Genomic DNA, 71,002 nt, shown 5'->3' on the forward strand with positions numbered 1-71,002 from the left:
GCACGTAGACAAACAAAAGACAGCAGAAACCAATAATATTGTTACGTCTTATTTAGCAGACGCTTTTATCCAAAGCGACAATTAGGTGAGCATTTAACACACTGAATCCGGCGCGACGTGACGAGGTCCATACGGGTTCAATAGGTTAAATCATAACATGAAAACTTTATCGCGCGATTCGTGTCATCGCGACACACTGTAACATACTTACAGTGTGTGTTTGAAAAAGGATGTAATCGTCCTTTGCTTTTTTCTGGGGTGCATTTTATCCCAGACGGCCTAATAGAAAAGTGAACAAACGAACGAACGAAAATTGAGAAGAGCAACAAGAGATTTGAAGCTCATAGCATACGCGCCCAGGAGATGATTCGCTCTGTGATTGGCTGAATGTTACTTCACTCAAATCTAAGTAACAAATCAGAGAACACTACAGGAAATATTCACGCTGGATCCTAAAAAAAAAAAAAAAAATTAGCAGGGGTCTGAATCACCTGTTTCTAAAAGTGCGGGGGACGTGTCCCCCCCGTCCCCCCCGGTTGCTACGCCCCTGGTTTCAGCTCACATTCATTCAAATGAGCCTCACTCCTACTCAAGTAAACATCCCACAATCCTCTTTGCTGACAACAAACTGTGTACGGCAGCCCTTGTTATATATCACTTAAGTTCATTACTTGTCAAGCAAACAAGACGAAAACTTAACAATCAAGATATTTTTTATGCTTGCTTATATTCTTTAGGGTTTTAAGGAGGAATATAGCTTAGTGTGATACAAACTGTTTTCATATTAATATACTGTAAATAAAAATCTTAAAAAAAATGGTTAAATTATAAAATTGTGTGTGTGTGGGGGGGGGGGATTAAAGACAAGTTGTTCCATTTTGTCATCCACATCAAATTAAAATGATTTTATTAAAAAATATATATAAATGCAAATAAAGTGTCTGCTTTAATGTTTCAAAGACATTTTTGCTTTAATGTGTCATAGAGTTTTGTAAAAAATAATAATAATAATAATAATAATAATAATAATGAATACAAAATATTTTAAAATACATAAATTAATTTTCAATAAATTGATATACAATTAGTATAGACAATTAACTAATCTAAATAATTGCATGATGTGTCAATTAATTAATATAATTAATCCCAAATTACATTTGGCTGTGAAAATACCCCAAAAGAAAGTATTAAATAGACATTACAAATAGTAGCTTTAGATAAAAATATTTGATTTGATTCAACATAAGATGTGTTACACATAAACACTTTTATTATCAACAGTCTTTAAAACTGTATTGATCCACAAAAGAAAGTCAGTCATTCAGGTATGAGTAAATAACTAAATAAAAAAAAAAAACAGCACAATCAGTCACGCACTCGCAGTCACAAGCCCATAAATCAACACCTGCTTTAATGCTTTGATCGTGTTTTAATCATAACCATCCAGCGAGTCGCTGTGGATGAAAGCCGTGTTGGTGTTGTAAAATATGCGCGTCCATGCATCCAAACGAGGCCGGTCACGAGGCGTTCACCTAACGGGGAAAACGGCTGCAACTGAACACACATGTTGGCGGATTTGCTTTAATAAAGTGGATCTGGGGAGACTGAAGAAGCTATTCACTTAAAATACAGCTCGACTCGACTGAGACCACAACCTCTGAGCTCAGTCTGTGAGCCCGTCTCACATTTACCACTTAGCCCTGTTTTTGTTTGTCTCTCTTGATATATTTTAGGATGAATTCTGGTCCACTATTACACAGTCATGTTATTTTTAACACACAAAAAAAAAACATCATGTATAAACACCGATTCATTTAATTTGTTAACTTTTATATTATTGTTTAAAATAAATTTTAAGCATGTATTTTTCATTCATTTATACATTTTATATAAATTTATGAAAATATTGTCAACTAAAATAATTTTTAATGTATATATATATATATATATATATATATATATATATATATATATATATATATATATATATATATATACACATACATATATATATATATATATATATATATATATATATATACATTAAAAATTATTTTAGATCACAATATTTTCATAAATTTATATAAAATGTATAAATGAATGAAAAATACATGCAAATAGCCATTTAATAAAACAATAAATGTTTTTAAAATTATAAATGTAATATAAAACTTTTTAAATATCTAAATATAAATAATATGTACATGTATGTCCAGTATTTTGCACAATATAAATGATTTATATTCATACAGGAATGACTATCCTCAAGCAGCTGGGGGTGAGAGAGAGAGAGAGAGAGAGAGAGAGAGAGAGAGAGAGAGAGAGAGAGAGAGAAATCACAAAGCATTCAGTGCAAACTCAAGCAGCCTCATTTCTCCTCATAACTAATCCTAAGATCCGTCATGCAGCCATAAACTCTTCTTGGCTCTGCACCTCTGAGAGCATTGAACAGAGTCTGCAGCTCTGTTATTATTTCTTTATGGGTTGCTCTCCATTTCCTCCTGCGGGGCGGCTGAGCGTAACTCTCCGTACCCGGGTCAGACTCTGTGTTTTAGGGTGCTAAATCAGCCGCTCCGGGGGTCTGGTGCCCCTCTCTGCAATACTTCAACCACAACAAAGTCTAGCTGTAGATGTCAGCTGTGCTCTCAGCTCTCAGCAAAACTCTTATTAATTTGGCACACACACACACAAACACACACACAGACACACACACACACACACACACACACACACATATATATATATATTTTTTTTTTCACTTAAAATATATAAATTAAAATAATACATTTCTATAAAAATATTTCAAATGTATTAAATTATTGATATTACATTAATTAATCTTTTTAAAATATTGCATATTATTTTTTTATTATGTTCAGCTTTAAAAATATATAAATAGAATGTAAAAACATTTAAACTGATATACTTTAATATTAAAATATTAAACATTTTCTATTAGTTTATTTATATCCTACATTAAAAAATGTATTAATTTATTATCCTTTTTATAAGATGACTTTTTATTAAAGTGGAAAATACCGTCATCAAATGTACATTTTCATCACTAAACCGAGTAGGTTGATTTAACAAAGCTCCTTCCATAAACTCAATAAAAACTCTGCTCCTTCCAAACACAAACCTTTGTGTCCAAAAATAAAACAGAAAGTCTTCTGTGTGCGGTTCACCGTTTCAGAGGAGTCACAGACGCGTGTCATACGGGAAGTGTTTGTCCTCCATAATGAAATAAGATGTGCAATTAACATTAAGCAAACGACTGAAGGGCAGATTTTCAACGGCCAGATGTAATAAACTTCCTCAAATCAGATACTGATAGAATCCTATCACACTGATCCTGTGTGTTTCACTAATAAAGCCAATCTTGATGTGAAAACACACGCTCTGGTGTCATCTCCTGGTGAGAATGTGCTACAGCCCTTTCAGAAACTGCTGTAAAGATCATATGCAGAAGTAAATGTGCCTCCTGGCAGTAACTTTGAATATTTTACATCATATATTACCATCAGGAACACAAGAAGAAAAAAAGATGAACAACAGCTCTGATGTGCACTGCTATTAAATCAATTCAAGTATATTGTAATCTGGGTTTATATGTTGTGTGCCATGTTGTTACTGTTAACTGAACTAAAACGATTTAATGTTTCTCATTCTGTAAAAAAAAAAAAAAAAAACCTGCAATAAAATAATTTAAAAAATCGGAAAAAAACATAAAACGCCAGAAAAGTACATATGTTGCTTCAACAACTAACTGCAAAAATGTATTAATTAATTTCCAAATATCCAGAATGACTAAAAATAAAATAGAAACTAATAGATAACTCAAAGTTAGTAATTTACAAAAATTAAAGGAAAAAAACGTAAAAAAAAAAAACGAAAAATAAAATAAAATAAATAGAAAAAAATAGAAGTTAATTCAAAATATCAATAAAAACTAATGATACTGTACAAATAATACTAAAATAACACATTTTAACCATAGTGAACCATTTTTATTTATTATATTTAATTCATCAGTTTGGAAAAATCTGATTTATATATATATATCATCTGTTATTTATTTGCCAATACAACATTTTTCATGATGTACTTCAACTACTAAAACTGAAATAAAAACATTAAAAACTAGATAAATAAATAAACAAAATCAACAAAACTTTAAAATAAAGTTCTAAAATTCAAAATAATCATGAAAACTATAATAGTATTTCAAAGACACACAAAAAATACTATAATAAATTGTCTCTATTCTAAATATTCACAACACTCATAAAACAGGTCACTTTTGAAATCAGAAACGACTCCATTTGTAAGTCAATAAGCCTACTTACAGCTGTTTTGCATTTCTACCCACACACAATTACAGCTGCAATTTATTTTTTGCATTTAGCACTGATTTTTCCGCCTGTCTACAAGCCATCAGAACAGACGTGTGACCAATTGGTAAAAGAGTAAATAGAAGAGCTGGTGCTGTAGTGATTTGACCTTGCAGGATGAAGCCAGCAGAGATGCGTCCTCCTTCCAGGCCAAACCCTGCATCTGATCCTCACGCTGCTCCAGTACTGCACACACACACACACACACACACCACATCCAGAAGATCAACATTTAACACAAGTTCACAAACTCTCCGATGTTATATCAGTGAGGACTCACACACAGAAGCATGAGAGTGCTGGGAATCTGAGCATAACACACGTGTGCATGTCAGGAGAGTCTGCTAAAGCAAACCAATGCACTGGGAAAAGCTGCTTTGAAAATAAGTTAACGTACTAAAATTACTGAGTTAGAACTGAATTAAACAACAACAACAACAACAAAATGAATAGAAAGATTTTTTTAAAGCACATAAAATTACTATTTAAAAAAAGTACGAGGTAAATCAATTGCCAATGCAACATTTCTCAGTTTCTCAGAGATCCAGTTATGTAATATATAAATAATATATAAATTAAAAAAATAATAATTATATGGATAAAAATAATTAAATATATAAAAAATTATTTATTTATTTTAATATTTTTATTATATTGGCTTTGTATTGTATACGGTATTTTACTATTTTGTGTTTGGGATGACTTCCTCAACATAGACGTCATCTTCACGAGCCCGTCCACTCTTCTTCAGCTCACACGCTTCGGGATAGGACGAGTAACCCCAGAGTGCTGGGCTACTTGGATAGGACAGGCTAAGCTAACCAAGAATCTCACTCAGTACAGGAGCGCATGCGTGCGCCGCTCGCACATGCGCAGTCGCTCTCGTGTCGGTGTCAGGCGAACGACTGAGTAGCGAAGATGGCGTGTACCGTGGCTCGCAGCTCCGCGCGCTGGATCGCGACGGTTCTGTCCTCCTCCGGTCACAGACGGGCATGCCCTTCTCTCCTGTCCAGCACTGTCCAGAGCCTCTCGAAGCTGTCGGGCCGCCGGGTGTGGACCGCGGTGACACTGAGAGGCACAACGGGTGAGAGACAGAGGGCCGAGCATCATAACACACACACACACACACTGCTAACTCCGAGTTCAACACATGCGGTTATAAATCAGATCTGACATACATTCAGCTTCATTTGACAGATGACATGATGATGCAGCCATGTGACGTTCACGTTAGGTCAGAAAGCAAACACAGTTATTGCACTCAGCTGTCAATCAACAACACAAGCGCACGTGATCAGTTTGACCAAGAGCTGTCTAATCAATAGTGTGTGTGTGTGTGTGTGTGTGTGTGTGTGTGGGAGGGAGAAAGCTCTCGCCTGCTTGGTCTCAGTTTCCAGAAACTTCTCTGACCTTGAAGTTCAGCAGTGACTACCAGCTAGACACAGAAACACACTTTAATAGTCCTGTTGTGAAGAAAAAAATATCAGTCATCATGTTCATTATTCATGGAAACTGATTCTCTAATCTAAAAGTTATAATAATGTCACGTTTTTTTAACATTCACCAAATTAAGGTACCGTGGTATTACCATCTAACGGCATTATTGTCCCGTGGTGCCACCGTGGTATTTTTCAGTAGACCTAACAGTGGGATTTTGGTCGTAACCCTGCGGTTGATATTTGTGATGATGGTGTGTGTGTCGCAGCGGTGAGCCCTTGTACTCGTGTGGTGTGTAAGATGTCGTTTCACACCAGCTGTCCTGCCAGAAAACAGGACTTCTACCAGATCCTAGGAGTCCCACGCTCAGCCACGCAGAAGGAGATTAAGAAAGCTTATTACCAGGTAAGACACCTGTCGTCTTATTGTGAATACAGACCGGGGCTAGTTGTCACAAACATGCTGTGCTTTACTATCTATGATTTGAGTTAGAAGTATAACTACACAAATACTAGCAGCGGAGCATGTTTAATGTTTTGTAATTTTATACTGTATTGTTTTGCTGTTATAATCCTTTTTCTTTTTTTCTTTATTTATAAATAAAAGAGTAAACTGATAAAAATGGCCCTTAAATATTAATCAAGAATAGTCTTACAATGACTGTTGTGCTCGAGATGATAGTTTATATATAAGAAAAGAATATTCTGCACAAATCATTGTTAATAAACGAAGCAAACGAAGGATGAAATAAATCTCATCTTAAATTTATGTACGTTTTCCAGCTCATAAAAACCCCAAATTGTTTTGCAAATATAGTTTTCTCCTCAATGTTTGGTGTTTATTTTATTAAATAATAAAGATTAATAATAATAGACTGTATAAAAGATGTAGAATATTATTTGCCGGTAATATAAAACATAAATACTATTCTATGTATACAATATTATGCTTATAATTTAGATATTTATTAGTACCACTAAATCTATTTGTAATAATCTAATTCTATATATATTAAAAAATTATATTATTTTGCTGATATTATAAATTTTTATTTTATTTATTTTATTTTGTTCACTGCATTCAAACTAAAGCTTCACACATAATAAACAGCAGGTTTCTATTCTCAGATGAATTTTAAGTAAAGAGTGTGATGATGGCTATTTGCAGTCTCATTTTTTCGTCAGTTGACAGCTTGCATATCTGTTCTCTTCCTTCATTCAGATGGCGAAGAAGTATCATCCCGACACTAACAAAGACGACCCTCAGGCGAAGGAGAAGTTTGCACAGCTAGCTGAGGCCTATGAGGTTTGAAGCGCTCGCTCTGTGAAAGCGTGTTCTGGCATCGGTGAGGACTAATGAACGAATCAATGTGTTGTCCTCAGGTGCTCAGTGACGAGGCGAAGAGGAAACAGTACGACACGTACGGCTCCGCTGGGTTTGACGCGGGACAGGCCGGCGCGGGACACCGGCAGTACTGGAGCGGAGGGAGCAGCATCGACCCCGAGGAGCTTTTCCGCAAGATCTTTGGCGAGTTCTCCGGAGCTCGAGGCTTTGGGGATTTCAACGCCGTCTTCGATCAGCCACAAGAGGTCAGACGTGCTCTCCTCTGTCAGATTGGAGCATGCTGCTGATATTTTCATGTTCGGTATACACTGGACAATTAGGGCTCTATTAAATCAGTTTTTGTCTCCCCCAAATTAAGTAAAAAATTTTCCCCAATTTTGCTTCATTTTTTCCCAAACTTAGTTTTTTATACAAACTTTAGTTGTATATTTTCTAAAAAAAAAAAAAATTGATATATATATATTAATGTCAGTTTCATTATAACCCCCAATATATTTTCTAATAAAATTTTAGTCATTCAATTTGTCTTTAATAAAAACATCACAAATTAATCAACCCTTTAAGAGGCGGTTAAATTAAAATAGTTATTAATTAACAATAAAACATTGCATTATTTATTTATTTTTGGAGGTTTCAACTGAAGTTCTACGCAACAGAACTTTACTGTATAAATTAAAACTTGGCTTTTAAAATCTCTTAATATTCCACGAAATAATAATACACTACTAATATTAATTATAATTACAGTTAATATTTTTATCAATATTTCTTTGAGGAAAATCCAATGTTATTATACAATAGAAATACATTTCGTAATATATTATTAATGAATGCACACTATATTAATAGCATTTCATAATAAAAGTCCAGTTAACTATAAATTATTTTTGCTGATTGTCTGTGTTTGACATGATGCCAGTGTGATTTATTCAACTGCAGTGACCAAATGCTCTTTAAAAACATGCAGAACATGTTTAAATAACAGTCCTTTTTAATCATTTATATATTATTTCCAGAATTGAATCATCAGTGATGCTCTTTTATATCACGGTTTGCCTTGCTTCGTTTATTTCCATGATATCCTGCGCTATACAGAAAATTCAGTAGAGCCCTAGAGGCTCCGTGACCCCTCTGCTCTGTCTGCTCACAGTATGTGATGGAGCTCACGTTCGCTCAGGCTGCCAAAGGAGTGCACAAGGAGATGATGGTGCACCTCGAGGACACGTGTCAGCGCTGCGGTGGCAGAGGCCATGAGCCCGGGTCACAGGTCCAGCACTGCGGCAGCTGCAGCGGGACGGGGATGGTGAGTGACCCCCTGGAGCGCACACGCTCATCAAGACGTGTCTGATGACTGGGCACCTGTGGTTCGTCCCTGCAGGAGACGGTGAACACGGGGCCCTTCGTGATGCGCTCCACCTGTCGGCGCTGTGGCGGGAGGGGCTCGGTCATCACCTCGCCCTGCACGGCGTGTCGGGGCACGGGACAGACCAAACAGAGGAGGACCGTCACGGTGCCTGTGCCTGCTGGTGAGTTAGCCGCTCCTCGTCTGGCTTCGGGGAATGGACGGAGCTGTGAGGGTTTGTTTACTGTGATGTGCAGGAATCGAGGACGGGCAGACGGTGCGAATGCCTGTGGGGAAAAAAGAGATCTTCATCACGTTCAGAGTGAGTACATCAACACAACACATTTAAATCAGCCAATCAGAATCAATGATTCTACAGCCCTGTAGTATATAAGAGTGTGTATAGTTACAGTTGTGTTCAAAAGACAAAGTCTATGTTGAAAATGTTTGTGTGTATACATACTTAGTTTATTTACAAAAAACAATTAATGCCACTTAAAAAAAAAAAAAAAAGCGAGATCTGAGCCCTAAAAATTGCGTTAACAAGCGCAAGGTTGTGGGTTCAAATCCCAGGGAACACATGTTAGGAGAAAAATTGTTAGCCTGAATGCAATGTAAGTCGCTTTGGATAAAAGCATTTGCTAAATGCATAAATGTAAAACAGTTTTGTCAGAAAAGCCGGTATTGTCCACTTTTCAAGCCGACAAGCGTCTTGTTTGTGAACAAAAGCCCATAAGTCCCTCGTAGCGAATCAGCACGCAGTATTCAGGTCAGGTGACGGGTGAAAAGAAGTGCTAGCTGAGAGGGGTTTCATCAGAGCTGACTAAAGTGATGGAGGACGGAGAACTTTGACCAACTTGATGAACCTGGGATATCTTCCTAAAGGCGTTAAAGGAAAATAAAATCTAAAATAAAAATACAGTTTAATATGACGTGGTTTTTGTTATAATATTATTGTATTATAATACATTTCTTTAACATATAATACATGCATCTATTTTTATTTTATAGATGTTTACATATTTTCATGAACACATTTTTAAATATTTATGTATTTTTAAATTATATGTATGAATACTCCTCAGTAGTGTTTATAAATTTTGATAATATTTTTTTTTCCCGTCTTTGCTGATAACTGGTGTTAAAAATATACAGTTTTGACAGATTTATTTCATTATAATTATTCATAATAATCAGACGAAAGCTCCAATGTACTATTTTATTTGCCACCAGTAAAGTTTTTCTTAACATTTATAATTTGCAGCAGAAAAGTGTTTAATACCTTTAAAATACTTGGGACAACTGATGCTGTTAATGAAGCTAATATTGGTGAAGAGTTCAGATATCATGTCTATACCCATCTGAATGATGTGTGGTGTGTCTTGGCAGAGCTCTCTGTCCCTGTTTAAAGACTCTTGGTACTGGATTAGAGATGTTGGCTTGTGTATTGGACACTCACTGTCTGTTTTGATGCTCTCAGGTTCAGAAGAGTCCGATCTTCAGGAGAGACGGCGCTGACATCCACTCTGATGTCACGATCTCTGTGGCTCAGGCCATACTGGGCGGCACGGTCCGAGCACAAGGACTCTACGAGAACATCAATCTCTCGGTGGGACATTAAACATAACCAAATTAATTCATGAAGATGTACTCATCCAAGATGTAGATGAGTTAGTTTCTTGGTCAGAACAGATTTGAGGAATGTAGCATTACATCAATTGCTCGTCAGTGGATCCTTTGCAGTGAATGGGTGCCGTCAGAATGAGAGTCCAAACATCTGATAAAAACATCATGATAATCCACACCACTCCAGTCCATCAGTTAACATCTAGTGAAGTGAAAAGCAAAATTTAGGTTTGTTTCTACATTCAAACTGTTGCGTATAGAGTCCTCTATTCAAAATATTGCTTTCTCCGTCGAAAAAGTCATCTGGTCTGAATCAGGAGAGAAAAATGCACAGATCGAGCTCTATTTAAGTGTAAACCATTCAAAACCGGTTATGAATATGTTGGTGAATTTTGATATGGGAGGACAACAATGGAAAGGCTTCTTCACTGGAAGAAACGTTATTATGGATTATAGCCTTAAATTTTGGCAAAGCAAATGGTTTTAAGTTCAAACGTCTCGATGGATTTATTTATTAAAAGCACGCATGCAGTTTTTGCTTCACAAGACATTCACTGATGGACCCAAATGGTGTTAATGTGATGTGTTTATCAGCTGTTTGGACTCCCATTCTGACGGCACCCATTCACTGCAGAGCATCCACATATTTCTCCAAATCTGTTCTGATGAATAAACGAACTCATCTACATCTTGGATTTTTTGAGTGAACTTCTCCTCAGTTCTAGATATTGTTCTGCATATTAAAACCGTTATTGAGTCTGGGAATGCTCTTGTAGATCCCATCTGGGATCCAGGACGACCAGAGGATCCGTCTCTCTGGGAAAGGTATTCCCCGGGTCAGCGGCTACGGTTATGGTGACCACTACGTCCACGTCAAGATCAAAATCCCAAAGTAGGGTTATACAGATGGGTTTGTGTTGCTGCTTTTTAGGGTTAAGACGGCTGATCCATCCCTGTGTCTTGTGTCCAGGATGTTGACAGACCGGCAGCGAGCCCTTATGATGAGTTTCGCGGAGGACGAGAGCGACGTGGAGGGAACGGTCAATGGTGTGAGCAGCTCCTCCGCAGGTACAGTCATCACTGGAGCAGTGCGGTACATCCCTCACATCTACTGAAGGATCAGAGACGCTGATGTTAAAACCACAACCTGTCTCTGTCCAGGAGCGGCCAGTGATCACACCGGCACGGGGCACAAACAGAAAGACCAAGGCTTTTTCTCCAAATTAAAGAAAATGTTTAGCTCCACCTGACAGCCACAAACCAGGTAGGATGATTAGTTTTAAGATACAACTCCCTGAAATCATTTGAATGATTGTAAGGATTGGGAAGACCTGAATAAAGCACTATTTTAGAGGTTCAGTACCTGGTTTGTGGCTGTTTTTGAATTCAGTTCTTTAAGAGTGCTGGAAATAATTACAAATTTTATATATATATATATATATATATATATATGAGATATAGATACACATGTTTAGACATGTATATATACACACACACACACACACACGTATATATATATAATGTATATGTTTATATATATATGTGTGTGTATATATGTGTGAGTATATGTGTATATACATGTGTATGTATATATGTGTATATATGTGAGATATAGATACACATTTAGACATGTATATACACACACACACACACACACACACACACATATATATATATATATATATATATATATATATATATATATAATGTATATGTTTATATATATATGTGTGTGTATATATGTGTGAGTATATGTGTGTGTATATGTGTGTGTGTGTGTGTGTGTATATACATGTCTAAACAGAAATTAAAGTAAATAAACATTAGATTAAAACCAATCACGAATAAGCAAATAAAACAAGTAAACAAAATATATTAAACGTACTACTAACGTAAATATACTAACCTAACCCTAACTGTACTATAAAAGTTGTCAAATATTAATATTATAAACTAAATATTTTTACATTTTAATAATTTTTGCAAAGTATAAATTCGGTAAAATAAACTCTAGGATTGGGATGTCTTACTCCGTGGCATTCAATAGATTGTGAAACCCTACTGGATCTGACCGATTCATTCTTGTATTTGTTTGTTTCTCCAGGTAAAAGATCGACTGGAAACTGAGACTCTAGTGGAGATCAGACTCACAGTGAACCTGATGGACACAGAAGAGGAAACGAGTCTTCTGCCTTAGACTTCAACGCTCCTCAGAAACTACAGATAATGAAGAGCTGTGGATGCGTTTTTGACTTCTAAGAGAAGATCCCTCCAGATCCCAGAGGAATATGATCTGCGCACACATACCGTCTTTACCTGAAACATTGTGATATCCGCCTTAGAGCCTACATGAACTTTGTCTTTGCTCTGTAATTTTACGTTATGGTTTCACATGGTCAGGTCTTTCCTTTTCTGATGTTTTGAAGCGATTCAGTAACAGAGGGGAAATCTTTACTTCAGTAACAATATCATTTCAGATTAATGAAGGCCAATGTGCTGACACCTCACTGAACGTTACATTCTTCTGCTTGATTAGCAGTGTACATAGACAGCTGTTGATATTAAGATCATTTTAATGTGTTGTTGTAGAGATAAATATGCTAATATCATATGAATTAAATATCTCTGTGGCAACTGTAAATGACTGTTGTTGAATATATGGTGTGTGCATTTTAACTATTCACGGAAAATAATTTTTTTCTGCTTTAGAACCATACTAACGTTACATTTGTCAAATATGGAAAAACGGGTAAATGTTGCTAGTAAGTTACTTCTTGAATGTTATACTTAAAACTGCAGTAGGTAACTTTTGTAAAATATATTTTTTACATACAAACCTGTCATTATGTCCTGACAGTAGAATATGAGACCGATAATCTGTGAAAAAATCAAGCTCCTCTGGCTCCTCCCAGTGTCCTATTGCCATTTGCAGAAATACATCCGCTCCCGGTAAGAAACAACCAATCAGAGCTGCGGTCCGTAACTTTGCTTGTGTTCAAAATGTAGAAAAATAAGCGAGTACACCATGAATCCATTTTCCAAACCGTGTTTTGGCTTGTCCTGAATCACTAGGGTGCACCTATAATAAGTGTTTATATTCGGACTATTTTAGATTGCTTTGTGGGTACAGCGGCGGAGTAACCCAGTACCTTTGTGATTCTTCATAGACATAAACAGAGAGAAGTAGATCCGGCTACAATGTTCTTCCGCAAGACGCAAGCAGTTCTGTTTATTAACCGCTAGAGCGTCAAAAGTTCCCTACCGCAGCTTTAAGATTAACCAAATAACAGGTTAAACACTACTCTCCATAATCAGTCTAAATCGCTTTTTCGCACAAGTTATGTGTTTGCTATAGAAGAAAATTGGCAGTATTTACAGTAGGACTGCTACCTTAACGTTATATAGAAAGTAAAATAATAATAAAAGGTAATCATAGCAAGTTTAGTTTTAATGTTAACCGCATCCAGAATCAAAAAAAAAAAAAAGCTTTTAAAGTGTGCATTTCCTAACTTGTAGGCTATTTACTTTGTCATAGAAAACCATTGTAACTCCTCTTTTAGTTTGTAAGAAATAACACACAATCGTCTTTATACTAACACACTATGGGAGACTAAGTGAGGACTCATAAACAGTAAACATATAAAAGTAATAAAAAAAAATTGTAATAAAAATTGAGCATTTAATATGAGATTTGTTCGATAAAAATTATGTCCAAAACTGTAATTCCTTTCATGACCACTAACTTATAGCTGATACGAGTAACAAACTCTTTACTCGTTAAAACCGTTCAACGAGAGGTATCCAACAGCTTTTTAACTACAATTTACTTAAGGTTAATTTCTTTTTTTATTATGATTATGTTATACAGTGCTTTTTTTATATATATATATATATATACACAACATTTTAATGCATGTTTTAGTCACAATAGCTACAAGCTACAGGTTTTAACTAATACATTTTAAGAAATGTCAAGATGACACATACACGGTGCATAGAGCTTAAAGGGCTTTGTACACGGAGTCCAAAATGATTTTCTGAAATTTCTGCAGGTTAAAAAATAAATATGACCAAACCAGTGAATGCAGCACACTTGTGAATTTATTACTTATTACAGTAAACACAGAGCTGGAGGAAAAAATAAACCAACATCTGATAAAAGAATAAAAATAAAAACCTCTTCTAAACCTTCAAATTAATATAACACTAAGGAAATTTAGTCTAAAACACTGTACTGTATATCAACACTATTCCTCTCAATGTGCTTAAAAAAAAACTAAACTAAAAGCTGTCAGTAACTCAAAACACAAAATATGCATACAACCCAAACACAACCATGTATGCCAATTCTTCCATACAGTGGGGGTCTATTTTATAATCTTTTTAGTAAAGTAACAATTCCTTTGGTTCAGAAAGTCCAAGTCCTGCACAAAGCCGTCCAGGTTCGGTCCCTCAGGATTTGGTATTACATTTAACACTCTTCAAGAACAGTTTTCATCAGTAAAATGATGTGATTGTGTTAGTTGTTATATAAACTAAATCATACATGCCTTTCTGAGAAAAATACCATTAGTTGAACACATGCATCAGTAAATAAGGACGGATACACAAACCCCCACAATCCTTTTCAAATGCATCGTGTCACAGTGCCTTTGTCAACATTGCACATGTTAGTGTGTTAATACATAACATCAAAGGAAACAAAACCATTAATGTCTCCTTTTCATGAAATTATTGCATCCAGAAATGTTAATATTATAGTTATCGCCAAGTCAGATGAATGAATCACCTAAAGAAAAAATAAACATTTATTCTAGCTAGTACAAATAGAGTATACTAATTCAGCATTGTTCCCTTGTTTAAATTGCTTTCAAATAATCAAATAATATTGGCTTATTGGTAATATAAGTCCTCTAGATATCATTGGCCATTTAAAAACTAATTTCTGGGCAACCACTATTAAAAAAAATACAGAAACCGGTTTCCACCACTGAAAAAAATACAAATAAAAACCTCGCAAATCTTTTTATTATTATTAATATTTTAGAAATGCGTGATAGAAACTCGCAATTGCAACGATTCCTTTTTACACTATTCTTGAGAAAAGAAGTCAGAATTGAGAGATATAAACTCACTTTTGCGAGACAAAACGTAGAACCGCAAAAAAAAAAACAGAATTGCGAGACAAAAAAACTGTATATCCCCCAATTCTTTATAACTTGCAATTGCAGCTTTATTTTTTATTCAGTGGTAGAAACAGGCTTCCATGTAAAACAGTTCACCTTGATTCAGTGAATCTAAAATCCAGAAATCTTGTGCTTCAACCGTCTGTGTAGAATAACCCTGAATGCCAAGTCTGTAACAGATCATGTGTGATGAGACAAACATGACCTTAATGTGCAATTCTCCCATCCTTTACCTTCTAAACCTCTTCAGAAAGGCTTTTCTTCATGAACCGTTTTCCAGTCATTTCTTAACGCAGCGTCTCAGTAGTCTGGCCTGCAGAAGCACTGCTCTTCTGTGTAAATGCTGCATGGATGCATAGCATATCTTGTTTGAAGGCATTCTTGACAAATGTGCCAATGGAATCATGTACTTTTCTGTATAAACATACTCTGAACATGTAAGTGCGCCTGTTGCACTATCGAACCTTAAGGGGGCGATAGAGTTTCCTCAACATGAGAAACTGACTGTAGTAGTCATCAATTTCCACAAATGCCATCTATAGCACCCCTTATGGTGATGCATGAGAATGCAACAATTACGAAGACGTATGAAATCAAGCTTGCGTAGCCAGAAGCGTATACATTCATCTACTTGTGTAGAGTATGTTTCGGCCCATAAGTTAACTTGGTGCTGCGATAAAACTATAAAAATACTCTCTGCATATTTCCGCAGTTCTTCTTCAGCCTTGAAGGGGTTCACCCGAACATTTTAATTTACTCACCCTCAAGCTATCCAAGATGTAGATGAGTTGGTTTCATTTAAACACATTTGCAGAAATTTATCATTACTTCACTTGTTCAGCAGTGGATGCTCTGGAGTCAATGGGTGCCGTCAGAATGAGAGTCTAAACAGTTGTTCAGCAGTGGATGCTCTGGAGTCAATGGGTGCCGTCAGAATGAGAGTCTAAACAGTTGTTCAGCAGTGGGTGCTCTGGTGTCAATGGGTGCCGTCAGAATGAGTCTAAACAGTTGTTCAGCAGTGGATGCTCTGGAGTGAATGGGTGCCGTCAGAATGAGAGTCTAAACAGTTGTTCAGCAGCGGATGCTCTGGAGCGAATGGGTGCCGTCAGAATGAGAGTCTAAACAGTTGTTCAGCAGCGGATGCTCTGGAGTGAATGGGTGCCGTCAGAATGAGAGTCTAAACAGTTGTTCAGCAGTGGATGCTCTGGAGTGAATGGGTGCCGTCAGAATGAGAGTCTAAACAGTTGTTCAGCAGCGGATGCTCTGGTGCGAATGGGTGCCGTCAGAACGAGAGTCTAAACAGTTGTTCAGCAGCGGATGCTCTGGAGTGAATGGGTGCCGTCAGAATGAGAGTGTAAACAGTTGTTCAGTAGCGGATGCTCTGGAGCGAATGGGTGCCATCAGAATGAGAGTCTAAACAGTTGTTCAGCAGCGGATGCTCTGGTGCGAATGGGTGCCATCAGAAAGAGAGTCTAAACAGTTGTTCAGCAGCGGATGCTCTGGAGTGAATGGGTGCCGTCAGAATGAGAGTCTAAACAGTTGTTCAGCAGTGGATGCTCTGGAGTGAATGGGTGCCGTCAGAATGAGAGTCTAAACCAGGGGTGCTTAACCCTGCTCCTGGCGATCGACTCTCCTGCAAATTTTGGCTCCAACCCTAATCAAACACACCTGCCTTTAATTTTTAAGTGAGCCTGAAGACCTTAATTAGTTGCTTCAGGTGTGTTTGATTAGGATTGGAGCTAAACTTTGCAGGACAGTCGATCGCCAGGAGCAGGGTTGGGCACCCCTGGTCTAAACAGTTGTTCAGCAGTGGATGCTCTGGAGTGAGTGGGTGCCGTCAGAATGAGAGTCTAAACAGTTGTTCAGCAGTGGATGCTCTGGAGTGAATGGGTGCCGTCAGAATGAGAGTCTAAACAGTTGTTCAGCAGTGGATGCTCTGAAGTGAATGGGTGCCGTCAGAATGAGAGTCTAAACAGCTGATAAAAACATCACAATAAATCAACACCACTCCGGTCCATCAGTTAATATCTTGCGAAGTGAAAACCTGTGTGTTTGTTAGAAACACATCAATCATTTAACTTTAAAATATGAGTCTATAATCCAGATCATCGCTTTCTCCAGGAAAAAGCCATCTCGTCTGAATCAGGAGAGAAATATGCAAAGATCAAGCACTGTTTACCAGCGAAAACAAATAAACTGGTTGATTTTGATGTGAGAGGACAGTAGAGGATAAATTTTTATCAGCTGTTTGGACTCTCATTCTGACGGCACCCATTAACTACAGAGGATCCATTGGTGAACAAGTGATGTAAAGCTGAATTTCTGCAAATCTGTTCACGTGAAGAAACAAACCAACCTCTTGGATTGCCTCAAGATGAGGACATGTTCATCAAAGTTTCATTTTTGGGAGATCTGTTCCTTTAACTTCATCAACATTGACAGGTGCAATGGTAACACCTGTCACAATATAACACTATGCTCAAACTATGCTATTCTGTGTTTAAACAGTCTATGTTCATACATTAAGATTAAGTCACATTTACCCAATAATGAGGGGGCAAATGGGATGCACTAAGAGGGAAATGCAATGGAATGCCTCACAACTTTAAAGCAGAACAAAGCATGTTCTCATCTATTATCTGAGCCCTTTCTCCTCTCATTGGATCACATGAGGTACCACGCAGCCAATCCGGCGAGAGCAGCGATCCAGGCAGCCAATAGGACTTGACCGGAGGGATGTTTGAGCACAGTCATGGCCAGATGACAGATGTATGACGATCCACCGCTGGCAGCTGAAATAGAAAAAATATAAAGTGTCATTTCTTAAGTTTAATGCAGGGTTTCCCAAACTGAGGAACTGTAGGGGGTTTGTGAATTGATGAAAAACTAAAAATGAATACATTTTAAATTAAAATAGATAAATAGGACTCCATGAGTAATCAAACTAAAAGTTTAACGGTGATATAACTTAGTGCAATTATAAAATCAAAGCCTGCAATTTAAATAAGTATATAATAATTACTTAAGTATATAGATATTTTCCACCAAAATAAAAGCCTTAAATTACTACGATCATCAAATTAGTATTTTTTGCATTACAATTGTAATATACAAGATTAATAAATTTCTGTCTTAATTATATAATATGAGTTAAAAACTAATAATAGTAATGTTAATAATAATTTAATTTAAACATCTTTAAAATAAAACCAATAAAAAATAAAACACTTGCTAAAAATAAAAATCAAATATTTTATTGGTTTACTTGTATGTCATGTGATCGTTAAACATTGCCAGAGAACCATGAATATGCTAATGTTCAATTAAATTATTAAAATATTAATTTACAATTTTTATTATATATATATATATATATATATATAAAAACAATAAAATAATTGTTTAAAAATTGTCAATAAAAATGAAAATATGGAAAATAAATAATAAAGAAATAATGAAATACATAATTTAATATGTGTATATTTATATATCTATTCAATTTCAATATATTCGAAATAAATAAATACTGACAAAATAAAGGTTTAAGGCGTAATTAAGGTATGGATTAAATGATCTGGTTATGTTTACCCATTTTGGCCGCATAATACGGACACTGGCTGATGTCTCCTTGCATCTCTCCATGAGCCCCATGAACAGGAGCCGCATCCAAAACATCGTCCTGAAGGGTTTTTCCAACCTCCTCTAGTTCTCCGAAAATCTGCAGGCAACACAAAAGAAGGTTTACAGTAACAGATGACGGGAAACATTGAGCAGGCAATGAGGAAATGACACGCATTTCATGAAAAGCTTGTTGTCGTGTGCGTTACATAAACAGATTCAATTACATCTCACTGCAAACAGTCAGACACTCTGATAAAGGATGCTGGCAAAATCTGAGACACTGTTTTGACCCAGTTTTGTCCATTTAATTTCAGCGCTCATCTGTAATCTGCTGCGAGGACAAAGCCTCCATCTGCTGACGGATGAAACTCCAGCCACACAGAGCAGAGACACTCATCTTTAATTACACGCTCACTGGAGAGAGAATGATATTAACACAGTGACAGCGGGCACAGCCGAACCGATCAGTCTAACAGAGAGACTCCAGGTAATGACAGAGAGAGAGCAATTATCAATGCTTTCATTCAATCAATATTTTAACACTAAATTAAATACAATGTAAGTTTTAAATGTATTTTAAAAAGTAATTATATAATAATAGACTAAACGGAAATGTGAAAAATAAATAAATGTAGGTAAATAACAAATAGGTAAATGAATTACCAATACATTGTAAATGTTTGAAAAAAAAAAATTAGATACAAATAATAAAATTAAAAAATACATTTATATTAACTGTCTTTTAAATTTCAAATCTGAAAATGTAAATGTTTAAATAAATGTAAATTATATATTATATTTAAAAATTATATATAATAATAACATAATTTTATACATTTATATTTATATATGTACACATGTCCATTCAATTAAAAATAAAACGAAGTTAAATTTTAAACAAAATTGCTCGTAAAAAAAAAAAAAAAAAAAGATTTAATGTCTATTTAATTGCATGTCTACATAATTAATTAATTAACATATGTATATTTATTTCAAAAAACAAAAGCATTTTGACATTACCAAAACATTCTAAACCCCCGTTCACAGCAAGAGCGTTAACTATAATGGTAACAATATTAGCGTCAATAAGTGCACACGCGTCTGCCGCTTTAAATTCTGGAGCTCGTTAGAGCAGGACGGATTCTGATTGGCTGTCAATGTTATTATCGTTCTTCAGCAGGAGAAAATCGTGATTCCAACGATATCGTTTCTCGGTATCTTTATCGTTACAGCTGTAGCGTGGAGTCTTTTTTTAACAATTTTTAAAACTATATTTTTATTGCTATCTTTATAGTTATCGTTCTTTGTGCTCTTGGCTTTAACAATGATGACAATGACTTTATATATACACACAATAAATAAATAATTCATAAATAATGATATTTATGCACGTCTATTTAATTTCGAAACGGAATTGATAATCTAGGAACACAATCATGAACTAAATTACATTAACAACTAAACTTTTATACCTAGACATTATAAGTCGACCACAGGAAATGCTAAAAAAGAACCCTATCAATGGTAACTGAAACACTAGGGTATTTTCCAGCAGCGCTCACCTCCATGTTGAACTGGAAGGCCAGGACGGCTTCGTCCACGATCTTCTGCTTGGTGAGCGAGTCCAGCTCCAGCTCGTTCATCCGGCTGCGGTACAGCTGTTTGAAGGCCTTGGCGCTGTGGATGCCGTCGAACTGGTAGAAGTTCAGGCCTTCTCCTGTGGGCGGCAGCTTCATGGCGCGCTGGGCCACCTTCCTCAGCACCTGGCCGCCCGAGAGGTCGCCCATGTAGCGGGTGTAAGCGTGAGCCACCAGGAGCGCGGGCTGGTCCCGGCCGATCTGATGGATGCGCTCCACGTAGCGCTGAGTGGCGGGAGAGAGGCTGATCTGGTCCTGCCAGTCCTCACCGTAGAAGTACTGCAGGTCCCGAGCCAGAGAGTCCCGCCGGTGCAGCTCATGGGGGAAGTAGAGCGCCGCCAAATCAGGATGCTCCTTGTTTCTCTCCATCTCCTCTTCTATAGCCGAGTACGTGAAGTATAGAGCCACGTGACCGAGCTGACGACACAAACACACAGCTACATATCACAACCACGTCACACTAAACCAGTGTCTTTGTTTTAGTTTAGCTGAAATAAAGAAAAATAAAAGTAAAATATTTGATGAAAAAGAAAAATGTTGCCTTGGCAAATAAATAAAATGAAAGCTGAATAGAAATATTTAAGGAAACAAATAATAATAATAAAATGAAACTAAATGTAAAATAAAAATAAAATACAATTTAAAAACTATTATAATAGTATATAAATAGTAGTAAAATATATGAAGCATTAAGCATCATTGATATACTATTGTCTTTTATTAATGTTATTAATATAAAGTTATTAAAATGTTTCCTATATGTACGGTTTTCATTGTCATTTCAGATTTGATTTAAGAATTTTGTTGGACAATGTAAAAAATTAGAAATTTTTATAAAAAAAAAAAAAAGTGTTTTGTTTCAATTGTAATTATTTTAGTACTTCAAATTGAGACACAGTCTCGCCAACTAGATGAAATATTAAAAACATAAAAATAATTTAATAATAAATTTAATTTCAGGTAACAAAAATGTTTTATTTTATTGTTTTATTTTTAGTTGTAGTTAATAATAATAATAGGGCTGCGAAAATAAATCGATGCATCGCCATTCGAGAAATGATTGAGCATCGATTCTGAGATTTTCCGAATGGATCGCGACTCTTTCTTGAATCGATTCTGAGCGTAGTTTTGAACAGCAGATGGCACTGCATGCTTTAGAAACACCCGTACTCTGCTCGTTTCCAAATCATTACACACACTTGAACCTAAAATAATCATCCATAAAATTAAAAAAGGTTGAAGCGAATTACAAAGGTGTTCACAGTGGGCTGTTTACATTAATCTTGCATCACAAAAGCATTCTAAGATGAAGTGAAATTACACGACTCAGCCGAACGCACAAGCGCTCTTTAGCACTCTTCTTCATGAGCATTTGAGTGTGCAGATCAAAACTAGATTAGAGCGCCATCTGCTGTTTAAATTAAGCTCAGAATCGATTCAAGAGGAATCGCGATGCACTCTGAAAATCTAAGCATTGATTTATCGTCCCAGCCCTATGTGAATATCATTCATAAATGGTCTTTAATATCCATGTACCTTAAAGAGCTCTTTGCGGATGCGTCCCTTCAGGAAGTCTTTGACGAACTCTGTGTTTTCGGCCTTCTCGTGAACTTCTTTGGTTCCTGCCGCCAACATCTCTGAGAGATCTGTAGGCCTGTAGGGATCAGACCACATTCAGGGGTCGGCAATGAAATGTTATTTTATTTTCTGAAGTAATATTTTGGTTTCTTTGAGTTTGTGTTTCTGGAGTGTGTGGTGCACCTGAGGACGGTGACGCCTCCGTCCGGACACACTCCTCCTCCTCCGTTAGCAGCAGCATCTTCTGTCCTCGCAGCACTCATCCCAGCGTCTTGTGTGGATCTGAAACACACTTCCTGTGACACACACAGATCATCTTCCTGATATCTACACACAACACGTCCCTGCCATCTCTAACACAGATTACAACTCATTTATTAAGACATTTGATCTATTGTCTGTCTGTCTATCTATCCATCCATCCATCCATCCATCGTTTTAATCAATCAATCAATCCATCCATCCATCTATCATTTTAATCTATCCATCCATCCATCCATCCATTGTTTTAATCCATCCATCCATCCATCCATCCATCCATCCATCCATTGTTTTAATCAATCAATCAATCAATCAATATATCTATCTATCTATCTATCTATCTATCTATCTATCTATCTATCTATCTATCTATCTATCTATCTATCTATCTATCCATCATTTTAATCCATCCATCCATCCATCCATCCATCGTTTTAATCTATGCATCCATCCATCCATCCATCCATCCATCCATCCATCCATTGTTTTAATCAATCAATCAATCAATATATCTATCTATCTATCTATCTATCTATCTATCTATCTATCTATCTATCTATCTATCTATCTATCTATCTATCTATCTATCCATCATTTTAATCTATCTATCCATCCATCCATCCATCCATCCATCGTTTTAATCTATCCATCCATCCATCCATCCATCCATCTATCTATTCTGTGCTATTAACTAAAAAAGAAAAAAATTAAAAGGTTAAATAAATAAATACCTGAAAATGTTGCCTTGGCAAATACCTTAAGTTAAGGTAGAAATACTAAAAGTATTTTAAAGATGAATTAAATAAAATATTGTAAAAAAAATAAATCCAAAATTAAAGATCAATCGAAATATTTAAAAATGACAATTGACAATTTATAGAAAATATTTAATGAAAAATGACAAAAGCACATAAAATGACTAAAACTTAATCTTAAAAAAAAATTAAACAAAAGCTAATTCGAAATAATAAAATAATAGTACATGAATAATAGTAAAAATAACTATCATCTATCTCTCTACCAATATTTATCTAGCCAAATTTCAGATCAACATAACACACACATTAGAAAACTAATTCATCCTTTTCATTAAGTAAAAACAATTCTCTAATCTATTTGATTATATTTGAGGTATGACCTCCTGAAAGAACATCTAATGTTTTCAGTGTTATTATAGAAATGTGATAAGAACAGCTCTAAACTGATTTAAAGTCTCCAAAGTTTGTAAAGAAGACATAATTCACTGTAAACAACACAACCCCTTACCTCAGTGACTGAACCTGCTACAGATGATGGTAAGAGATGTTCCTGAGGACACACACACACACACACACACACACACACACACACACACACACACAGCGTTTGTTTGCAGGGAAAATGAAAACACAGATGTGTGCAGTCTCAACAAAAGAGCAGTCACGAGCGTTCTGGTGTTTGCCAGAGAACATGCCACCCAATCTCTCTGTCCTGTGATCAGCATCCATTTAAATGCACAAGCAGATCAAAATAATCAGCTGTCACTATACAAGTGAACTAGTGCTGACGTTAGGCATCATCAGTGTAACCCACTAGCAGGCACGTAGCACAAGTATGCGCCCTCATTTGCATACTGGAGAACTGAAACTAATACTTACGATCCAGCTCTTCAGGAAGTCCTGCGTCAGATCAGATAATAATGATAATACTAACTGGTCCGATCAGACTGTAGGAATGATAACAGACTGGTAACTGATTAGAGAAATGATCAGAAGTCGGATTCTCGTTTCTTTTGTCTGCGGAGATCAGGATCTCCGTTATGAACTCAGGAAGCTACCGGATGAAACCACGTGTCTGTCGGAGCTGACGCTTAAAGGCGCAGCGACCATTAAATTCAACCATTTTTTTTGTGTGTGTGCCTTTGTGAGAAACAGTTTAACGTGAATCCGAGCGTGTAAAAGTGCAGTCTGCTTTCTTGGTACAATAGGTCGTCAATTCGAAGATTTTTGTATAATACAGTATATTTCCCTTTGAGCAGAGGGCTTTTCCAAGCTACGTTTGTTTAGAGATGCTATTCAACTTTGCCCCACTCATGGTTCTGATGTTGCTGACCTACACATGGGGCAATCGTGTTCATGAACAGACCTAAACAAAGACCCCTGCAGACTATGAGGATGCGTCCTTGTGTAACTTCTTGTTTCTGTTCAATAAAATTAAGTTTAGTTGTTTAATAAAGTACCTTAATATGATTCTAATAACAAGGTACAGGTGAAGGCAAGTTTTATTGTTTTATATAGAGATTTGTTTTTGTTTCGCAAGACTTTTCTACATGATGATGAAATTTAGACGAACACTTCTATGTCCGCTGTCTGCCATGTAAACATTTCTCCTGTTTAATGAATTTCTAACAATCAGTTTTATGGTTGTCTGTCTGGTTTGTATATAAATGTGTACATTTTTACAACCTTATTTAAAAAGGCTTGAAAATTAGCCTTTATTTTTCCTGTTTTCTCTTTAAATGTATGTGACGTTTTTGTAATTAATTTGTGTTTTTTGTTTGACCCCTGAACAGACAGAGATATCACCCTTTAAAGTCTGGTAGATTCGGATCGACTATCAGTGGTTTTATCGTTTCTTAGTTGAACAGAGATTTCAATATCGTTCCTCAGTGCCGCTATCATAGTTGTGGAGTTAAAACGATTAATATTAATACTGTTTATTGTTTATTTGTTTTCATTATCATCCTTGGTGTGAACTTTTAATGTGAAGGCAAAAAAAAAAAACACAGCTGATTATGGTTAAAATCATATTTTATTATCATTTACACCTTTTTTATCATTAGGATTAAACAAGGAACCTTTTTATAGCTGAAAATGACATTTATGTGAATAAGAGCGATCAGAAGGAAGGGTTCCCAAACCCAACACGTGACTGCAGCTCGTGAATCTCCTCTAGAAGGGACTCCTCTTGCAAATTCATCTAAAAAACCAAACTTATAAGAGGTCAGAATTACATGTGGATACCACAGACTTCACAGACACATTGACATTAAGCATTACAAACCTTTAGGGCATATTTATATGACTGCTCTGCCTCTAGTTTTCGGCCAGTCTGGAAAGAAGTCAAAACTACAGTCAAAATAATGCTTCTGTTGAAATGCTGAAAGAACTGTGTAACCCATTTCCCATTGACTTGATATTTTGTCCATAATATGGAAGTCAATAGATTTGGTTACCAACATTCTTCGAAATATCTTCTTTTGTGTTCCACATGAGAAAGAAACTCATACAGACATAGAATGTAAAATGATGGTAGAATGTTTCATTTTTGTGTGAAGAAGTTTAAAGAAAGAAGGGAACAAATGGGAGAAATGCATGTGTCAGTCACTCACCTGTAAGCAGACTAGTGACAGGTAACCCCACACCTCTGGATTCCTGTTATTCAGAGCGTTGGCTTCAGTCAGCGCCTCTTCAGCCTCGGTCAGTTCCTCCAGCTGATCAATAGCACATTTAACAACAAGCCAAGTCAATTTTGATTTCAAACAGTTACAGACTTTGCTTCTACTTCTGAATGCATTATGGGTTTGTACTCACTCTGTAGCAGGCGATTCCCAGTTTGAGCCAGGTAAGACATGACGGAGAGCGTTTGCAGGCACGCAGGAATACAGGTTTGGCTTTATCACACTACAGAGGCAATGAAGCACACATGAAAACTACTTTACTGAAATACTCCAAAGCAGTCGATCTGAACTCACTTCTCCTTTCTGCAGATAGATGGAGCCCAAGCGAAGGTAGATGGAGTGTGTGTCCGAGGCGTCCAGCACAGAATCCAGCGTCCGCTCGTAGCAGCTCTGAGCCTGAGCGTAATCGCCCTTCTCGTAATGCAAGTGACCCCACAGGGCCCATATGTCTGGATTCTGTGAGGAGGAGAAATAGTGAATTTGAAGTGCGTCTCAAATCAAATCTGTAGAAAGGACAAGGAAAGATGCAGACCTGGAAGTGGTCGGTCAGCGCCTCCTTCAGGCTGGCCTCGGCGCTGTCGTGTTCTCCTCTCAGCAGGTGTAGTTTAGCGAGAGCGAGGTGATACGAGCTGATGGTGCCTCTGTCTGGAGACAGCAGCTCTAGAGCCAGAGCACGCTGGGCCATCTGAGGACACCAACACAATCCAGCATTACCTTCAGCCTCCATCAGACTTATTTCCAAAACATTAAAAGACTTCTCAGACACTAAACTTTGTAAGTAATATATATATATAAAGAAGTCTTAAAGAAACAGCAGCAAAAACGGCCTTTCAACAAAGGGTCAAAATAGCCATAAAACACTAAATTATGCCTGTTGTTGGTGCAAGAAAAACCTTCTAAGTAGATTTGTAAAGATGTCCTTTAATGTAACTGGGGTGACCTGTAATGCATAGTTCTGCAGGAGAAACCACACTGTCTCCATGTAGATAGACGTTTGGACGCCGGTTGGGGGAACTTGCTGCTGTACTTCCTGTTTGCTCGCCTGGTCATTCTGTGGCCGCTCTTCTTCATGTACAGCATCTGCATTGCCTCCTTTAAAGCAAATGATCCCAGATCAGCTATAAATGAAAAGCTTTTGTCACAGAGCAGACGGACATGAGGCGGTCACCTGTCTCCTCTGTGTTTCCAGCTGGAGTCTCATCTTTCAGGTCCTTCTTCTGACCAGACTGAGTCTCTGAGCTGACTTCTGGTCTAGATGCGGATTCAGTCTGCAGGACTGCATTAAGCTGCTTACTGGCTTCCCGGAAAGCCATTTCTGCCTCTATTGACTTCTCCTGAGTCTGGCAGAATATACCTGAGGACACACATTTTCATAATTTTGAAAAAAGTTTTTGTAAACTCGAATGATATCCTTTTGCAGTCAGAGTAAAATAAACAAAAGTGAATGAAGTATATTTATTTCAGCATTTGTATGTAGTGTGTAATCTATTCTCACCGAACAAAGCCCAGGCGACCACATTGTTGGGCTCCACACAAGTCGCCCTTTCAAAGAAGGTCTCTGCGTCCTCATAGTGTCCGTTCATCTCTGACAGCACGCCGCACATGAGCAAACTGCACCGAACACAACAGAAGAGTGAGTCAAAGCACTGGTTTAGAAAACTAGTCTGAGTCATTTGTGTCTGCTGACCTCGGGATGTGCGTTTGCTGGATGGATAAGGCCTGTTGAAAGCACTCCTCTGCCTTCAGGTGGTCAGTGGTCAGCATGTGAAACGCTCCATAATCACACCAGTGGGACGGCTCGCTGCGCTCCCGAATCAAACACTACAGAGAGACGGGACTCACATCCAATGATACTGGCATGTCACAAATGATGAGTTTGAAATAGCACACTGTCATTAGAGCATGCCATTTCAAAGGAATTCATTGAATATGCATGATATACTATAATTACATCCTTCATTTTTCACAAAATGCAGTGCGTTCATGCTTGAAATGCCCGTGTGATTGCAATTTACATTACATTAACATCCAGGGACTTAGGAGGGCTTTTTGGACTTCTCATTATGGTTATCATTCTCTTTACTGTAACACAATGTTTGAAAGACAATACAGCAAATAATACCATTATTTATATATATATTCTACCTAATTTAGTTCATAAATAAGTGGCTTTAGATAAAATAAGTGTCTGTATTTTAAATAATATATCAGTATTTACACATTACATTAATGAGAGTGGGGTGCTTAATTGTCATAGATTAATGTCACTAATGCAACGTTTGCTAAAATAGCTTGTTTATTTCAGCATAAATGTCATATTTTATTGCTTCGTTTTGATTTGTGGGTGGAATATGACCCAAACATGTGGTTTAATAGTTCATAAACAATAATGTAATTTACAAAGCACCCTAAGCACTGTAAAACACAAACAGTTTTTAGATTTGCAATGCTTTCATCCATAAATGCATAATTTTTACTATTATGAGTGCATTATTATTACCACCCCAGTTCTCATTAATTCCTCCAGGAGTTAAGCTTTTTTGAGTGTTTTTTCTCGTTTTGAATTTTTTCATTATTCTGAATGAATAAATCAGCATATTTTAAATGCACCATAGAAAATACTGCCATAATATATGCATACAGTAGATCTTACTTTATTTACTTGATATATAATTTTTTATTAAATAGTATATAGTGAATAGTATATATACATTCGTATATAATGTGTTTTATATAATGTGTTTTACACTGTTTTATAAACTACTGTGAAAAGCATGCGTTGTACATTATTAGGATGGGTAGAGAGGGAGTGTAGTGTGATAGTATGTTTAAGGAGCAGAAGAGCTGTAATGCTTCACCTCCTGATAGTACTGTGCTGCCAGCTGGTAGTCCGTGTTGAGTTCGGCCTCTCTGGCAAAGTGTTTGAGTTGAGCACAGCTCAGGACAGGCTCCTGATGAGTGTCCTGCGAGTCCACTGACAGAGTCTGAATCAGTGCATGAAAAACACAGACACTTATAAAGCACCAGGGCTTGATAATAAAGCTTAAAGCTTTGTTCAGATCAATAAGCCTCACTTTTAGTAACAGTAATGCTTCCCCTAACAAATAACATAATTTATTATTATTATTTTTTTTTTTTTTGAGGCATCACCTTATTAAGAGTAGCATGCATCTCGTCCACCAGGAACACGTATAAGTGACTCAGGAACGCTTGCAGCTGTTCAGGGTCTGAGAAAGCCTCTGTCCTCAACATCTTCTCTCTTACGATCCGCACCACAGAGTACTGCCACATACAACATCAGGAGCTCATTTACATGTGCTCTGATAAACAACAGTATGAAGCAGAACAACGTTTGTTTCATACAGAAGTCCAAAACAGTGTTGTTTTTGACAATTAAAGGGATAGTTCACCCATAAAATTAACGACACACCCTCATGTCATTCCAAACCCATAAGACCATTGTTCATCTTCAGAAAAGTAATTGAATAAAATTTTTGATTAATTCTGACACAATGCATGCATGTGGCGCTACTTCTTACATTAACGTGCACATGCACTGTTTACATTAAGGAGAAGCAAACGCATGCATCGTAATACTCTTTCTAAAATGACATGAAGGGATGAGGAGAATACATTTTTACTTACGTCCTTATTTATGTTTTCTTTGCACACAAAAAGTATTCACGTAGCTTCGTTAAATAGCGGTTGAACCCCTGATGTCACATCGACTATTTTACCAATGCCCTTGCTACGTTTCGATCTTGCATAGATCGAGGGTTGGATAAAAAAAAGGATATGTGGAGCAGTTGTATTAGATTTTACAGCTGCATTTGAATTATAAGCTTGTTTTGGAAAATCTGGAGTTATAGGTTCAGACCATCAGTTATTGCTTGGATGGAAAGTTATTTGGATAATAAATCTCAGAGATTTTTTTTTTTTCAAATGGAAGTTATTCGGATAGAAAGGGAATGGAATGTGGAGTTCCCCAAGGGAGCTGTTTGGGACCACTTCTCTATTCAATTTTTACAAATAATTTATATCTGGTTTTAAGAAGTGCTAAATTAACAATGTATACAGATGATACAAAAGTTTATGCATCTGCACAACCGTCGGTTGAAATTATGGCTTTTTTGAATGAGGAGTTGGAGAGTATAGAAAAGTGGATTTTAGAAAACAAGTTGATACTAAATACATCTAAAACAAAGAGTATAGTATTTTGGGTCTAATTATTGTCTACGGTCCAAATCGGAACTGAAATTACATATAAATTAAGCACTTATCCAGCAAGTTAAGGAAGCAAAACTATTTGGTATCTCCCTGAATAATACATTGTCATGGTCAAAGCATATTGAGAACACAGTGAAGAGAATGGGAAGGATAGTTGCTGTAGTAAAGAGATGTAGACAATGTTTTACAAAGGAATTATGAAACATTAAATCATGACTGTTTTGTTGCAAGTAAGTAACCTTGCAAATGGACTTCAAAAACACATTAAACCTGACTGAAATTGACCTTCATCTGTTCCTTGAAGGCAAAGTATTTCCCAGAGTAGTTGAGCTCTCCGAGAAGTTGGTTTTTCCGCTGTTCTTGCATGACTGGGTCCAGAGGTTTCCCACCCGGCAGAAACGCTGCCCCGAACAGCTGCTGGTACTGATCCAACACCTGAGCGGCCACACTCGCTATCTGAGACTGGTATTCCTGTACTGCCTGAGAATATCACGCACATTTATTAGTCATATTATTCTCGTTTATTATACAGTATGACCAAGGCATTTCATTGTACATCTCAGCCATTATATTTTGCTATGATCGTATAAATTGTCATAGACAAAAGATTCCCCACAGATCTGACTCTGAGCAACACATAAATGACAGAAGTGGTAAGGGAACAAGGATAAATGTTGTTTTTACTCTTTCTGCTCCTGCTGGTCGTCGAGGCAGTGGAGGTCTGGGAGGAACCAGCTCCATCACCCTGTGTCAGACAGAATCAATTCACATGAAGCAGCATATCGGAGGAAAACACAATGCTTTGAATTTGAATGAAACTCTTTCCCATCACCGTTTGGCCAGCTCCTCCGGCGGTCTCTTTGGAGCCAGTGGCTTTTCCACAGCAATTTCAATAACAATGTACGATCTTGAATCAGCGTACATCTGAGACAATGAAAAATCATACCTTACCAAGAGTGTTTTTTTTTTATATTTCACTGCTTCATTTTAATTTTAATGTGATTGACAGATGAACTGACCTGTCCCTCAGTGTTCACCTGAGGCTCCAGTCCAGTCACGCTGTCAGTCTGAGCACATTTTCCCTGAGAATCTGGCTGTAGAAAAACAACATCAGTCAAAAGATCCATTATTATGTACTTCTAAGATGTTTTGTGTGTATTAAAATAAACATGAAACGGGGATTCGAAACCTATTTTACTTGGATTTACTTGGAATTGATTCACTCATTTGTAAGTTGCTTTGGATAGAAGTGTCTCCTAAATGACTAAATGTAAATGGATAATGTGATGTAAGCTACTATTCAAAAGTTTGGGTGAGAAATATTTTTTGAAAGAATTTCATACTTTTATCCAACAAGGACACATGAAATTGATTAAAAAAAAAATGACAAAGACATTTAATGTTACAAAATATTTCTACTTCAAATAAATACTTTTCTTTTGGCATTTTAATTCAGAATAGAGAATACAGTCTAAATAGAGTAAAAAGACAATAATTATTATTTATTTTTTTATTTCAATGTTTCAAAAAGTTTTGCCAACATGAGTCAGAGATCTCAATACAAACTCAAAATCAAATAATCGATGTTAATTTTATAACTCAACATTTTCTCCACTGGCATTGCTGTAACCGAAACTTTGAACATCGTCTCTTCTGGGACTCTGATAAAGGTGTGTTTGTGTGTGTTGACTGAGCGGCTGTTATTTGTGTCGCGGGCAGCTGCGGCGTCAGATGCTCAGTTGGTGGAGCGGCTGTGTGTTCCTCGCCTCTCTCCGTCTGCTGCAGAGTCACGGGACGTCACAGAGGGGCAGATGAGCAAAGGAGATGATTCACCCAGCAATCTGCTGCTATTACAGCTAATTGGTTTGGGAAGCGTCTCTCAGCCACAGATACAGATTTAATAAGGGGGGATATCGAAAACGAGCCCCATTACAGCACGGAAAGGGGAAGAGATGGCATCTGCTCCAAATGATCTTAACCCATTGATTCTATCAGTTCTCATTTGAGTAAAAACTTCTACAAAAAATATGTAGATATTGGTATTTAAAAAAAAACAAGACAAAAAGTATTTTTATACCTTTTTGGAAACATCGTTGTTTCCTCTTTGGTTCTCCGTGGTTCTAGTCTGAAAAGCCTTTAAGGAGTTGACGGAGGAGTTGGCTCGGTTTCGGCCCAGTGCTGCCGGGGCTTTGCTGCACTCCTTCAAAACACTGTAGGTCCTCTGAGTCTGAAACAGCACCAAAGAGAAGATTCACTGTCAGACAGTCAGTCTTAAGATAGCATGCACGTTTCTGACCATTTTAAAATATTGATCAGAGCACTTTACATTTTTATGGTGTAAAACTAGTCAAGTCACATTTGCAGTATTTATATACACAATACTGATGATTTCAAAGCAGCTTCACATTAATAAACAAGAAAACGACAGTGTTATTAATTCAAATCTATTATGAAAAGAAATTACATTTCAGCTGTAAAGCAGCTCTGCAGAAGTCAACAGTGTCATTTTTCAGCTCAATTCAGGTCAATAACCACATCACTAGTGCCATTGTCATGCTCAGTTAGTTCAAATCTTGTTTTCAGCTTAACTGATAATGTTACTGAATATATATTTATATATGTTACTGAATAGATATTTTTCTTGGTTTAAACACAAACTTTATATCTTGAGTCATTTAATATCTTGAGTCATTTTATATAATAAAACGTTTTTTTTTTGCATTGATCTGAAAGTGTCCGAGTTTAATTCAGTGGTATCAGACCGTTCTGTCATCTCTGATCTTGAACTTGAAGCATGGTTCATTTCATCTGGATGTGACTCACTCACCTTATTCAACAGATCAGACTCATAAAACGGGTAGATTCGGTACACCCCATGTATACGCCGCACTCCAGGGTACAACAACGGCACCAGATCCATGTAAACCACTCCGTGGAATGAGATCTGTGCCTCGTCCTCCCCCTACAACACACACACCAAAGCAATATTTGTGGTTTATCAATAGGCAAGCACGATAATGGAATCTAAATTAATTGCCGTCTTGTTTTGGATTTTGTTTCTTAACAGAATAGTTCACAAAACGGAACATTTGCTGACAATTTTCTCACTCTCAGGCCACCCAAGCTGCAGACGAATTTAAACAGATTTGGAAAACTGTAGCTTTACATCACTTGCTCACCAGTGGATCCTTTGAAGTGAATGGGTGCCATCAGAATGAGAGTCCAAACAGCTGATAGAATTAACACAGAGTACAAACCACAGACATAGGTTTGGTTTGAACATTGGGGGTGTGAATTGTTTTAGTAGAGTCCTGGCTCATGCTCACTCTTTAGGTTAATTTATTTGACTGTTCGCTAAATATATATACCTATATTTTTGTGAAATATTGTGCTATCATCTATGCAAAGTTGATTGATAACATTACTGCAATAAAGTAACATCATAGGTAAAAATTACTAAACTAGGTTTACATAAGATATAAACACACAGTACAAACACACAGTTTTTACTTCACCAGAAAATTAACTGATGGACTGGAGTGGAGTGGGTTACTTGTGGATTACTGTGATGTGTTTATCAGCTGTTTTGACTCATTCTGACGGTACCCATTCACTGCAGAGGATCCACTGCAAGTGATATAACGCTACATTTCTCCAAATCTGTTGTGATGAAGAAACAAACTCATCTACTTCTTGGATGAGCAAATTGTCATTTTTGGGTGAACTATCCCTTATATGTTAAGGTTCAGGATGCTTCTCACCTGTCTTGTCTTCCCACCTTTGGTTGGTGCCGTCTGTATGGCCTTCATAATCTCAACAGGCCACAATCTACATTCTGCAATCCTGCGGGAAAGACTGAGAAAAACAGGAAGACATGATTGGAGAACATGGATTTCAGGACACAGGAGTGAGTGCATTTATTAAAAGTGTTGTTTACTCACCAGGCCACACCTCCTGCATCAATAAAGCAACGACGTGCCGTATCCCAGCTCACTCTTTTCTGGTTACACTCTGCATCCGCTCTAAAATCCTTGTCCTATAGCACACAAACAGATCAATGTGGTGACATATTCCTTCCACATCCATCACTGAAGTGTCTATTAATGGCTCAAGTCACCTCTATATCAGTAAGGTCTCCTTGATCCGTGTCTGTGGGTTCTGCATCAATATAAAGGCCCTGAATGACCTCGGCCCCTGGTGCGAGAAGAGACCCCAAAGGCCATTTTTTGGGTCTTGGTACTGGCTCCTTCTCACCACCCATTTTTAAAACGCCATTGGAGAATAACAAGACTTGCTCTTTCTGTAAAACGATGAATAAACAATGTAAGACTTTTAATTTTTTAGGTGAATTATTATTTTAGACATTCAAATATTTTGCACATATCTAAACATCTTTTATTTTAGACCAATAAACTTAACTCTTTAAATTTTCTAATAATTTTTTACAACTTTTTTTGGCACTTACTACAACTTAAGCAATGTATTAATTAAAAAAAATATTAATAGTATTTTAAATTACTATTTGTGATGTCAAATGATTATTCGCGGTTAATCGCATCCAAAATATAAGTTTTAATTTACATAATACATATGTGTGTACTGTACATATTTATTATGTATATATAAACACACACATATACAGTATATATTTAGAAAATATTTACATGTATTTACACGTATATATTTATATTCATCTCATTTATATATAATATAAATATATTTAATATATAAAAGTAAAATATTTTTCATGAATACATACATGCATGGGTGTGTATTTATAATAAATATACACAATATACACACACACACACACACATATATATTTATGTATATGTAAACAATTTTTTTTATCGTGGATGCAATTAACCGTGATTAATCACTTGACAGTAATCGTTTGGCAGCACTAACTGAAACAAAAACTTTTATTTTGGGTTCGATTATTCATGATTAATCGTTTGGCGGCACTAACTGAAACAAAAACTTTTATTTTGGGTTCGATATTCGCGATTAATCGTTTGGCAGCACTAACTGAAACAAACACTTTTATTTTGGGTTCGATTATTCGTGATTAATCGTTTGGCAGCACTAACTGAAACAAACACTTTTATTTTGGGTTCGATTGTTCACGATTAATCGTTTGCAAGCACTAACTGAAACAAACACTTTTATTTTGAGTTCAATTATTAGCTATTAATCGTTTGACAGAACTAACTGAAACAGACACTATTGTTTTGGATACGATTATTCGCGATTAATCATTTGGCAGCACTAACCGAAACAAACACTTTTATTTTGGGTTTGATTATTCGCGATTAATCGTTTGCAAGCACTAACTGAAACAAACACTTTTATTTTGAGTTCAATTATTCGCTATTAATCGTTTGACAGAACTAACTGAAACAGACACTTTTGTTTTGGATACGATTAATCGCAATTAATCGTTTGGCAGCACTAACTGAAACAAACACTTTTATTTTGGATGCAATTAATCGCGATTAATCGTTTGGCAGCACTAACTGAAACACATTCAGTCAACAGTTTGGAATCATTCCGATTTTTTCATTACAAAAAAAAAAAAAAAACATTCTCAGCAAGGATGGAATTATTTTTATTTAAAACACTTGATAAACACTTGTCTCTTACCGTGGCTGAGACAGGCATCTGCAGGGCAGCTATATAGTGGGATGGAGGTGTTGAGGCAGGATTCCAGACATCAGGAACAGAATACGCCGTCTCCACAGTGACCATCAGCACATTAGAGTCAGAACGCTGGGCATCAGAAAGCAACGTCTCGGGAACCTGCACCATCACATCCAGTGTGGACTGTGCATAGAAATACATACAAAATGCATAATCAAATATTTTTATATTGTACTTATGTAGTGGTGTAAAAATGAGGTCATGAACATTGTCTTTACTTTTACACCATCCTCATGTACAGCAACATCTGCCGGTGATCCAGGCACCGCGTGAAGAAGCACGGTGGATGAGAAGCTGCACTGGCCTAGAACAAAGATATCACCGATATCAAACCTCACGTATATGAGAATCCAATAAAAAGTTCCCCTCAAATGTGTAAAGTTTGAATCTAATGGGTAAAACCTCGCAGCAGTGGCAGTAGATCCACGACGGCTTGTCCTAGTACAGTGGTTTTTTCCTCTTTTTGTTTTTTCTCTTTTGGTAAGATCTCGAACACCGTCACTGAGAATACACATTTCTGTTTACATTTAACCATGAAAAATGTAACATTTAAAATCAAGTCAACTATACTGTATGTATATACGGATAGATGGGATATTTATTGTTTAATTTGTAGCTAAATTTACTCTGTGCAAAAGGTTTTCTTATTTTTGTATTTTGGATATATTTTCCATTACAGACACCTACAAATTCTTAAACCAGGATGCATGTGCTTAAGAAGCAAAATGACTTTTGAGATACTTTTAAAACTTTCTAAAGAAATTATCAAAAGTGAGTTTACTTTATGTTAAAAATAAGAAGAGGAAAAAAAAACCACTTCATTTTGATATTTCATTTTGAAACGAGAACTCACTTAGCCCCTGAAGTAAATGTAGCTTGGTTTAAGAATTTTTAGATATTTGATCCAGAAACCAGACAAAAGTGCTCACGTATGACAGGTTTATGAGCCACATCATCCAGTGTGTGTGCCACTTCTGAGCACTCAAAACTACAGCTGAAGTTGTAAACCACATCTTTGTCCACAGGAACGTCCAGTTTCTGTGAGTCTCCCAGCACACATCCATTAAACTCCACCCGAACAAAGCTGAGGCACGAATCAGTCCTACTGCCCCTCTGAAATAATCACAAGTAACTTATAACAAAACACACAACAGCAATGACTGTATTACAGTAACCTAGTTTGAACACGCCACACTACTGCAGCTACCCTTACTACTGTAACATCATAACAATACATTGATATTCACATTCAAACAGTACCAGAAGCTTTAAGAATATCTCTAATGTTTAGTATATTTATACATTTAACTTACTTGTTTAAAGTCAGGGGTGTTTGTTTTATTGTAGAAACAGTTGTAGTGGACACCGGGGCAAGTTGTCACACTGTTCACTTCAGTGAATTTTATTATTTCTCACAGTAGGATCATTTAAAAAAAAAAGTCAGTTTCGTCTCAAATTCAAGACAGTTTTTAGTGTTTTAAACCATGTAACGTTGGCGAATTTAAAACTCTAAAACGTACAGTTATATAGCCGTTCCTCGTGTGACAACTAGCCCCGGTTATGATTACAATTGTTCGATAGAATAATGCAATAACTGACTGTACAATGTCTAATGATTTTAGTGACTTCCTACCAAATGGTTTGCCGACAGAACACTGATCTGCACCGGAACAGCTCTCCCAAAATCTCTGTGATTCTCCATGTTGAGAAACGAAACGACTTTCTCAGTTTCTCCTCAACGCCAGACAACTGTTGCTCAGCTCTCGCTTGTTTCCATAGAAACGACGCGCCGCGTCAATCTCGCGATACGTGAGTTGCGCCGTGAGAAGTCGAGACGTGTACACGGAGCGCACGGAAGTTTGATGCTAAATGTTCAGTTATCCGACTTTATTTTGACAGGTTTAGTTACATACGATATATTTAAACATCCAACGAGCTGGAGGTACATAGAGGATGGATAAAGAAAAGTGAAAGCTGTGTTTTTAGACGCTAGCGTGCGCTTCCTGGCGGGTAACTTGAATCATTTCCATGATAAGAGTCTTGAATCTTCATTAATATAGCGTTATACTGACTGAATGAACACTTACTGTACTTAAGTACGCACTTTTTATTACTCTTTAGTGGATTAATAACTGAATTTAGTGTCGTTTATGCTTCAAAGCCGTCTACATATACACTACCGTTCAAAAGTTTGGGATTTGTATGATTTTTAATGTTTTTAACGAAGTTTCTTACTCTTTAAGCAGCACAGCATTTTCAACATTGATTATAAATCACCATATTATCATGATTTCTGAAGATCATGTGACACTGAAGTCTGGAGGAATGATGCTGGAAATACAGCTTTTATCAGAGGAATACATTATATTTGAAAATATATAAAAAATGGAAAGTAATATAAAAAATTGAAATAATATTTCACAATGAGCATAAGAGACTCTTAAGGATACCAAACTTTTTAAGACAGTGTATATTTTTAAATTGATAAGAATAAAGCTAAAAGGTGATTAAATTGGTGGAGAAAGAAAAAACATACAGCTATAGCATCTATAATTGCAAGCATTCATAAACATGTTTACCTAAGATCTTGTCTATTGTGTATTTTCCCCAGATACTGAGCATGTCTCTTCTTCAGGCTGTTGATGAAGCAGTCAAGATGTGCAAAGCTGAAGAATCCAGACTCACTGAAAACATCCGACAGTGCAAGGAGATTTTACGCTCAATGTGCGCTGATCTAAGTGGTTATCTCGTTGTTATAATGTTCCTGTGTTGTGAATAGTTCAAATTAATTGAGAAAAGCTTAATTCATGCCATATTTTTTGCAGGAGAACGCGTGTGACAGAAACTGCAGCAGCCGTCGGTACTAAAGACGGTTAGAGGAAAATCATTGATCTATTTCTATTTATTCGTCATGTCATCCCACATCATGAATTACACAATCAATCTTTGTTTCTGCCTCCCGAAGCAGATATTCAGCCTGAAGAAAAGCAAGAAATTGAATTGTTGGAGCAGGTTTTAAAAAAAGCACTGAAAATCCGCAGCACATCTGAGGTTCATAAAGAACGACAACCTAATGAGAGAAAAAATAAAGCACTCGTTAATCATACTGGTAAAGAGGAAGATAAAAGAAAGCAGGTGAAATCTGTCCCTCTCTCGGAGACGTCTAAAAAAGCCATTGATCGGACACGGGCCGGAGCGAATGTGACCCACGGGGTCCCCTGGACGCGGCCGGTTCTGGTCCGGAAGGGACCGACTGCTCATCCGGTAGTCAACGGAAGACCGTCAGTCTCAAAGAGCGCTTCAGCGAGGATCTCTTCCACACGATCCCAGCAGAAGATGTGTGTCAAAGCCACAAACGCTGAAGAGTCGTCTGAAGATAATTCCCCGTCAGTCTCCAGCCAAGAAGTGCCAGCGTCCGGTGAAGACGGGGAAGTCACAGCAGGAAGTGTGCGCTCTAAGGAGCAATGGTATGTTTATGATCAGATAGTCATCTTTGAAATCATTCATTTGTATTAAATTGATCAAAAGTGATAGTAAAGACATTGTTATATAAGATTGATATTTTAAATAAATGTTGTTCATTTGAACTCTCTATTCATCAAAGAATAAAGAAAAGCCAAGTAGAAAAACTGTTTTCAACTTTTATAATAAGGATGAAGTGTGTCTTGATCAGAGGAGAGAAGACTGTGAGTAATGATATTGAAAATTCAGTTTTGCTCCACAGGAATAAATTACATTTTAACATAGAATTAAATAGAGACGTTATTTTTAATTGTAATAAAACAATACTGTTTATACAATATTTTTTAAACATTTCAAAATTGTAAATATATATATATTTTTTTTACAAATCTACCTTCCACACATTTTTGTAAGGTATATGTGTTGTTGTATAAATATTAAATATTTTCAAATGTAGCTTTTATGGCTTTGCTTTGTTGTCTTTGTAGGATACCATCTCCTCTGTTACCAGCTTGGCGAGCACAGAGAACAAAACAGAAGCGGTCAGTCTGATAATGTCTTTAAAAATTAAAGGAATATTGTAACTGAGCACTCTCAGTAGCATTTGAGGCATAACATTAATTAGTAAATAATTCATACTTTAAGTCCTGTCACTATAAGGCACTTACAATGGATGTAAATGAAACAGCGCAAAACTTAAAATACTGTTTCAAAATTAAAGTCACAGGACATGCATTTTAACATGAAACCAGTCTAATAAAAACCACTTGCTCATCTTGTCGGTGAAATACCGATATTTTTTGTATTGTTATGAAGTTTTAAAGGAGGTTAATATATATATATTTTTTTCACACAATAAACACAAGTAGCATTTTTAAACATAGAAAAATCTAAACATAAAATTATGTTAGCTACTTATAAGTCTAGTGCCTAGAAGAGTAGTTATAGTGCTAAAAGCAACTCAAACACACATTTGTAAGGAAGACTTCACGTAAATGCCTTGCTCCACTAATTTCAATGAATTGCACTTATTGTTGTGGAAATAATAATCTTTCTTTCAGATTGTGGAGGAAGGTGTTAACCCAGCAATCAAAGCCAGTACCAGAGCGAACCAAATTCACAGAGAGACTGCGAGACACTGTATCCTTTTCAGATCAGTCCTGTAGCGTTTGATCGCTATCACCTCAGATATCATCCGTGTATCCGTGCAGTCATCATTACTCCCTCGGGCCATCAAGTACATGAGTGTGTTTCATCATCAGAACAGATTTCGGAAAATGTAGCCTTTCATGACTTACTAGCCATTTGCAGTGAATGGGTGCCGTCAGAACTGATTAAAACCTCACAATAATCCTCAAGTAATCCACACCAATGTCTTTTTGAAGTGGACAAAAAGTGTGTTTATAAGAAACCAATCCAACTTTTCTTGTTACAAGACATTAACTGATGGACTGAAGTGGTGTGGGTTATTGTGATGTTTTCATCATCTGTTAGGACTCTCATTCTGACGGCACCCATTCACTGCAGAGCATCCACTGCTGAACAACTGATGTAAAGCTATATTTCTCCAAATCTGTCCTGATGAAGAAACAAACTCATCTACATCTTAGATGACTTGAGGGTGAGTAAAATTAAATTTCTGGGCGCACTGTTCCTTTAAACATTAAAATCTTGTAGTATTTTGTTGTTGTATGTTCCTGAGCTGCTGTTGAATCAGTTCCCGTCCGAACTGCCTTCTGTATGTCCTGCTGATATCACAAGAGAGCTGGACGTGCTTACACAGCGCTGTCTTGACCTGACGCACTGCTTCAACGCTGAGCTGCAGGCCCAGAAGGACTCAGATTCAGGTACCCGGCCCGGGGCAGAAAGATGGAGCAACTGGGCAATATGGATCCTTCCAAGGATAACACTGTCATCTAACCGTTAGTCACAGGACACTTCAGAATCAGGAAGCTCATTTAGAGTAGATGGAGACCAAGATAAACGTGTGTGTGTGTGTGTGTGTGTGTGTGTGTCACAGGGACCTTGCGTGAGAGAGAATATGAGTCCTTCCGGATGGTGGAGGATTTGGAGAAGATGACGGCAGAAGTTATTACATGTGCTGATCAACGGAAGAAAGGTACTTCAGAATCTCATTTCCATGTCAGGGTTCCTTGCTTGTGACGTTATTCATTTGCTTAATGAATATTGCAAATTTACACACACACACAAACACACACACACAAAAAAAATAATGTGTAAAAAATGCGTTAAAGATGTATCACCTTTTGTGACAAGTAGAAGATGATGTAATCAGGTAAGTTGTCAGAGTTTAGGTTATTTAATAGCTTTTAACCATAATTTTTTTTATTTGCAGAAACTAAAAAAAATGTATAATAAAAAATGTAATTTTATTTATTATTATTTTTGATAAATATAATTTTTATATGATTAATTATAATATTAATGTTAATATTAAATCATGATTTTATGATAGTTAACATTTTAAAATTAATTGAATTGTAATTTTATTTAACACATGTACCAGCTTGTCCCAACCAGACATTCGTGAAAATCCCCATGTCACGATTAACACAAATAAACCTTTATTATATAGTGGATTCATGTCAGAATCAACAGATAATTGCAGTTTTACTTCATGATAAACTGAAGGTATTAATTTCAGCAGACCGTCATACAAGGCCATTTTTTGTGAGCGCTAGCCCCGGTCTAGTTTATTCTGGATGTTCACGTGCTGTTTGTGAGTTCAGTCTACACACCCGTCATCTTCAGGATATTTTGGGTCTAATGTGGTGTCAGTAGCCTGTAATCTGTTCACTCTCCATTAAACACGGCCAGTTGTGTCTGCTCTGGGCCCAGTATCACACAATTAGTCATGATTTCCACAAGTGGACACACCGTCCATTTATCCGAGAAAACAGTATTCCCATCCCTTTCTCAATGTCGTTAATTGTTATATATTTATATTGAAGTGATACCGGTAAAATCTCAAAGCCTCTCACATGCTTTTTCATTTTGAAACCTCATCCTCCCTTCCCTGACCCCGAGGGATCAATATACGACAGTTCTTGGGAAAGCAATTAATGTGCTTTAGATGCTTGCTGATTTTCCATGTTATGCCTTATTCTTGGTTTTTGGTATTATTAAGGATTATTAAGAAGATTATTTAAAATATATGGTAAAATATTCTAAAAGATATTTTATATTTGAATATATTGTATCGAATACTGTGTTTCTCAGACTGGGAGAGCTGGGATATGAGGATCTCTGGAGGCTTGTGTCCCGTCCGGAGGAGAGGTGAATGGGGCGCCCCGGCCGGTTCCTGTCTGCCCCCCGTCCTGTCGTACAGCAGTGAGGCTGAACTGAGAGAGCTGGAGAGCCAAAGGCTCCGAGTAGAGCAGCTTCAGCAGGCCGTTCATCTTCAGCAGGTTTAAAATACTTAGTCTTTCAGGAAGTAGCTTTTTCTTCTTGTTTTCTGAGTGAGCTGACTAGGTAGACAGCAGTCATAGAATTAATCTGTTGTGAGATAGCACATTAAACTGATTTCTGAAGGATAGTGTGACACTGGAGGAATGATGCTGAAAAATCAGCTTTGATCACAGAAATAAATTACATTTTAAAAATATATGCAAACAGAAAAGTTTTTTTGAAATTTTAATAATATTTCACAATTCTATAGTTTTTACTGTATTTTTGATCAAAGTAATGCAGCCATAGTGAATCTTCTTAATTATCATATATATATATAATTATTATTATTTATTTTTATTTTTTTACATTTACTTCAGTTTTAGTTTTAATAGTTTTAGTGCATCACTGTTAACTAAATTAAAATGAGAAATATTACCTAATCTGCTTGTAGGAATAAAATATATATATTTTTTGCTATATATTTTACTTCAGTCCATATTTATTTTATTTCATATAATGGTTTCGGTTTCATTCTGAGTTTAATAACCTTGTGGCATGCACTGTGTGCTATCTAGCTGGACAGACCGCAGAGCAGTAATCAAATGTTGCGGTGTTTTGTGTTTTTAGGCGATGACCGATAACCTTGCGTCGTACTGGAGCTCTCGTCCAGGAGCGGCTGGACCCAGTGCTGTGGTTCTGCGGGGCTTGTACTCGCTGCTGGCCGAGGGAGGGCTTCAGTTCCCATCTCTGGTTCTGGATTCAGAGTCAGACTGAGCACAAACAAGACTGTATTTCAGGGTCAGTGGACTGAATTCCCGGAAGCACGGCAGGGAGGTTTCCGCAGAGCCGCTCTTCTGTGAGAAACCGTGTGCATTGGGCTCGGATGTTTAACAATCGGTCACATGACTGGAGATAAACTCAAATAAAGCTTCCAGCTGACGTCTCTCAGGATCCATGAGTCAGGATTTCATTTCATGACATATAATTTGGCTTTCTGGTGACTTCTTCCTGTTTGAATTCATTAGTCAATGTGCCAAACCACTGGCATCTTTTGCAGACGAGTAGCATGTGTCCTGCTGAAGCCTGCGCTGCTGTGTGTGTGCCAGCAGAGGGGGATGTGTCCTGGATGTCTACTGACGCCATGTGTGGCGTGACGTCTGGTAGCACAGAAAGTCATTTAGACTCATCCTTCAGTTCATGAAAACAAACAAAATTTGTGTTCACAGCAATGCAATTACTTCTAATGAGCATCTGAACAAACTAGAGCCACGTCGTACGTCTATAAATGTGTGTTATTCGAGCGAAAAGTGTCTAAATCATCTGAATCTAGAGTTGTAGGAGTCACTGACGCAGTTCCTGTGTTTGGATTTGCGTCTGTGCACTGCAAACAGCCTCGTCTGGTAACCTTGTAAGATTTCGGAGGCCACAACTCAATGTTTTGTGTGGATTGTTGCATTGAAAATGTTCTGCTGGTTCAAGTACAGACTTCAGTCAGCATGGCGCCATATTACATTTTTGACAGGGATGTAAATGAGGCCGTGAGGGAGGAAAGTACAGTGTGTTCAGTGCATTGTACTGTTTTAATGATTGTTCAGTTGATAAAATGTCTTTCCTAAAAAAAAAAAAAAAACCCAGACAAAAACTCTGTACACTGGTTTTGAAAGTTGTGGGTTGTGATTATAATGGGAAGACTGTAAGTCTGTCTCACACAGACTGCTTTTCAACTGCTTTTAAATTAATATGGCATCTAACCTGACTGAGATCTGTATTAAAAGACAGTCAGATGGTATAATTTAAATGCAGCAAGTAAACATAACCCTGAGTTTTGACCTCCAAAGTATTTTACGGTGGACATAACACATAATGTGAAAGTTATAATAACATGGTCAGGAAAGGAATTTAATAATTGCATGTAACTTCATTGTGTTACTTATGTAAGGTTGTTTGACTTTTCCTCTCTGTTCTGAGTTTATATCTTAGAATTCAGATCTTTTATCCTCTCAAAATTGCACGAAATAAATGCAGAAGTGTGTGATTCTGAGGTCTGAATCTGCGGCGTGACGTCTGTTTCTACAGAAAGTCATTTAGACTCGTCCCTCAGTTTATAAAAACAAACAGAAGTTGTGTTTACAGCAGTGCAGTTGCGTATGATGAACATCTCAACCCTCTGGAGACAGACTGTAGTCAGTATCTGGTGTGTCATAGTGACTGTGAGAGTACAGCGGTCATTGTGGACAGACAAATGTTGCTCTTGATCTCACAGCTGTGCTTTTATATGAATAGTTTCTTCATTCACCATTCAGGACATAATCAGTCCCATTACTGCCCGTTGTGTGTGTGATGTTAGAAAGTCAAACGACCAGAGAAACGGCTTGAAATCTGATCTGACTAACGTTCCTAAAAATCTGTTTTAATGTGATCTCTTTTGTTTGATTTGATTTAGATTTTAATATCATTTTTGATCATCATTTGACATGTTTATTTGGACGTGTTCATTTGATTTCTATTATATATATTTTTTTCATTTTAGTATTGTTTTAAAGAACCAGATTCCATGTTTTTATTTTATTTCTATTATTTTTATGTTGTTTGTAAGAATCGGATTCCATGTTTATTTTACTTTTGAGTTGGACTATTTGTCCAATTTAAAATAATAAAAATAATATATATATATATATATATATATAATTTTTTTTTTTAATTAATTTATTTATTTATTTTTTGATAACTCAAGCCATCCTCATAAAACTCAAAATCAGTATAAAATGTAATATTTGAAATCCACATTAATTATGGTATTATTAATGGATATGGGTCTCCACAGTCAAATTTTTTTTATTTTTATTTATTCATTTAAATTATTAATTGATTTCATGAAGAGTCATGGAAAATTTTAAAATAGAGAAGTCATGGAAATGTATATAATAAATATACATTTTTCTTGTTAAGGTTGGCTCCAAAATGGTTGAAATACAAACTGAAGATGATTTATATATATATATATATATATATATATATATATATATATATATGCATGTAAAATGTATAAATATAAATAACAAATAATGAACATTCATTAGGTCTGAAAAAGTGTGGGAACCCTAGCTGATTTAATTTCAAACTGATGTTATATACTAACCAAGAGTTTTTAAGAGTACAGACTAGAGTCAGATACAGCAAAAACAGCTTCTTTTCTAGACTAAGAGAGTATCAAGTTGACTAAAATTAGGCCAAAAAACCTCTCTAAAACTTGTGATGACAGCATGAATATAAAAGTTTCAAATGTTGTCAGACGAGCTGCATTAGTCACAGTGGTGAGTATCACTTTTCCACCTGATATGTTGACTTTATGTAAAATGCCATTGGTTTGTGTGTCTGGGATGGTTCATCTCTTGACTGTTCAAACCTCTGAGTCACCACAAGTGGAGAACAAAGGAGGTACTTCTCATTGATTTCATCTCACTTTTAGAGTCCCACATGGTTTTCACACAGGCTGAGGAGCACAAGGCTGTCACAGCCGCCACTGCCAACCTGGCGAGACCGATCGATAGATCATTGTAATGGCAAATCGTTGAGCGGACGGTCGTTTTGCGTGCAACCCACCACGTGTAGCAATCCGGGATCGCCTGCGGTGATGTATGCATGCTCAGGATGCTCATTTATGTTCTAAAGAGTGCTAAAAATGTTTATTTATGTCATATTCAAGCAGAGCGTGTGAAAACGAGCGATGGAGAGGCTCCACGGGGCCCGTACGGGGACGGTAGCCCACAGACGGGGCACAAGCTGTTCCAGACTGGGAGACAGGTGGCGCTGGGCTCACACAGCGGGCCGTGGGTGGGCGTCCTCCTCCAGCCCCGCCCACTCCACGCTGATGTCACTGACTCCCCCGGACTGATGCTCCCAACATGGGAAAAGTAAAAAACAACAGATGAGTGCAATGGGCTTCTGTCTGAGTGGGTTCAACCAGGACACATTCACTTCGATCTGAAACCTAGTGTGTTCCCTTTGTAAGACAGCGTGTTAAGATGACGTCTTAGCTGTGCGTGTTTCCCAGAATGCATTGGGATGAGCTCCGTGAACAAGAAGTTTAAAGTTTATTGGCGTAGCAATACAAAGATTGAATTAATGCAGGAAGTACATCAGGAATTACAATCGTAATAATATATACATATACATACATGTCCATACACGCACATAAGCATACATATACATATTTAAAATGTATATAAATACACTCACATACAATTAAAATAAAAATGTATTCAACATGCGCGGAAGTGCGATGTAAAAAAATAAATAAAACGAACATTAATGTAAAAAAAAATATATGGATGGTTAATAAAAGTGAGTCAAATGTTGAAAAGCTTTAACAATTATTTTAGAAACATTGAACATTTTTGGACATGGAGCAATCCATTTGACTCTTTGCAGGGAGTTTGATTGACAGGCGATCTGACCAATCATAACGCCGAAACTGCCATTTTGCCTGAGAGTAGATTAACTTTCAGTGGACTTAAAAAAATTGTGTTCACCAAAGTCTTTTAGCTGAAATAAAATCATGTTCATTCATGTTTATTTCATGCTTTAAGTACTTATGAAAAGACGGTCGGTTCATGTGTCGCTTGAACTGAGTAACTAAGTGGGAGGGGCGGGTTTTTATATATATATTTAATATATTTAAAGAAGGTTTGCATGTGTTTTTGAGTAGCATATTTGATGCATCTGGCTTTTATGGTTTGATAGTAGTGCGTAGTATAGTATGATATAGCGAGAACACCTAACTAGACTATGAACTAACTGCTGTTTGATTTAAGAAACAACATTTGCAAGACAGTTTATGTTAGATAGTGCTGATATGAAACCAAAATAGCTCCCTTGAAGTTTCTTCAATATGGCCGCCTAGGGAACTGACTTCTCTTTAAAAGGCCTGCGGTTGATTCTCTCATGATATTTTGGAGCCGCTGCATATGTATTTTTTGAGCCGTTCCAGATCAGTTATTTGTGAGCTTACATATTATGTGGGATGCTCCCTGTGAAGACTCCCAAGGGTTTGGATTTGGAACAAAGCCATTGTGGTTTAAGTCCACTCTGACTGTCATCATCTCACCATCTTTCCATTCTTCCACAGAACACGAAAGGAAATGTTACGCAGGACCTCTTGCTCTTTTTACATTTTACACATAATGAAAGTAAAAGAAGCTTAGATTGATGTCACCGATGATGTGAGTAACAAGCATTTTCCAAAAATGTTCATTTATAGATGTAATTACTAGTGTTCATAAGTATTCAGCCCCATTTGAGATTCGCATTACTTTGGTGGGATGGAATTTACCCATCACAAAATGTTTCTTGTGTGACTCGTTGGTCATGAGACACCTTTTTATAGGCCATCAGTTGGGACTGAACCAGCTAATATAAATTTCCATTTATATTGATCGATTCTTTTCATGTAGAAAATGCATCTTGATTTTAGAGTATTTTGATATTTTCACTGGAAACAAGTCGAAAAATACATATATACATACACAACTTAGGTTTTATTCATTGCAGTTTAAATTAATTTTTAAGTCATTTTTTTCTTCATTATTTCATTGACAAAAGTGCAGACATCATCTTTTGTGTTCCACAGGAAAAAGAGAGTCATAAGGATATGACAAGTTATTATGGTGAGTAATTGATGACAGAATTTTAATTTTTCTTTTCTATTTAACAGAATGACTGCACTCTGTGCAGAATATTATCTGCAGCAATGAAGCAAGAAATATTACAAATGCATGACTTTCAGCTCTTGAACCTGTATTGCAGAGTGAAGGGCTTATCAGTTCTTGACTCTAAAGCAGTCTCCGTGCATCACATTTACCTTTCCAACAGCTTTAAAGGGACATTCTGCTGTTTATTCCTCAAACCATGTCAATAAAACATTTTCTGCCCTCTCATTCACATGGGTCTTCATTCAGCAGAGCCCCAGGGGTCTTCCTCCTCGTACAATGCTTTGAGAAAGGAAGGAATAATAATGAAGAGAACAGAATAAAGTGTTGTCATAAAAGGAAAAGGTTGTGTGTGAGCTGTTTGGGATCATTGAAATGTCAGATCATGTTCCCTTTAAGTCCAGTAATAACATTCATCCCAAGCTTCCTAGGAATTTCATCGACCCTTCCTGGGAAAAACAACAGTAATGTCCAGGAAGAGGAACAGTGAAGTCACATAATAATCCTTAAATTGCCCTGTCCACCCATGGAGACAAATCTTCAAATCTGGTGGATCTAATAAAGACTGGCACACGTTCAAAGGGCTTTTGTGCTTTTTATGTGTCTTCCCTGGATCTTGTGGACTTCTTGAGACAAATCTCCTGCAGAAGATGCTATTACAAGAATATTTTGTTGTTTTCAACTTTTAAGTCTGCGCTTAGATTACATACTGTTGATTAATAAAAGAAAATGGTCATTTTGTAAAAATTTTAAATGATGTGTTTTGTAAAAAATTATGCATTCAGCAGAGGATTTCATCTTGCAACATAAACCAACAGTACTAGCAGAGTAGTAAATGAACAGTTTGCCACAAATTAGCAAGAGAAAAGCATCACTGAATGCAGTGCTTCTGTGGTCACACGTTCTGTCCGCTTGTCTCACTCATTTGCCACCCCCTCTCTTTATTATCCATCTTTCCCATCCAGTCTCTCTCTCTCTCTCTTTCTCTCCTGTGTCTTGATTTCTCCTTACAGTATGTCCATGCTGGTGTGGAGCTACATCAGCGACTGTTGAGTCAGTTGAGTGTTTACGCTCCTCAATTGGTTTCACCCCACTCATTTGGCCAGTGGGATAAACCGAACAGAGACCACTTATTATCATGAATGTCAGAGTCTTATTAGACATAATATTTGGCTGTGCATGGAGGACAGGCTTGGATCCATTGCTTATTCCGTGAACTCATTTTGAGTGTATTTGACAAAGGCTTTCATAAACCGCTGTTATGGTCTTTTCAGGCTTTGTTGTCTTTAATCGATGGCATGAGCTGAATGGATGGGGTTTTCTACAGCAGACGGCATCAGTAATGTCTGACTAACAAAGACATAGGAATCAGTGATTGATCCTTTAAGCCTTATTTAATCAATAAAGTGAGAAACGCATGCACAGCATAGCTGTAATACACACAATGTATGCCTTGGCTGCTACTGCTCATTCCTGTCAGGGTGCTGCATTTGATTTGAGGGCAGCAAACAGGATGCAGAACTCCTTTTTTCCTGTGCAGTCATGCAGGGTTTGCATTCACAGTCAATCCAAAATCCTGCTTAAGTACATTGTGACTGGCTGATTTTATCATGTTGTGCTTAATTTTTCCTCTTCCTGTGTGGACAGACACATTTGTTTCCCTTGAATGCCTTCTGTTAGGACATGGTATTAGGGACATTTAAAATGCAAATAGATTTTTTTAACCAATCCAGAATTACCCGAGGAGGAGTGTTCACCCGTTGTTGTCTTAACCTATTGTAATCATTACAAATCTTCACACATCACTGTTTATCAATACTGCTTCGCTGTAAATGGAGAAATGATTACACGTGATAGACAAGACCAGGGTGATAAATTGCATCGGTGTTGCTGTGAGCATGTAGGATCTCTCTCTCTCTCTCTCTCTCTCTCTCTCTCTCTCTCGCTCTCCTTCAAATTGATTTTTCCTCCAGTGCACAATCCGTGACGGGGAAAGGACTCGATAGGATTAAAAATGGACATCCGCTCAGAGACCGCTCATCAAGCTTTTGGGAGTGTTTTGTGTTAGTGCTGTGTGGGAGGCCAAAAGTGCGTGGGCACGAAGTATGCACAAGCGGGGTCTCTGGATACATCAGTTATCTGCCGGCATGCGTTTTGCCATGCTGTCGGATTGAATTAATAAATGCTGCACAACATGCTCCCATGGCAGTTTCATTATTTAATGAGCACTAAAATAGTCATGTTTCCATCCCGGCATCCCCTCTGTAGGATGCATGCACTCGTTCTCTTACAAGCAGGAGGACACAGAAGGAGTGGGTGGATTTCAGTGGACGGTGCTTGAATGGTTAACTCCACCCCTCCTCCCCCACCTCCTTCCTGTTTGTGCTTCGCTGCCCAGTCTCATACTATGGCTCTTTACGTCAGAGTGCAGCTGCAGCCAATCAGGAGCTCCGGGCTGCCCCCTCTGCAGCTCGACTCCGCCCCTTCTTCTGGAGACATATATAGCAGTGCTCATTCTGTCTGCTTGAGTGTTCAACGTGCTGCCGTGTGCTCGAGAGACAGAGAGCCGTGGCACTGACAAACCCACAGACATTGTGAGTGGATCTCCACGTTTCCTTTCCTAAATTGCCTTTCCTCCCAGAGCGTCTCGCTCATACTGAGCGCATCTTTATTGTTGTGTTCCCAGCATCCAGTCGCAAGATGGGATGCACCACGGGGCACTTCACTTGCCAACCTCAAACGACGACGGCCCCGACCCTGGAAGGACAATCGCAAGAAGGAGCACCCAAAGTCCCAGAGGTGCTGTCGTCCCTAGAGCGGCTCTCGCAAGCCACTGGAGGGATGGAGAAGTCGTGGTACCGCTGCATCTTTCCATTTGGGATAATCTCGCTGGTGATTGGAGTGGCTGGAACTGGAGTGACATACACGTACAATGATCTCCCGCAGACCAAGGTGGTTTCTGTGATCCTGTTGATCGTGGGGCTGGTCCTTGTACTGATGGCGACCGCTTGCTGGACAGTCCACAAGAAGAAGCGCAGGAAAAAGAAGGAAGGAGGTTCCTTCAGCTCCGAACAGTGTCCCTTGTGAGAGAGCACCCCCAAAAAAACCGAGATGTCCGTCCGCTCAGGTATCCATGGTGGACAAGTCATGAAGGACAGGTCCTCTCTGAGAATCCCATGGAAAATACGGCATAAGGCTGGCATGAGGGTTCACCAGAGTCACGCATGCAGTTTACCGTCGCTCAGCAGGTGTCTGGTATCAAAACAAGCCTGGAGAGGGACACACACTCCCGCACACACACAGGACACTTAACACTAGCCGCGAGCCTCTCGCAGAGCCTCTGCTGCCGTCAACGCCACTGTCAGTCTCCTGCATTCCTGTGACGCCGAAGAAGTGGGCCAACGGCGGCAACCGGACACCGCGGCGAAAGAGGAGTTCACCTCCGTCACCGTCGCACGTCATTCGCCCGTCCGGTGACACCGTAGCAATTCGCAAGCTTTTTTACGGAGTGGAACTTGAACCTGCGTCTGCTAGCTAGAACCGGCAGCTGCGGATCAGGATAGGAAGAAAGCACGGACTGGAGAGGTCGAGAATGTGTCCGTCTGCATGTGTGTGTGTGCGTAAAGTGTGTGCTGGATGGACTAGATAGACAAGACACCTGCTCGGCCTCTTTCGCTGTCATCCCCTCCGTCAATCGTAGCTGCTAATGATTTAGGACAGGGGTGCAGCACCTGATATGAAGGACGCAAAGACCCCAGCTTGATTTATTGGGAATTTTACACAGTGTACAGTGTGTTGAAGGAGTTTTGCATTGGATTGTGTGTTTGCCCATGTGTGAGTGTATCTGATTCTATCTGGCAAATCCGGGACTCTTCAAGGACCTCATATAGTCGGTAATTGGGAAAAAAAAACAGACACGGTTCAGAGAAAGGCAAGCAAACTGAAGGGCCTTTTGTTCTGAGACAGCCAGAAAAGAAAATTCATTTCCTGTCTGAAAGATGAGCAGGATTACTAGGGGAGGGGAGTGTGTGTGGAGGGGGGTCAAGATGCCACAAGGGTACACTAGAAGTCAAAACTGTCAGTAAAGTTTTGTTCTTGTTTTAGTGCCTTGAGCAAGCGATAGGACTTTGCATGGTACAGTAGCTATGTTTTACCCCTCCGTTTCTCTTTTCCTCTTCCAGTGTCAGCTTTAAAACTCAAACTCAGCTGTTTTAGCAAGGTCTCCTCGCCCCCAAAAACAACACACATGAATACGTCGTCGCTTTGACCTGGTCAGAGCCCACAAAGGCTGGAGCTTACATCCGTTTTCACAAAGGGAATACTGCTTATTTACACTGCCTTGATCTGGGAAGCATTTGGCACATTTCATTATGGACACAGTGGGTGGGTAACAGATAATGAATTAAAGGGACAGGTCAGCTAAAAATGAAACTTCTGTCATCCTCATGTCGTTCCAAGTCTGTACGACTTACTTTCTTCTGAGGATTACAAAATAATGTATTTTGAACCTCGGTGGGGTCCAAAACAACTCTTTTGATGTTCTGTGCATGAAGACCAAAAAAAAAAAAAAAAAAAAACTGGCATTTTTCAAAATATCTTCTTTCATGTTCCACAGCAGAAAGGAAGTCGTGCCAAGTTAAGGGTGAGGAAAGGATGACAGATTTATTTTCTTTTTGGGAAGGTTTAGCCTTCAAATGTTTTATAGGTCCTGTTAACACTCAGAAAACTCTGTGTGAAAACTAAAATTCGGAGACTGACAAAAATCCATACCAATTCAGAGGTTAATACCCTTTCCATTTCGCTAAAAGCTTATCGATTGAGATGTTTCCACCGTGTCGAGGAGTGAATTTCAGAATCCTTGTGCACGAGAGAGAAAAAAAGACAGCATTAACAGCCTTGAGTAGTTAGGCATTTAGCTGTTAGCAAATGTGCTAAGCTCGCATTACTGGACTTGTTTGAGCCCCGAGGAAGATTTTATTGCTCTTTCTTAGCTCAGGATATTTCATTCACAGTTGTGTCTCAGAGGTTTCTCCTAAATTTACTTTAAAGAAATTAAAATGGACACAAATGCAGACAACTGTTAAAATACAACTTGTGCATAGAGCTGTAAAACTTATCTGGCTATCTGAAATAATTACAACATTTGTGTTGTTTTTGCTTTTTAGTTTCACATTTTGAGAAAGCACGTGTGAAATGACTGCCTCTTTTTCTTCATTTGACATTCATTTAATCTCATTGCTGCCTGGGAGAAAAAATTTAAGATACAAATACAATCTAATTTGTGATTAAATAGATATAAGTTTTTGTAACTAAAAACATGTTTCTTGAGAGAGCGTGGACGCATGGCATGCAACACGGCAGTCCTGCGCTTGGGGCACGTCCAGGTGGAATTGATTTCTAACGGTGACGCCTGACCACATGGCTATGGATAAAACAGTGCCTTTTTGTCGACTGATGTACATGCTGTAAAACTGCCTGTGCCTCCTTTAGCATTTTTAACTGCTTCATGGCAGAATGTGGTTTTTGTCCCTTTACAGAAACAGATTGCCTTCTTGTGTTTTTCCACAGCTTGCTACGAAAAGCAGCGAAGGGAGGGCATCTAGAGTTTCAGACTGCATTTAAAACACTATTCACAATGCTCTTAACAAACAACGTAGACCAGATGAAGTAGATATTTGAGTGGGAAAAGGGACCGGATGAGTTCATTTGGGATATCGGTGACCGACCCTAATGGGGCGTCTGATTATATCATGGAAAGCCAGTAATCCAAGATAGCTGTTTACATGAGCACATCAAGATCAGACGTTCAGATCTGAGTCATCAGGAAAACATGCTGCTGCTCCCCACAAAACAAGAAATGCAATGGTTTTTTGACTCATTATTTTATGGAAAATTATCGAATCATCCTTAAATAGTAGAATTGTGTGAAATGTAAAGATGTCTTTGCAAAGAATATATCTTGTTTTTAGCATAAAGATGTTAAAGATATATCTATACATATACACACACATATACAAACATATATATATATATACATGCATATATATGTATATATGTGTGTGTGTGTATTATGAAAAGACATATTTAAATCTGGCAGTTTCTACACGTATATATAAATCTTTATCATTGAAAGTAAAGGATTTTTAGATATTTTAGCGAAAATACTAAAACAAGTGCGGTGCAGTTTAGGTTTTGATGCCTGAAAAGATTGTCATGGGTAAATAAACACATAAGCATGTAACGTTTCTTTTATATTATTTGATAATCCCGTTTTTGGCCTTCCACGCAGATTGTTTCCATGCATATCTGTAAGTAGTCGTTCGCTTGATTTCCTCCAGATTTCAGATTCTCTTCAGCCCTTTTTACGTGAGCTGGAAGGAGGGAGATTTATAGAGGGTGAACGAAAATTTACTGAGTTGTGCAATTTCATTGAAAATACGTGAGTGGAATGTCACGGCTGTACAGTCGCAGACATACTGTACTCATACATGTGTTCGGTGTCGTTTATCACCTCGCGGTCTTCTGCTGTACATAAATCCACATCTGAATTCCTAGTCGTCCATGCGGTTTTGTTCTTGTTTAATGTCAAACGTGGCAAAGGTGTTATGACTGAGCGAGTCGTGAATATACCACTGTTCTGCTGTTTCATATTCTGGAATGAGAAAGAGTCAATCTACCTCTCTAGTTCCTGTTTTCGCCATCCTTGCATTCTCCAGAATGCTTTTTCTCTTTACGCTGGAGGCAACAAATGCCAAAATCTGTATTCTGTGTCCAACTATGTGATGTAAATAGTATTTATTTATATTTTTACATTTATATTCACATTAAAAATACTTTTGAAAAGTTGTATTAAAGAACTGTTACGTGAAATAATTCATCACTGTGTCATTTTACTTCGTGGTAACCTGTGTTGCGGAGTAAGTAACTTTTCCTAGTAAAATTAAGGAAGTAGCAGACGCTACTAACTTACTGTAACTACATTTTCGACTAACGTGAAAGTTTGGCAAGATTGTAATGTTTCACTTACCCAAAGTCCAAATCTTTTATACTGATTATGCCAATTGCAAAGTTATGCAAAATTAGTTTTGTTTCGTGTAAATTGTTCAGTTTAGAGTAATCATACCGCACAAATCGAGTTTTACACTAATGTATCCATCGTTTCAGGTTAACAGGTGAAATATATCCAATTCAAGATGCCAAACACAATTTTTCTGTTTCAGAACATTCACAGTTAACATTCCCATTATGTCAGGAACAAAATTCTAAAATGGAATGTTCCCTTAACATAACCACAAAAGAAAGCTTTTTGTGATGATTTGAACATTGTAAGAACATTCTGAAACAATGATTTCATACTTAATGGATACATTAGCAAAGCATTCCTAGAAATATTGTTAACTGTGTAACAAGCAAGTTTTACAGTATACACTAGTTTAAGAAGAACAATTTGATTCTGAGAAATCTAAAAGAATAATGCCTAGCCTTTATGTTCAAATCAGGAGGGTTTGTGTGGAAAACTGTTATAGCTTCTCCCTCCAGCTTTTGGTTCTCGTAGTTCTAAGGAACTCTGGCCCCTGCGGACAGATCTATAAATATCTTCAGAGAGAGAGCGAGAGACAGAGAGAGAGTGAGTGAGTGAGTGAGTCACAGGGCTTTTTTCTTTAAAGGCTGGCTTTCTCTGTATGTGTGCTTATGAATGGGAGATATTTTGAAAAACCTTAGTTAAATTTGAGCTTTGAACACTGTTTTGATTGGCTGTTGGTGTTCGCTTCACCGCAAGGAAATAATACCGATGCTTTTGGTGCATTTATAAATTTAAATTACTGAAGATGAAATATGTTTTAACCCAGTCAACCCAGTCAAGCAGCTGTGGAGTATAACACTAATCAATAGCCAGAAAGCCCTGGGTTACTGCAGGTATCTCAGGCAAGACGTGTTAAATCTGAGATAACTGATTTGGACGTCACAGCCATGGCCAATGGAAAAACAATCTCAATCTGTAAATCCAAAAGCATGTACTGTTTAATCCCTCCAGTCATCTGATACGCTCCAGACACACCATCTACTGGGTGCATATGGACAATCATTACACTTCACTAACAGTAAAAATCTCTTCTGCTCACCCATTTGGTGTGTGTATACATATATACACACACACACACATATATACATACCCCAAATGAGAGAGCAGAAGACATTTTTACTGGTTAGTAAAGTGTCATTTTTTTGAAAGAACAAACTTTCTTATACCAAGGCTGCATTTATTTAATCAAAATAGTTATATTTTGAAATATTATAAAAAAAAATTGAACATATTTCAAAATGTAATTTCTGTGATAAGAAATAAAGCATCATTACTCCAGTCTTCAATCTCACACGATCCTTCAGAAATAAGTCTATGATTTTTTTTTAATTATATTAAAAAAAAATATTATTTATAAATGAGTTCGTCATTTTTTATAAATATGCATTTAAAATTAGATTGAATATTGATAAAAAAATACATGAAAGACACTTATAATGTTGCATATACAAATGTTTATTATAAATTGTTTTAATATGACCAATTATTAGCTTTTTTCCAACCAATTGCATCTTAATTTAAATCTAATGCAACTTAATTTGTGTTGTGTGTGTGTGTGTATAGCCTATAAATACATACATAGATGTTATATCTGTTTGTGGAAAATAACTATAGTAAATATATAAACTGTTTATAAATGATATATAATTTTTTCCACCTTTCTTACAGTAAAAATAAGTTATCATATAATCATCATATAATTATCATATATTATCATTAGCATATAGCCTAATACGTATTGATTACCTGATTCATTAATTTGTTTCAACTAATGAAATTGCTAGTTATTATGCTTAATTATACATCTACTCTTTGATCTCACAAACATCTTTTCTTTAGGATCGAGAGTGCTGTTCTTATTCTTCACCACTTCAGTGTAAGAAGTCAATTTAGGACCTCTCTCTCTCTTTCTGTCCACTTCCTCTCTCTCTCTCTCCCTCTCTTTCTCTTTCCGGTTGCACTTACCAACCCACAGGTGATTGCTCACAAACCCAGCGTGTCGTGTGAAACGGCCTGCCCTCAGCCCTAAACTCTGGTTAGCGTGTGAATGTTTGAGCAGGAAACAGGTTGATTTAGGGAAAAGAGGAAAGGCCACAGGAGGCGACTCTGGGCGTGTGATGGTCAGGCTAGATTACAGGAATCCTGGCAGTGAAGCTTTTCCTCCCCGCTCCACCCAGTCTTGAGTTTAGAGGCGGCCCGCGCTGACCTGTCCCGCTGCCGCTGATCTCTCCAGTCGATTACAGCAGCTCCCTTTCCTGCCTCCTCACCCGCTTCAGCATGCCTGCTTCCTCTCCCAGCGCGGAGCCAACAAACAGGTCACGCTTCGGTGAACTCCAAGTTGTTAATTGAGTAGTGATAAAAGGCAAAGCTTTTTGCTTTCCGTTCCTTTTTCTAAGAAAGAAAAAAAGTTCTGAGAGTATTCCCTCAAGATTCTTTTTGTTTTTTGTTTTTTTGCTCTGAGTTACAGTAAAATAGTCTAGTTTTGAAGCCCGTTTCGGCTTTTTTCTCTCAGTTCTGAAATTTTTTACTCAATTACAAGACGTAGGCTAAACTCAGACTATTTATCTCGCATTTGTGAGTATATATCTCGCAGTTCTGACTTTTCCCTCAGAATTATAATATATAGGCTAAACCCGTAATTCTGATTTTTTTCTCTCAAATTTGTCACTTTAAGTTTCACAATTCTTACTTCTTTTCTTGTCTCAGAATTGTGAGATAAACCCAACAATTCAAAAACATCTTTTTGTTTTTGTAACTTTATATCTCGCAATTCTGACTTTTGTGAGGATCTATCTTGCAGTTCTGACTTTTCCCTCAGAATTACAATATATAGGCTTAATTTGCAATTCTGAATTTTTCTAGAAATTGCAGGTTTATCTCACAATATTGACATTAGAACAAACAATTGTGAGGTATCAGTTCAGAATTATGAGATTCGAAAAATGGGAGTTTATATCTCACAATTCTGCATTTTTCCCACAATTCTCGTGAATTGAACTCATGACTGAAAATAGTGAGATATAAACTCGCAATTCTGAGAATTTTTTATTTTTATTTTCCCCCCTTCTTATTTGACTCGCAATTATGAGTTTATAATCTCATAAAAGAAGTCAGAATCACGCAATTGCGAGAAAAAAGTCAGAATTGTGCTAAAAAAGCCAGAGTTTCCGAGAATGAATTTGCATTTCCATCTGCTGTTTATTGCATGATTGTTAGGCTATGCTAGGTATGTGGTTAGGCTATGCTGTTCGGATATATATACACATTATTATAAAAAATAGTCTATGATTCTCTTCCCGAAGCTGAATAGGTGAAGTGCATGTGATAATTTCATTAAAGATTAAGCTAAAAAGGCAGAATGTTTTGACAGCTGTGCCTCTGTTTTTATCACCTGAACACTTAACATCTCTGTCCCTGAATGCACAGTGACAACTCAGGGAGGCAAACTGCGTTTTGATATAATCTTTCTCAGTAAATTAAATTACAGTGTCTTAGAAATCCCTGCATGGCTTTTAGACGTCCCATTTTGTTCTATCAAACAGCCTTTTTCTGAGGGGGGGAAGAAATGGGTGAATTATCCCTGTGAGGAGAACTTGAGCAAGGGTAAATGGAGGCGCTAAATTGACTGTAGCATCAGATGGCAGGGTGAACTCTACCAGATGTTCCCCAGCATTTATCCACCAATTAAGCAGCGAGAGTTTCCTGGAAAACCGCCTGCTTGGGGTTCTTCAATTATCCTCAGATTCAGCTCACACACCGCGGGAACTGCGCGGCAGGAATGTCAAAACAAATAACGATGATCCGTTTCCTGTTTCAACAATGCAAATATTTGGACTAATGTGGGTCAGTGCGCCTGAAATAACCACCAGGATCAATGCATGATTACTGAAAGCTGTGCTCTGATTGGAAAGAGAATATTGCATTATAAATAAGCAAATAAGCATCAGATATCTTATAAACAAGCTGATTGAAATGCATGAACTGCTTGTTGATGAAAAGATGTCGCAAGGTTTTTCAGCTTTAACTGACAACATTATATTTTTATTTAAAAGGATAGTTCAGAAACATACTCTATGCAGGTACAGATTGATCAGTGCATTGCAAGTGATTGCAAGCACATTCTCAACATTACCACACGAGGCGCTGTAGCTTGCATGAATGTAAACTCTTCTGCTTAAGTTATAAAAAGGGGACATATGATACTTTTTTAAAGAATGTTAATGTTAAAAAAAAAACACATTATTTTTAAAATACTGTACATTATTGTAGGTCCTCTATGCCCTGCCTCTCTCAAATGGGTAATTTTTTTACAAAGTCCCTCCTTTCGACAAGCGCAGTCTGCTCTGATTGGCCAACTGACCCAGTGCATTGTGATTGGCTGATTATCGCAAGCACTTGTCGGAAATGTAACGCTCCTTTCCATAATCGCAAGCCTCATTTTTCAAAATAAATGTAAAGACAGTTAATAATGTTCTTAGTTTTAATATCAGTTCAAGCGTGAAACAGTAACAGAGTCACATGACAGACACAGTGATGAAGCTCATATGTGTTTTCAGCACATAAGCTACGGACGGTTAAGACAGCTGACTCCACTGTGTGACCATCTCTCTCTCTCTCTCTCTCTCTCTCTCTCTCTCTCTCTCTCTCTCACACACACGTGCAAAACTCTGCATTTGAACATTCAATAGCAAATACTTAAACTAATAACAAAACATACTTACAGTAGCTGATTCAGAAGCACCGGATTGTCGTAGCAAAGTCAGAATGACCTCCTCTCCTACAGTATGTTCACGAAACGTTCAACCATAAAATGTGTTGCTGTTCTGTTGCAAGTAATCTTAAAGATTCCTAACTGCATCTACTTTCTGAAGGACAAATATAAAAAAGTGCTTTTGCTTTCACCTAGATACACACAGCATCTCCCTGACATGACTAATTCGACACTAGCTGTGTTACTGAAACCATACCTTCTTTCTTTGTGTGAACATTTGGGCAGCATTAAGCAAATTTTCCACATAGTGACATAAACAAGTGGGGGCGTGTTTGAATGAGACATTTTAGGGGGGCGTGGCTTACTTTGATAAAGAATATATATATATTTGGATTTGAGACTTTATTCTTTGCAACTTTACAGATCTTCTTCATGCACCAAGGGCTTATAACTCTACAAAGAGAAAGAAAAAAATTAAATTGCATTATATGACCCCTTTAAATCACGTTTCTACAATGTAAAATTATTTTTCAAACTTGAAAATAAAACAAAAATAAGATATTTTAAAAAGAAAATTCTTTTTGCTTCAAAATGTCATATTCTGTGCGTTACATGCACTTTTTAATTATAAATACAGAATTATTTTAGAACAGGGGAGTTTTAAACTAGTTTTAAATAATATCAGTATTTATGATTGTTTTGGTTGCCATTTTAAATGAAATATTTGAAACAAAACTCGTTGTTTTGGGGAATATTGTTTCAAATTTTCTCTTAATTTCTGCCATTGTTGTCCAGAAGTGAAATCCTTTTTTTTCTTTCTTAAATGTCAGTATTTGCAGTGGAGATGATGAATTTTGTGGTGTTTAGTTGGTTTGTGTATATCATTCAGTTGCTGTTTGATATAAGTCTTATATCTGATTATCAAAATGTATTTTAAGTTGACGTCCTTGTGTAAGCTAGCTATGAGTCATTTATTTCCATTTCCTCATCATTGTTTAAATAATCAAAATTGTATTTGTTAAAGTTCAAGTGTCTGGTCTTGCCCAGAGAATATTACGGAAAGCCTGTTTAACTACTTCAATTACAACACAAGGATATTCATTTTTCTAAAGATCACAGAGTTCAGTAGTCTTGTGTGAATGCCCCATAAAGAATTTTAAGTGTGCTGCTGTATTGTTTCATGTTTAGTTGAATTCCCTCCACTGAATTCAGGAACAAGTGCCAATAAACACTGGCGATCGACTGGAACCATGCAGCTCTTCGCTACAGCTCAATTTCCAGCTGTAAAATTGTTTCAGGTTGCCATGAAAACGCACACCTCAGTTGGACCCTTTCATTCTTCAACAGGCGCGTATTCTCCTGTTTAATGCTGGTCAGAGGCATATTTCTGTTCCTTTAAATGACAAGCGTTTCTCTCAGTTATCTTAGTGCTTTGTGTGAGCCTAATTTACACCGTCAGCTGAGTCTGTTAACTCTGCACTGGTTTAAAAACCTTCAGACATTCATTCAGGCTTGAGTGAAGTCAAACACTGAAGAACAGAAATCTTATAAAGAGAGAAAAACAATGAACAGAAAAATAGTGTATCACATAAAGGTACTCAAGCTTTCTCTGCACCTGTTATAACTCAATTATTTAGTGTTATTTAGTTTTTTCCTGTAATATATTTCTCAGTGGTCACCTAAAGCACCTCTGACCTTACATGAGCCTTACCTGACCTTACCACCTTACATGAGCTGGGACAAATGCATCCAATTCGCTTTCTTTAATATGATGGAAAGAGTTATATATGACTGAATATGTAATATGCAGTTCATTCACCCTTTGCGATATTAAAAATAAAACGTCAACCAAGAGGATAATTTGGAGAAATTTAGCATTGTATAACTTGCTCAGATACTCTGCAGTGAATGGGTGCCGTCAGAATGACAGACGTTTTTCAACAGGGCTGGACTGTTTTGTCCAGAAGTGACGGTTTAAAACATCTTGATGATGGATTTGTTTTTTATGAACATGCAGTTTTTGCTTCCAGAGACATTAACTGATGGACCGGAGTGGTGCGCATTACTTGTGATGCTTTTATCAGCTGTTTTGACTCTCATTCTGATGGCACCCATTCACTGCAGAGGATCCTTTGATGAGCAAATGATGTAATGCTACATTTCTCCAAATCAATCTCAAACTCATACATCTTGGACGGCCTGAGAATGAGAATGTTTTCATGAAATGTACATTTTTGGGTGAACAATTCTTTTAATACTGAGAAACTCATCATATATATAATCTAACAAAACTGACATGAGTTCTGACTCCACTGAATAATCGTTCCATTATATGTGTGGCGTTTTTTCCTCTCCTCTTTGTCTGTGGTGAAAGCCATTAATAATCACTCTGTCAGATGTGACAGGCTTGATGAAAGCCAATCGTCAGCACTGCGTGATGGTTACCATGAATACAAAACCTTCATTTATGACAAAGTCTCATTGTGATGTGACCTGTGGTTGAGTCCTGTGTTCACAGCAGATAACAGGCTGAGAAGTCTGACATTTAGGGACACAGTGTTGCCCAAACACTGGACGTATGATGAACAGTAGAAGGACATTGCCTTTATCAATGAAAGAAGGAAGTGTCAAAGGTCTTGATTATGACATCTTAAACCTTCAAGAGATGTAAAAAGACTTACACTTTAATATATTTCACTCCTTCCTCACTGCAATACTTGATCCTGAGTATACTTCTGCAGCATTTCACTGTCAATATTTGTGTAAAACGATTGTTGAACAGCATCAAACCTTGACCTAAGCACTCGATCTCCCACAAAGCTGTTAGTTTTATGCTTTTTTGTTGCTCCGCAGTATCCTTCTTCTCACATAATGAAATAATTTAAACTAGAATCAATTCATTATTTTTTGTAATGAAAGGACAGCAACCAAATGAATGAATAATAGCTCGACTATTTGACTTTCTCTGGTGATAAAAGTTTGTCATCAGAAAATATTCCTTACAAGTTAATTTTTTTTTTATTCATTTTTAATTATTGTAAAAATGTATTAAAAAAAAAGTAAAGTAATAAACACTGTTTTAAAAGTAAAAATATATATTTACATATAGGCTATATGCAGTGTATATACACACACACACACTTTGATTATTTGATTTATACTTAACTTAATTTAATGTAAAAAATTATACATTTCCTCTGATTCATTTTGCTGATGTTACACTACATACTACGTCTCCCAGAATGCACTGAGCGAAACCCCTCCAAACCGGACCAGTCTCTGTCCCGCAGCGCCGTAAGCGCGTAATTCGAAATAGCATCTTTCCAGCCAATACATCGACGCCTTTTATCCGCTCAGGAAAACGGACCAATGGAGCTTCGAGCTTGTCCCGACGGCCAATCAGATCGCAGCAGCGGCCGTGGTGGGCGTATCCGTTTTCTGGCCAGTGAGCGCTCAGAGTTGATGTTTAAACTGTCCGCGCAGGCGTGGCTACGCGATCGGGGGGAGGGGCTTAGTGGAAGTTGCATGGTTGAGTCAGAGTTGTCTTTTAAACTACAACACTATTAGTTAACAGTCATCTAGCAGGTTAATCACTGAATCTGATTCTATTAATTTAGAGTCTAGTATTAAGTTTTAATTTCAGTTTACCGTGAAGCTTAATTGCTGTAAGCTGACTTCTCAGATCCCTCCTTGAAATGAAAGCGGGCGGTAAGTAACTAACTTACTTTAATCTCACTAAATGATTGATTTTCAGTTATCTAACCCTAAAAAGTCTATAATAACATATTTCGTCGACACTTATAAACATTCCTGTTTCTATTTCATCATAATCAAGACTAAAATTTATGAAATAACTACAAAAAATTTGACTTAACGTAAACGTATACCTGTTTCTTACCCGTTAACCAGTATGTGATTAGAATAAACTTTATTTAACGACATAGAAATATCATATTAAGCATAAAAATGTTGATGAAGTTGTTTTAGTAAATATTAATACACTAAGTTATCTCCTAAACTGAGGTCCGTTATCCTCTGTCTTATGATTGGTTTATCAATCAGGAGGGAAAACTGTTTACCGGTCTCGAGCTGGTCTAAACTGCCACACAACTAATCGTTATTATATACAATATGTGTTTTATACTTATATAAGTAACCTTTAAAGCATTTTAAACAATACAGACTCAAAAAACATGTAAATAATCTCTCTTTGGTGACCTGTATTTCGCAAGCAACGTCCCAGTGTACCTCCATCGTAGTACCATGGTAATATCATGATACTATTTGAAGTAACGTTAACGTTACATTGGTATTACATAAATATAATTGCTTATGGTTATAGTAATATATAGGCACCACAGTGTGTATCTAAGTACAGTGGGATAGTGAAAAATATAGTGATAATATGTATTGCCATTATGTAATGTTACTTTGTGCATTGCTCAACATATAAACTTTTGCATTTATTAATATTTAATGGTCAATAGTGGGCAGATTGACCGATATATAGAAGAATTGCCATATAGGATGCTGATGAATATGATTAATTCTATTGACGAGACACAGTTATCTCAAAATGGCTAGTTAATCGGTTAGGCCAATAAAACGGTGACGAAAAACACATTTGCAGAATTGCAGCTTATGAAGATCTTTGGCCACACGCTGATTTGTGATTGAATTTCTTTATTGCATTCTGGATGCAGTGTGCTTGTGTTAACTGTGGATGTCTTCTCCAGGGCTCCACTGTGGATGTGCCAGATGTTTCCCTGTGCCTGTCCGGAGGCGGGTGCGAAAGCGAGCGCCTGCCGTCGTCCCGCTGCTGTCTCTTCCTGAAGAGCTGCTCCTGTGTGTCCTCCAGTGCCTCTCCGCTGAGGATCTCCTCGCCGTCAGAGCTGTCAGTCCAGCCGAACACAAGCATCTGACCTCATCAAGCCGCCATGACCAGACAGGGGTTTTCTAACAGTGCATGTCGTGTGTTCCCGCAGGTTCATTCTCATCTCAGAGACGTTGTTGATGGGAACTCAAGCGTCTGGGCACGAGTGAGCTTCAATGACCGCTGGCCGGCCCCTGACACCGTTTGGTTGTTTGAGAGGTATGATACATTTTCACCAGTTTTTCCACCGGTTTTCAGTTGTTTCTGACTGCGGATGAGGACCGTAAAAGTAATGATTCACATTCATTTGTGGACCGGTTTGTGTAATTGAATCCAAACGAGTGCATCAAAAGGGCCTCGTGTAGATAGAGTCACTGTAGAAATAGTTTTATTTGAATCATTTTCAGGCATTGAAAACATTATTTTATATTTCCAGGTTTTCCATTACTGTGGAAACTAGGGCGGCATGATTAATCAAAATAAAACCGAAATCACATTATAGCTTAGAGTGATCGAATCACAAAGACTGACTAATTAAAGAAATATGTGCAGCGTTTTTCAAAAATGAGTTCATTTCTCTCAAAATAAAAGTTTGGTGGTTTAACGTGTATAGATAGATAGATATAGATTAGTATTGTTGTTTTATAGTTGGACCGTAAAGCAAAATGATTAGAAAAGGCAAGTTTATTTATATTGCACATTTTACACATAAAGGTCATCTTAAGTGCTTAACATTTAAAAGGAATTAAAATAATCATAAAATAATCACGATAGATGCACAAGAAATAAAAGTAGAGAATAAAATGATTTTAAATTGTTTTAAAATATATGTAAAAAAACAAAGATTATTTTATATATATATATATATATATATATATATATATATATATATATATATATATATATATATATATAAATGTGATTTGTTTATAATTATAGAATTGTTTTATTTTAATATAATTATTTGATAATAATGTAAAAAAAATAAATAGTTTTTTCCTTAGTTTTGCCTAGGTTTAATTGCATTTTTCACTTTCAAGACAGATTAGTAAAAGCTTATTTTTGTTGTTGCTTTTTTTTTTTTGAATGTCATTTTATTTCATTTTTCTCATTAATTGTCCTCTATGATATCTAGAGCTGCGGAGAAGGGGAACTTTGAAGCTGCTGTGAAACTAGGAATTGCGTATTTGTACAATGAAGGCCGTAAGTTCCTGCTCTCATTCCCAGTGTTCCTCTGATTTGATTGGTTGATTTGATTGATTGATTTGATTGGTTGAGGGTGTGGTTTGATTGGTCTGATCAAGCTGTAATGACGTGTGAATGTGCTGCAGCTTCGCTCAGCGAGGAGGGCCGTGCCGATCTGTGCGGCCGCATGGCAGCGCGCTTCTTCAGTCTGGCCGAGAGCCTCAGGTCCCCGCTCTCAGACCCCTTCATCTGGCTCTTCATCCGGCCGCCGTGGTCCACGTCTGGAGGCTGCTGTAAGGCCGTGGTGTACGACCGACTCCAGGCCGAGTGTGAGACCAACCTGGTGAGCAGCATCTATAGCCACGACCAACGCTTCTGGTGGCTTTTATTATGATATGACTTCATCGAATTAATTAATAAAATTAAATAATAATTTTATTCATTTACATTAATAAGAATGCTTATTAATAGTTGAACACCAATAATTGAAATGCTAAAAATTAAGCTTTGCATCAAAGGAATAAATTCAGCTTTAAAATACATTAAAATATCAGTATTTTACAATATTACTGTTTTTACAGTGGTTTGTGATTAAAGAAAATGCCTAATCGGTGAATGTTAGAGATTTCAAAAAATAAATATAAAATACAGACAAACATTTAAATGTTAATGTGTATATCTATATAAATAAAATATGCAATAATAAGTTAATATTTTTCTTCCATATTGAATGATTTATTCATTTGGTTTACACTTAAATTCATATATTTTTATTAAAAAATTTAAGTGTATATTAATATATATATTTATCAAATATTTTGCCAATGTGGGGTAACTGTTTTCTACAAAACTAGAATAAAAAGTGCATAATTATATTTGTTTTATTTGGAGGAATTGTTAGCATCTCATTCTAAATATAGCAATATGTCTTTCTTGTGTGTCCAGGGCCGGAGAGGGCCGTTACTGTACTGTCTGGCTCGAGTCCTTCAGCTGTTTGACGTGAGTGTCCATTAAAACTGAGAAAAGAAGGAATCTGATTTGTAGCATCGCTGAATTAATTGATCTCAAAGTCGTGATCCGTGAGATGCTCATGTTGGGTTTAAGTTGCTGATCTGATGTTTTCTGTGAAGGGAAGCACTTCTTCTCTCGTCATAACCCCTCAGACTGAATCCATATCAAATGAGCGGTTGGTGACTCTGTGTGTTTGTCAGGATGAGGAGAAGCGTGGCGAGGCTGCGGTGATGCTGAAGGAGTCGGCGCGCTGCGGGAGCGTGCAGAGCTCGTATCTGCTGTGGGAGATGAACCGCGGGACGTCGGTAAGAGCTTCCTCAGGACTCGCTGATCATTGTGAGTCTGTTTCTCTGCTGATGGCTGCTGATGGTTGGTGTGTGTTCTGTCTGCAGTCGGCCGATCCCGGCAGGTATCTGCAGTGCATGCGCACGCTCAGGGACTACGCTGCTAAAGGATGCTGGGAAGCTCAGGTGACTACACTATAAATGTGCATGGAAAATTAGGTGTTTTTGATACACATTTTTAATCGTAATATGCATGATGAATTTATTTATTTTTGCAGAAATATTTTATATATAAATTATATAGTAAATTACATAGTAATGTGTATATATTATTTTCCCTTTTGGAGACCAGAATTATTTTTATTTTAAACATTCCATGTTCTTAATTTCACTTTCATTAAGAATGAAGGCGATTACTTTACTTATACTTAATGTGTAAAAAATAAAATGTAAAAATTATATATATATATATCACTTGAGGATCAGATTTACTTTGCCTTCCTTTTCTTTTGCCCTTTATGTTCGGCATATCATTATTATTGAGAATGAAAACAATTAATTGATTTTTTCCTAATGTATAAAAATATTATGTAATAATGTAAAACATATTAAATGAAAAATATATTTTTATATAATTAATAATATATTGTTATGCAAACTTACTGATATTGTGAGGCCCAGATTTAGTTTTAGACTTTGTTCAGCATTTCATTATCACTGAGAATGAAAACAGTTACTTGATTTTATTTGAAATGTGTAAAATATTTAATATAAAAATAAATAAATACATTTAGAAAAATAAATGTTTACCCACACACACACACACACACACACATATATAGTATATATATATATATATATATGTATATGTATATGTGTGTGTATGTGTGTATTTTAGTTTATTTTGTGGACTGGATTTAATAAAAACAAAAGAAACCTTTTTTACACCTATCAGATTTGTTTATAAAAATGTATGTGTGTTTATATATATATATATATAATTTGTATTAGCATGAATAAAGCCATGGTAGCATGGTAGAACTATAAACAAACATCTTCTTTTTAATGATCTCTCTGGCTTCAGTTTATTTTCATGTTTTGACCTTTGCTGTCTGAACGTGACGTCTGTGTTTGTGTGAAGTCATTACCGATCATCCGTCTCCATTATGCTTCCATTCTCACGATGCCTGTGCTCCGAGCGCGCTCATAATGGAAGAGCACGGCCTGGAAAGCTGCGTCATCATTCCTGTCATCTCATCTGGAGCTTTTCTCTGCCACTGTTGACATTTATTTGTAATAATCAGCAGCTGTGCCAGATTGAATACCGCTCTGACGCGTGTAAATAAACATGTATGGGGGCTTCAAATGAAGAGTGGCGCTCTTTATTGCTATGGTCTGTACATTTGTGACGCCATACTGAACACACACATTCTGGGTTTCGTGTTTGTCTAACTTGTCTCTTCTGGTCTCCCAGCTGGCATTTGCAAAGTCATGTGGATCCGCAAGTCCTCTGGGTCTGGAGCCGCGGGCCTGCGCTGAACTCATGGCCCAGTTCTTCCACTCCGGACCGTCACCCCTGAGATACCCCAAACACCTGCAGGGACAGGACATCACCACCAAGAGGTACAACATCAACGCTTCAGATCAGCTCCTGATTCAGCCTGCAGCTAATAGACATGAAAACCTGCAACTATGAGAGGATTGTTAGAATGTCATCATGACATATGTTATATAAGCTTGAAGCACAGATCAGATCGCCATGACAAGAAATCAGTACTTGTATCAGCTGCAAAAATCCTGATTGGAGCATCACTTATGTATATATATAATTGTCTCCCCTGTTTTTTGGCAGGTATATTCTGGTGGACTGGCTGGTGGAGGTGACCACCATGAAGGACTTCTCCAGTCAGGTGCTGCACGTGACCATCAGCTGTGTGGACCGCTATCTGAGCCGGCGCTCGGTGCCCAAGGCCCAGCTGCAGCTGCTGGGCATCGCCTGCATGGTGATCAGCACACGGTGAGCCGCTAGCACCACACTGACGCTCTGTTCCTGCTGTTTCTGTGCCCCGCTGAACTCTCTGACTCGTCTGACCCCTCAGATACATCAGCAAAGAGATCCTGACCATCCGCGAGGCCGTGTGGCTCACAGACAACACCTATCAGTACGAGGACCTGGTGCGCATGATGGGGGAGGTCATCTCCGTGCTGGACGGGAAGATACGGGTCAGTTACACAGACGGAAATGCTTTCACACCAGCACAAAGACCTTATTCTAGGCTGCCGGCTCAGATTAACAAAGCCTTGCATCTGAAGTTCAGAGTTCAGTGCCAGATCTGAGAGAGCTGTGGACATAAGAGCTCACTGGCCAATGCAACGTTTATCAGTGAAGGGATTGCAATGCGTTTGAGGAAAATAAAAATGTCAAGAGGGATGTTGAATATATATGCATTTCATTCAATACTGACAAGCAGTCTAAGTGAAATAGCTAGTATTTATAGTGATTCTTTTTTTTGTCTGTTTATATTTATTGTTTTGCCTAGTTCTTAAATAGAGTACGTAATATTGCATAGAAATTTCTGTACTAATTTCTGTAAAATATTTTGTATTTTCAAATAATTTACAGGAATATACAAATATTATGGAAGCTTTATTATAGGTATTATGTATGTCTTTTTTTTAAATATAATAATAGAAATAAATATATAACACAATTAAAATATGTATATAATTTTAAGATATTTTATGTAAATATACAGTATATATTCATATTTTCTCTAATTAAAAATAATTATTTTACTCTATTTTTAGACTTTTATTTAGAGTGTAAAGTAGCATTTTAACATATAAAAAACAACTTAACACTATAAAGCAATAAATATTATTATTTTTTCTTTACATCTGATACTTATATTTACGTTTCCAATAACTGATATGTAGATCCAATGTTTTACGACTAATATCGCATATAATAAAAAGTCTGAAAACAGTGTTGACTTCCTGTTGAAAGCACAGCAGTGCAATGACAGCGATGTACCAGATGGTGCCATTTTATCTGTAAAACTGATATTTAAGAACTTATTACATGGAAGACAGATTATCAGTCTGTCTCTAATAAAAGATTATCTCACAGATGTTCAAAGCCAGGCTTTCTGAGCCTTAAAAGAGTCAGTTTCATTGATATGAACCATTTAATGGTGCTTCTTAGTAACATGTTAATGTGGTGTTTCAGACCCCCACAGTGCTGGATTATGGGGAGGTGCTTCAGTCTCTGCTTCCTGTGGAGCGGCGCAGCTCTCACCTTTTCAGCTACATCTGTGAACTCTCTCTGCTCTGCTCGCCCCTCACCGTCCCGGGACCGGCCCGACTCGCCAGCGCCGTCCTGCTGCTCACCCGAGCGCTGCACAACTACGGTACCGTCCCACCGAACACATGAAGCATTAGGGATGGAACGAGTCGATTCACAATTACAAAACCTGAAAAG

General features: G+C 37.2%; 6 protein-coding genes and 1 long non-coding RNA gene across 9 annotated transcripts in view; 5 read left to right on the forward strand and 2 right to left on the reverse strand.

The window, feature by feature from the left end:
- The first annotated feature begins 5,279 nt into the window (after positions 1–5,279).
- LOC113067409 (dnaJ homolog subfamily A member 3, mitochondrial-like) lies at positions 5,280–12,726 on the forward strand. Of its 3 annotated transcripts, XM_026239803.1 has the most exons (13): positions 5,280–5,478; positions 6,100–6,236; positions 7,053–7,136; positions 7,214–7,420; positions 8,326–8,478; positions 8,554–8,701; positions 8,775–8,839; positions 9,998–10,126; positions 10,920–11,035; positions 11,114–11,211; positions 11,305–11,407; positions 12,248–12,275; positions 12,315–12,726. In XM_026239803.1, the coding sequence occupies exons 1-11, from the start codon at positions 5,313–5,315 to the stop codon at positions 11,391–11,393; spliced, it is 1,392 nt and encodes a 463-aa protein (XP_026095588.1). In that variant the 5' UTR covers positions 5,280–5,312; the 3' UTR covers positions 11,394–11,407; positions 12,248–12,275; positions 12,315–12,726. The 3 variants fall into 3 exon arrangements, with proteins under 3 accessions (XP_026095588.1, XP_026095590.1, XP_026095589.1); XM_026239805.1 differs by lacking the exon at positions 11,305–11,407 and having other exon boundaries at positions 5,281–5,478; XM_026239804.1 differs by lacking the exon at positions 11,305–11,407 and having other exon boundaries at positions 5,281–5,478; positions 12,248–12,726.
- Positions 12,727–17,955: 5,229 nt separating this feature from the next.
- LOC113067443 (heme oxygenase 2-like) lies at positions 17,956–24,228 on the reverse strand. Its single transcript, XM_026239864.1, has 7 exons — positions 24,064–24,228; positions 23,693–23,734; positions 22,349–22,461; positions 22,124–22,241; positions 20,513–21,004; positions 18,918–19,047; positions 17,956–18,121 (listed from the first exon to the last, which is right to left on the reverse strand). The coding sequence occupies exons 3-7, from the start codon at positions 22,426–22,428 to the stop codon at positions 17,994–17,996; spliced, it is 948 nt and encodes a 315-aa protein (XP_026095649.1). The 5' UTR covers positions 22,429–22,461; positions 23,693–23,734; positions 24,064–24,228; the 3' UTR covers positions 17,956–17,993.
- Positions 24,229–25,293: 1,065 nt separating this feature from the next.
- Positions 25,294–37,494, reverse strand: LOC113067587 (cilia- and flagella-associated protein 70-like). Its single transcript, XM_026239950.1, has 26 exons — positions 37,426–37,494; positions 36,722–36,905; positions 36,195–36,293; positions 36,011–36,096; positions 35,736–35,915; positions 34,210–34,392; positions 34,034–34,128; positions 33,854–33,947; positions 32,920–33,054; positions 32,170–32,319; positions 31,112–31,186; positions 30,925–31,016; positions 30,777–30,837; positions 30,378–30,572; positions 29,016–29,147; positions 28,724–28,849; positions 27,553–27,686; positions 27,361–27,476; positions 27,034–27,219; positions 26,806–26,957; positions 26,398–26,550; positions 26,160–26,321; positions 25,999–26,088; positions 25,797–25,898; positions 25,469–25,516; positions 25,294–25,384 (listed from the first exon to the last, which is right to left on the reverse strand). The coding sequence occupies exons 1-26, from the start codon at positions 37,492–37,494 to the stop codon at positions 25,304–25,306; spliced, it is 3,180 nt and encodes a 1,059-aa protein (XP_026095735.1). The 3' UTR covers positions 25,294–25,303.
- A 131-nt stretch (positions 37,495–37,625) lies between these two features.
- LOC113067498 (uncharacterized) lies at positions 37,626–38,703 on the forward strand. Its single transcript, XR_003279375.1, has 3 exons — positions 37,626–37,802; positions 38,404–38,516; positions 38,618–38,703. It is a non-coding gene; the product is annotated as an uncharacterized LOC113067498 (long non-coding RNA).
- A 28-nt stretch (positions 38,704–38,731) lies between these two features.
- On the forward strand, positions 38,732–43,656 carry LOC113067448 (tubulin epsilon and delta complex protein 2-like). The gene is made up of 7 exons (XM_026239870.1): positions 38,732–39,259; positions 39,743–39,796; positions 40,316–40,394; positions 40,972–41,101; positions 41,275–41,373; positions 42,495–42,682; positions 43,293–43,656. The coding sequence occupies exons 1-7, from the start codon at positions 39,129–39,131 to the stop codon at positions 43,437–43,439; spliced, it is 828 nt and encodes a 275-aa protein (XP_026095655.1). The 5' UTR covers positions 38,732–39,128; the 3' UTR covers positions 43,440–43,656.
- A 7,417-nt stretch (positions 43,657–51,073) lies between these two features.
- Positions 51,074–51,460, forward strand: LOC113067588 (transmembrane protein 100-like). The gene has a single exon (XM_026239951.1). The coding sequence runs from the start codon at positions 51,074–51,076 to the stop codon at positions 51,458–51,460; it is 387 nt and encodes a 128-aa protein (XP_026095736.1).
- Positions 51,461–64,876: 13,416 nt separating this feature from the next.
- The window catches only part of LOC113067366 (cyclin-F-like), a 12,664-nt gene continuing 6,538 nt past the window's right edge, over positions 64,877–71,002 (forward strand). Inside the window, exons 1-11 of the mRNA XM_026239731.1 lie at positions 64,877–65,062; positions 65,154–65,260; positions 66,177–66,244; positions 66,373–66,569; positions 67,172–67,225; positions 67,438–67,542; positions 67,630–67,707; positions 68,996–69,144; positions 69,374–69,538; positions 69,621–69,744; positions 70,751–70,931. Of these exons, the coding sequence (XP_026095516.1) occupies positions 64,892–65,062; positions 65,154–65,260; positions 66,177–66,244; positions 66,373–66,569; positions 67,172–67,225; positions 67,438–67,542; positions 67,630–67,707; positions 68,996–69,144; positions 69,374–69,538; positions 69,621–69,744; positions 70,751–70,931 (1,399 nt within the window). The 5' untranslated portion in view covers positions 64,877–64,891. The remainder of the gene's footprint in view (positions 65,063–65,153; positions 65,261–66,176; positions 66,245–66,372; positions 66,570–67,171; positions 67,226–67,437; positions 67,543–67,629; positions 67,708–68,995; positions 69,145–69,373; positions 69,539–69,620; positions 69,745–70,750; positions 70,932–71,002) is intronic.

This window comes from Carassius auratus, linkage group LG28B (genome assembly GCF_003368295.1).
Source record: "Carassius auratus strain Wakin linkage group LG28B, ASM336829v1, whole genome shotgun sequence".
Classification (NCBI taxonomy): Eukaryota; Metazoa; Chordata; class Actinopteri; order Cypriniformes; family Cyprinidae; genus Carassius; species Carassius auratus.

Bases quoted from the DNA above. Each gene is read 5' to 3' on its own strand.
- LOC113067443 (XM_026239864.1), bottom strand. From the start codon at position 22,428: ATGAGTGCTGCGAGGACAGAAGATGCTGCTGCTAACGGAGGAGGAGGA. The intron at 22,242-22,348 runs GTGCACCACACA...TGATCCCTACAG, and splicing joins GGAGGCGTCACCGTCCTCAG to GCCTACAGATCTCTCAGAGA. The intron at 18,122-18,917 runs GTAAACATAACC...TTTCTATTTCAG, and splicing joins GTATTATGCGGCCAAAATGG to CTGCCAGCGGTGGATCGTCA.
- LOC113067448 (XM_026239870.1), top strand. From the start codon at position 39,129: ATGTGTGTCAAAGCCACAAACGCTGAAGAGTCGTCTGAAGATAATTCC. The intron at 39,260-39,742 runs GTATGTTTATGA...TTGTCTTTGTAG, and splicing joins GTGCGCTCTAAGGAGCAATG to GATACCATCTCCTCTGTTAC. The intron at 40,395-40,971 runs GTATCCTTTTCA...CTGTTGAATCAG, and splicing joins CAGAGAGACTGCGAGACACT to TTCCCGTCCGAACTGCCTTC.
- LOC113067588 (XM_026239951.1), top strand. From the start codon at position 51,074: ATGGGATGCACCACGGGGCACTTCACTTGCCAACCTCAAACGACGACG.
- LOC113067409 (XM_026239803.1), top strand. From the start codon at position 5,313: ATGGCGTGTACCGTGGCTCGCAGCTCCGCGCGCTGGATCGCGACGGTT. The intron at 6,237-7,052 runs GTAAGACACCTG...TCCTTCATTCAG, and splicing joins TTAAGAAAGCTTATTACCAG to ATGGCGAAGAAGTATCATCC. The intron at 8,840-9,997 runs GTGAGTACATCA...TGATGCTCTCAG, and splicing joins AGATCTTCATCACGTTCAGA to GTTCAGAAGAGTCCGATCTT.
- LOC113067587 (XM_026239950.1), bottom strand. From the start codon at position 37,494: ATGGAGAATCACAGAGATTTTGGGAGAGCTGTTCCGGTGCAGATCAGT. The intron at 34,393-35,735 runs GTAAGAGACAAG...ATCGTTTTACAG, and splicing joins AGATGCCTGTCTCAGCCACG to AAAGAGCAAGTCTTGTTATT. The intron at 25,385-25,468 runs GTTTGTAATGCT...TTGGTTTTTTAG, and splicing joins CATATAAATATGCCCTAAAG to ATGAATTTGCAAGAGGAGTC.